Source organism: Malania oleifera, chromosome 4 (genome assembly GCF_029873635.1).
Source record: "Malania oleifera isolate guangnan ecotype guangnan chromosome 4, ASM2987363v1, whole genome shotgun sequence".
Classification (NCBI taxonomy): Eukaryota; Viridiplantae; Streptophyta; class Magnoliopsida; order Santalales; family Ximeniaceae; genus Malania; species Malania oleifera.
In genome coordinates this window covers 31,881,146-31,953,234 of record NC_080420.1, presented here as the reverse complement: position 1 = coordinate 31,953,234, position 72,089 = coordinate 31,881,146, and the positions used below count along the sequence as shown (strand labels likewise).

The 72,089-nt window shown below is 36.3% G+C and overlaps 3 protein-coding genes across 12 annotated transcripts; 1 reads left to right on the top strand and 2 right to left on the bottom strand.

Moving 5' to 3' along the window:
* Positions 1–22,959: 22,959 nt before the first annotated feature.
* On the bottom strand, positions 22,960–52,042 carry LOC131153074 (uncharacterized). 6 transcript variants are annotated; one of them, XR_009136157.1, is made up of 10 exons: positions 44,236–44,277; positions 43,945–44,141; positions 25,564–25,644; positions 25,405–25,464; positions 24,608–24,651; positions 24,480–24,522; positions 24,312–24,383; positions 24,127–24,228; positions 23,837–24,010; positions 22,960–23,545 (listed from the first exon to the last, which is right to left on the bottom strand). XR_009136157.1 is itself a non-coding variant. In XM_058105109.1 (8 exons), the coding sequence occupies exons 1-8, from the start codon at positions 44,641–44,643 to the stop codon at positions 23,891–23,893; spliced, it is 930 nt and encodes a 309-aa protein (XP_057961092.1). In that variant the 5' UTR covers positions 44,644–44,664; the 3' UTR covers positions 23,637–23,890. The 6 variants fall into 6 exon arrangements, 1 of the variants encoding a protein (XP_057961092.1); XR_009136155.1 differs by lacking the exons at positions 43,945–44,141; positions 44,236–44,277 and adding an exon at positions 51,656–52,042; XR_009136153.1 differs by lacking the exon at positions 43,945–44,141 and having other exon boundaries at positions 44,236–44,696.
* On the top strand, positions 50,840–65,667 carry LOC131153075 (uncharacterized). 5 transcript variants are annotated; one of them, XR_009136158.1, is made up of 3 exons: positions 50,840–51,166; positions 51,371–51,420; positions 57,123–57,771. XR_009136158.1 is itself a non-coding variant. In XM_058105111.1 (3 exons), the coding sequence occupies exons 1-3, from the start codon at positions 50,929–50,931 to the stop codon at positions 65,484–65,486; spliced, it is 357 nt and encodes a 118-aa protein (XP_057961094.1). In that variant the 5' UTR covers positions 50,846–50,928; the 3' UTR covers positions 65,487–65,667. The 5 variants fall into 5 exon arrangements, 4 of the variants coding, with proteins under 4 accessions (XP_057961094.1, XP_057961097.1, XP_057961096.1 ...); XM_058105111.1 differs by lacking the exon at positions 57,123–57,771 and adding an exon at positions 65,418–65,667 and having other exon boundaries at positions 50,846–51,166; XM_058105114.1 differs by lacking the exon at positions 57,123–57,771 and adding an exon at positions 55,226–55,539 and having other exon boundaries at positions 50,846–51,166.
* Positions 65,668–70,811: 5,144 nt separating this feature from the next.
* Positions 70,812–71,519, bottom strand: LOC131153747 (uncharacterized). Its single transcript, XM_058106190.1, has one exon. The coding sequence runs from the start codon at positions 71,517–71,519 to the stop codon at positions 70,812–70,814; it is 708 nt and encodes a 235-aa protein (XP_057962173.1).
* Positions 71,520–72,089: the final 570 nt, after the last annotated feature.

The following is a 72,089-nucleotide window of genomic DNA, read 5'->3' as shown; positions in this document are numbered from 1 at the left end:
GCGGTGATTGATTGTCGTAGGAAGGTAGTAATGTTCACCTCCTGGGGAGCGGAAGTATGAGTTCGTGGGATCATGTGTGCGTTCGACGCCGCAAATTCTATCAGCTATACAGGTAAGAAGGTTACTCTTGGAGGGTTGTCAGGGGTACCTAGCTTGTATAAAGGAACCACCTTAGGACGATTTGAAACTTGAAGATATCCTAGTGGTTAATGAATTTTCGAATGTATTCTCAAAAGACTTTCCTTGTTTACCTCCAGATCAAGAGGTGGAGTTCACTATTGAATTGCTCATAAGCAAGGCACGGATTTCTAAAGCTTCATACTGGATGGCTCCAGCTGAACTTAAAGAGTTGAAGGAGTAGTTATAGGAATTACTAGACAAGGGCTTTATCCGACCCAGTGTTTCTCCCTGAGGAGCTCCAATGTTGTTCGTGAAAAAGAAGGACGAGCTGATGCGGATGTGCATTGATTACCATGAAATCAATGAGGTAACAGTGAAAAATTGATACCCATTGCCTCGTATAGATGACTTGTTTGACCAACTGCAGGGAACACAGGTCTTTTCGAAGATCGGCCTACGGTCAAGGTATCATCAGGTAAAAGTTAAGACTAAGGATGTGGCGAAAATTACTTTTTGAACCAGATATGGTCACTACGAGTTTCTGGTCATGCCTTTCAGGTTGACTAATGCTCCGGCAGTATTTATGAACCTAATGAACAGGGTTTTCCATGAATACTTATATCAGTTTGTAGTGATGTTTATCGACGATATTCTGGTATACTCTAGGAGTTCAGAAGAGCACGAAAACCATCTAAGGTTGGTACTTTAGGTACTACAGGAGAGGAAATTGTATGCTAAGCTAAAGAAATACGAGTTCTTGCTAAGTTAGGTCGCATTTCTAGGCCATGTCATGTTGAAGGGTGGTATCTCAGTTGATACTGGTAAGATAGAAGCAGTGGTTGACTGGGTGAAACCGAAGAATATATAGGATGTTCGAAGTTTCCTTGGACTAGCTGGACACTACCGGTGGTTTGTGGAGGGATTCTTTAAGTTATCTGGTCCTATAACACGATTAACAAGGAAGGGTGTGAGATTTTATTGGAATTATGAGTGTGAGCCTCTTTCCAAGAGCTAAAACACCGACTGGTCATTGCTCCGATTTTAACCATCCCATATGGGGACGATAGTTTTGTGATTTACAGCGACGCATTGCTGAAGGGGTTGGGATGTGTGCTCATGCAACAAGAGAAAGTAATTGCTTATGCTTCTCGGCAACTCAAGGAGCACGAGAAGAATTACCTTGCGCACGATATGGAGTTGGCAGCGGTAGTATATGCTTTAAAGATCTGGAGACACTACTTATACAGTGAACAGGGTAAGATCTTCACGGACCACAAGAGTCTCAAATACTTTTTCACACAAAAGGAGTTAAAAATGAGGCAGAGAAGGTGGTTGGAACTGATCAAGGACTACAATTGTACGATTAGCTATCACCTGGGGAAAGCTAATGTGGTAGCTGATGCGTTGAGTCGGAAGTAAGAGCATGCGTCAGTATCTACAGTGGTAGGTCAGCATCATATCATACGGGATCTGGAAAGTCTTGGCATGGAGTTGGTGGATGGTAATCATCAGGCTTTCATTGCTAACTTGGTGATCCATCTGACAGTATTTGATAGGATTAAAGTCGCAGAGGCTAATGATGTAGAGTTAGTCGAGGTTGTAGAGAAAGTGTAGTAAGGATTAGCTACAGATTTTAACATCTTCGAGGGGGGTGTGTTGAGGTTTGGGACCAGGCTATGTGTTCCAAACGACAAGGGGATAAAGAGGATGATCCTGGAGGAGGTGCATCGTTCTTTGTATATGGTGCATTTGGGTAGTACGAAGATGTATCGGAATTTGCACAAGTCCTTTTGGTGGAGTGGTATGAAAAGGGGGATTGCTCAATTTGTGGAGGAATGTCTGACGTGTCAGCAGGTAAAGGCTAAACATCAGAGGCCGGCAAGGCCATTATAGTCATTGAGTATTCCGGAGTGGAAATGGGAGCATATTTCCATTGACTTTGTCACTGGTTTACCACCAGACATGGGCAAAATGCTATCTGGTAATCGTGGACAGGTTTACTAAATCTGCTCATTTTATACCAATGAAGGTTAGCTACTCTTTGAGTAGGTTAGCAGATTTATATGTGTAGGAGATAGTTAGAATGCACGGGGTACCGGTGTCCATTATTTTAGATCGAGACCTAAGATTCACTTCTTGATTTTAGAAGAGTTTGTAGGAAGCACTGGGGACGAAGCTTACTTTCAGTACAACATTCCACCCCCAAACTGATGGACAGTCAGAGAGGACGATACAGATCTTGGAGGATATGTTACGGGCTTGTGTATTAGACTTCGGTGGTAGTTGGATTCAGTTTCTACCATTGGTGGAGTTTGCCTATAACAACAGCTTCCAGGCTAGTATCAGGATGGCATCGTTCAAGACATTGTATGGTCAGAGGTGTCGATCTCCTCTGTGTTTGGATGAGGTCAGTGAACGGCAGATATTGGGGTCCGAACTTATATAGCAGGCTTTTGAGAAGGCCAGATTGATCAGGGATAGGATTAAATCAGCTCAGAGTCGGCAGAAGAGTTACGCGGATGTTCGCCGTCATGAGTTGGAATTCCAGGTAGGGGTAAGATATTTCGGAGGATCGGTTTGATGAAAGGGGTGATAAGATTTAGAAGGAAGGACAAGTTGAACCCGAGGTATATTGAACCATTCGAGGTACTAGAACGAGTGGATCCGATGGCCTACAGGATTGCACTACCCCCAGCGCTCTCGAGGATCCATGATGTGTTCCACGTATCCATGTTGAGAGGGTATGTGTCGGATCCGTCGCATGTGATTAGTTATGAATCTTTAGAGATTGGGGATGTTTTGGCATATAAGGCGATACCTATTTAGATTCTGGACTGTAAGGTTCAGAAGTTGCGTACCAAAGAGATACCATTAGTGAAGGTATTGTGGCGGAATCACACAGTTGAGGAAGCTTATTAGGAGTTAGAGATGGAAATACACCGAAAACATCCACAGTTGTTCTGAATAGTAGCTTCGTAGCAGGATCGGTATAGGTATGTATGTATCTAATATTCTGCTATTGTAGTAACATTGTGTGGTTAGTCTCTGGGAGAGTTTGGTAATATTGTGAGCTCTCGAGACAGTGTATGTATGTAACCACGGTATTCCTCCACCATAAGTGAGGGTATGTATGTATTTGGGATGGGGCTGCTATGTGGGTGGCCGCCTGCTCTTTCTAGAGTCGGGTTTGTGTTGGGTATGTAGTTAAGTTGGTAAATGAGAGATTACAAATTTCGAGGACAAAATTTTTGTAAAAATGGGAGGTTGTAAGAACCCGACCCTAGATAAGTGTCTTAAATAAGTGAGGAAAAGAGAAGGAAAGTTTAAAAGGCAAAAATTTGCAGGGCTTATCGACGAGGCTTCTTTGCTTGTCGACGAAGCCTCTTGTTTAGTTCGGCAACGAGATTCAGTAGCTCGTCAACGGGGAGATGCCGAGAGATTTTGGGAAATCCTGAAATCTCAGGCTCATCGATGAGGCCACCTTGGCATCAACGAACTTCCTTCTGCGGCCCTTCGACAAGGATGTCGTCTCGTTGACAAGTCTGACCCGGTCAACTTGTTTATAAATATCTTTTCACTTGCTTAATGGTTAAGAAACTAAAAACCTCTCTCTCTCTCTCTCTAGGATTTCAGGCCGTCAATTTTCAGAATCAACGATCCAATGTTATCACATGGATCAGGAAGGGAATCTCTACGTTTATAGCGGATCAGAAATTCATTTCGAGGATTTTCGGTTTTGACCCAAAACTAAGGTAAGGGTCCAATTTCAGTTTCGTTTTGGTATATATGTAGTAGTAAGAATTGTAGTGAAGTATAGTTCTTGGATGTTTAGGTTTTGGAAACTCGATTCGTAGTTTTGGAGCCATAGAGTTCGGGTTTGTGGTATTTGAGAAAAGGTAAGGGGATTCTATTTATATCAGTTATTTTTGAAATTGGGATCGGTAAACCTGTAGTTTACAATCATATGTATGTTTTGACCACTTATTTGGGAAAATCTATCAGGTGAAAATGCGGGATTTTCGGGTTACGATTTTTGGGAAAATTGGGGATTTCAGGTATCATTTCTATTTTTGTTGGAAAATTGTATGTTGTATAAAACTGTAGTATTGAGATGATCGTACCTGTATTTATATTAAACTATATTTCTTGAACTGAAAACGATATGATTTGTGTATGCTCAAATAAGTGTGGAATGAACTATTGTATGTAAAATGTTCCAGGTTTTGTAAAACAATTAGGGGCGGCTAATTACCGTACGCTGATGAGTATAGGAACATGAGTTCCAAAATTGTTATAGGTTTTGTAAAGTAGTTAAGGGCAGCTAATTACCGTACACTGCCACCATGTCTCATCTAATTACCGTGGGCAAGAGCGTCCGACTTTATATCCGAGGGTGTGAAATATCACTAGTTTGTTTCGGCTGGTCACCGATGGGTGTGAGTGGACACCGTACTAGCAACGATATCACTGTGAGGCTTCGGTTATCACAGGGTATCGTGTGCTTGAGTGTGATGACACTGACCGTATATTTGGTATCGTATGTATTGGAACTGAATTGTGAAAATACTGGAACTGTATCGTGTTATATTTTATGTTAAAATAACACTTGTATGCCACACACTGATATAACATGCTTTCTTCCTTACTGAGAGGTGTCTCACCTCGAATATACAAATATTTTTAAGGTCCTTTCAGGTAGCCGAAACTAGCATCCTAGCGTCTAGAAGCGTGGGTGTCGGTTAGCTACATTTAGTACCTGTATAAGTATGGGTTTTTGTAACTAGGTTGTCAGTATTGGGTTTTGTAGACACCCGGAGTATGTACTGTATTTTGAGAACGTATATTCTAGTTATGTATAGACTCTGGTATGGTATGATGTATGTATAGAAAGAACATTTTCGCTGTGTATTTGATGTGTATGGACATGTATGTAATTGTGTATAGGGTTTACGCCTACCCCACATGGTTGGACCCTCATTTAGTATAGTATCATGTATATTTTAATGATACAGAGATAAGTTAGGTTACTAAAATCACACCTGGGACCCATCCGCTGGTTCGGGGCGTGACATTTCAACTATGCATATTCTTAGGGGGAGCTACTCATCTTAGAAAACTAAGGCTCTGAAAATTTAAATCTATCATTGTTATATTTTATACTTTGTGAGATTCTCTTTGTTATTTATTGTGCATTATTGTATGATTATATTATAGTTTTGGATGCTAAAAGTCATACTTATTGATATACTAGACTATTTGAGTTGATTGATGTAGATAATTGTAAACTTGAAATCAATCAAGTCATTGTTATACAGACATCTTTTTTTTTTTTGGGAAATGCTCTATTTTCAAACTGTATGCTGCCGAATTTTTAAAAAAATCTTCCCAAAACTATGTCTTGTATTTGAATGATTATTATCCATTGCTAGCCTATATGCTCGTATCTTTTCTATCCTCACCCTTTTGTTGATGCCAAAAGGGTGAGAAGTAGGCAAAACTGGGTAATTAATTTGAATGCATGTCTTTCTTTCCTTTATGCATATTCTCAAGGGAAGCCTTTTATGGCTGTACCAACTTTTGCATAAAGTATTTGTTATCATCAAAAAGGGGGAGAATGTTGACTCTATTGGTCATATCCCATTTTGATAAAGACAAATACCTTTGTATCTAACCTATGCCCTAAGTTTGTGTACATAATTACTCTATGCACGAAATGGAGAAGAATCATATCTCTTGGTGGCATACAGTGACTCCAAGGAAAATGAAGAAAAAGTGTTTACATTTGTATTTAATATTTATTTTCAGTTGGGTCTGTAATAATAAGAAAAAGGTATGTAATAATTAATGCATAGCATGCATGGTAGAACCTTTAAGCTCAAAGACCTTAGATAGACCCCAGGTCCTTGCACAATCACTTAGGAAAATCTCCACTATCTTACAAATACTATCTATGTAAACAGGGGAATCTATATTCAAAAACAAGACTGAGAACTTAAATTGAAAGGGTTTTGGGTGATCGAACCATGCACGTTAAAAACGCCTCGGTCGACTGAAGTGTTGAAAAGTCAATCCGATTGACTTAGGTCAGGCGACCGAACTGAAATGAACTGAACGTTCACGATCGACTGAACCATGAATGTTGACTTTTTCACCTTTCCCGGGCACCTGAACTTCAAGTTTAAATATACCCCGGGTGATCAAATCATGAAGTTCGGCAAATGGAACTAATAACCGGGTGACCGAACCTCGAGTGTTTGGAAAATCACCTTGGTTTAGCCACCCGAATGTTTTCCCGGGCACTCGAAGTTGAAATTCAACTTTTCACTTGTGTCTGTTTGGGCGACCAACCCTATGGATCGGGCGACCGAAACTCTCGGGTTGGCCTATTTTTACCACAGGTTATTAAGGGTAAAATGGGGTTATTTGGGTTAAACTTGTTTAAAAAACAAATTTAATTATTACCCTTATGTCCCAACGTTTATGTTTTTGAGTGAGCCTATATATATGTGTTCATTTGCAAAGATTAAGTAGAGATTAGTGATTTTGATTAAGAAAATATCCTCTGAATTTTTGAGAGCTCTTCCATCAAATACAAGCCAAAATACTCCTCCCTTGATCATTCTCTTAAAAAATAATATTGAGTGAGAGTATTCCAAGTGATCCTGCACCTTACTTTTTAATTGGTATTAGAGTCAAGTTATAGCAAATCCTGAACTAAAAGTTACATAAAAATCTATATGGCACACCTAGGTGTATCCCCTTTTGTTGAAAGACAATCCTCAATTAGACCCCCTATTTTCTGTGGTGTAAACTACACCTTTTGGAAACAAAGAATGAGAATATATATTCAAACTATGGATTGGAAAGCATGGAAAGTTGTCACACATGGTGACTACATTCCTACTAAATTAGTAGATGGTAAAGAAGTTCCTAAAGAAGAACGAGACTTGACTGATAATGACTATAACATGATGCAAGTAAACTCTAGTGCCATGAATGCACTATATTGTGCTTTAGATGTCAATGAATTCAATAGGATCATGACATGTAAGTCAGTTAAAGAAATTTGGGATAAGCTGGAGGTAACCTATGAAGGAATGATAGATGTTAGAGATAGTAGAATCGACATGCTCACTAGCAAGTATGAAACCTTTAAGAAGAATCCTAATGAAACTATCACTAGCATGTATACTAGGTTTACTCACATAGTAAATTCCTTAAAAGTTTTAGGGAAAAATTATTCAACATATGAAATGATTAGAAAAATCCCTAAAGGACTTCCTCCGATATAGGAACCAAAGGCCACAGCAATCATGGAAGGAAGAAACCTGAAAAATACCTCCCTAGATGAATTAATAGGTTCTCTACTCACTTATGAGATGGCAATAAACGAAAGAAGTGGAAAATCTAAAAATGAGGAATCCATTGCATTTAAAGCCTCAAGTGAAAGCTCTAGTGATGAAGATGAAGAAGAGATTGATGTAAATGAAATAGCTTTTATACCCAAGAAACTTGCAAAAATCCTTAGAAAGAAGAATAAATTTACAAGAAAAATCCGGAACTCAAAATCAAATGAAGATGAAGAATAGGAAATCGGTAAGAAGAAAACAAAAGTTGAACTTCCAACATGTTATAATTGTAAGAAAGTTGAATACATAAAACCGGATTGTCTACAACTTAAGAAAGATTCCAAAAAGAAAACGAAAAGGGCAATGAAAGCCACTACATGGGATAATATTAGTACAAGTAGTTCAGATAGTGAATCAAGTAACCAAGAGGTTGCTTGCTTTATGGCATGGGGCGATGATGAAGAACAAAGCTCCTCATCCAAATCATTTAATGATTATAGTGATGATTCATCTACGGAATCCAATGATGAGAGTATGTCATCTTATGAAGAACTACAAAGTGAATTATTCAAAGCTCATAAGATTTTAATTAAAGTAACTAAATGATATACTTCATTGAAAAATAAGAAAGAAGCTGTGATAAAAGAATTAGAATCTAAAAATCTTGCTAAAAGAGAAAAAGATCTAAAAATCAAGAGATTAGAAAGTAAAAATGAAAAGATGATGAAAGAACTAGAAGATTTAAGATCTCAAGTTTCGATTGAAAAAGAAAAGGACCTAGTCATTGATAAATTTGCAAGCAAAATAAATCAGATGACTAAAGAAGTAGTAAGGCTGCAAGCTAACTGCAAAGGAATTAAAAATTCAGAAATACTTTGCCTTGAAAAGAAAATTGAGTATCAAAATAAAATAATTTATAACTTCGCTTAAGGAAAATAAAATCTTGATAAAATGATTGGCGCACAAAGAATGTCCTTGAATAAAGAAGGTATAGGATTCAATGGAGTTGAGAATACAAGGAAAAAGAACCTCTACATGGGATACTTTGCAAAAGCCTCCAAAGATTATGCTAGCACCTCCTCAAATGCTTACACACATACCACATGTTTTCTATATAAGGAGAAATGACACATTAAGTTTGAATGTCCATTAAAAAGAAAGGGTGTAAAAATTAGACAAGTTTGGAGAATAAAAGAATCAACTCTTGGTAAACCATCCGGACCCAAGAAAGTATGGGTACCTAGATAAAAAGCCTAGTTCACAAACTAAGGACTCCAAAGATATTAGGATTAGTAATTCCCTTTTTAGAAATTAAGAAATCTAAATGTACATTAAAATGAAAGGGATGCCTCCATAGCCTACAAGATTCAAGATAGCCAATTCAAATATAAGAAGAAATTTTCTCCTTGTTCAATATATGGAAAGCTATTTAATTCAATTTAATACAAGGATATTGAACTAGTTAACATTGAAATAAATGAATACAAAAATGGAATTGTTGGCCACAAATCAAGAAAGCTTGGATTGAAGCTTATGGAGTGTTTGAGGAAATTCTCAGAGTGTTCTGGTCTTGAAGCTAATAAACTTAAATCTAATATCTTTACTGCAGGTATTAGAGATAATGATCTTGATGAAATTATGGAGTTAACTAGTTTTTCTCGTGGTGAATTCCCCTTTCGTTATTTGGGCATTCCTCTAACATCGACTAGGTCGAATGCTATGCACTACTCTCCACTAATTAGTAAGATATCCAATAATATTGGTGCTTGGCCGAAGAATACTATCTCCTATACAGGGAAATTAGAATTAACCAACTCAGTTATTCAGGGTTCAGAGTGCTTTTGGCTTTCAATTTTCCCCATTCCCAGCTCTGTCAGAGAGTATATTATTAAGCTGTGTAGGGTGTTTTTATGGGGTGATAGGAAGAAACCCTTGGTGGCCTGGAAGGCTGTGTGTTTACCAAAAGAAGAAGGGGGATTGGGAGTTTTTGATCTCAAAACATGGAATAAAGCTATCCTCATAAAAACTTTGTGGAATATTCATGATAAAAAAGATTCTTTATGGGTGAAATGGATAAATCAGAATTATTTGAGGGGCTGTAACATCTGGGAGGCTTCTTTTAAACATGAGGACTCTCCTTTGTTTAAGATGATCATTGAACTTAATAATAACATACTTCTGCATTGCAGAGACCAACGAGAAGCTAATTATCAGTTAAGGAAAAGGGTAATTGGTGACAAGATCTCATGTTCAGAAGTCTATCATTTCTGGAGAAGGAAAGGAAGTAAGGTTCCGTGGTTTAATGTTGTATGGATGAATGGTTGCACCTCTAAACACTCCTTTATTCTCTAGCTTAGTGCAAAAGGAAGACTAGCCACCACTGATAATATACATGTGGAAGGGATTAAGCATTCTTGTTGTTTCTGTAATACGGATGAGGAAACAATAGAACATCTCTTTTTTAAATGTACTTTTACAACTACAGTTTGGGGTCACCTGAGGAGTTGGTTGGGCATCACAAGAGCATTAACCACACTCAAGATGCATAAAGAAGTTAGAGGTACGGGGGTTCAATTAGTGGCTAAAAAAGTTTGTTTTGTTACCACAGTGTATTATTTATGGCACTTCAGAAACAAGAAGATATTTGAAGGTAAGGTCACTCCTGTAGAAGCCATCGTTCGAGTCATTCAAATGCATACATACAGAACTGTATTCGACAGATTTTCTAGGTTTATAAAAGCTTGGGAACTGGCAGGATGTGAGTGATCATGTGATAACAGAAACAAAGAAGGATATAAGATATGAATCTGAAATGTCTTCTCCTGATTACAGGCATGGTTTTGAGTTGTAGTTGAAGGTTTCTTCTGGAGTTGGCCTACTATGGGGACTGGAGTAATAGTTTTCAGTTCCAGGTGTCTTCAGTGGTTCCCCTTGTTTCTATTCTGTAGTTGCAGGATTGCAGTTGATGACACATCCTTCTCATTAATTCAGTTTTGATGTTGATGATTGACTATTTGTCTGAACTTATGTTGATATGATAGTGATTTGTCCAGCCTGCTTTATCGCTGTGATTCGTACAGCCTGCTTTCTCATTGACTCAGCCTGCAGGTCTGAACTGTTGATTATTTTGATGATTTATTTTGTTTGAGATATGTTGATCTGAATGACTCTTCCAGGCTGCTGTATCTCTGTGGTAGTGAAGTAGGGTTTTCTCGAGGTTTTAATCTCAGGATTGACACACTGTACCTGCATGTCTGAACTGTACTACCCTCTGTTGATGCTGTTGCAGTGTGCATTGGACTACAGATTGTGGTCTGAGGCTTGGATTTAGGTGTCTTGGGCTCTATGGGAGAACTTGAGGAGATTGGAGTTGATGAGGGTGGTGGTTGCTATGTTCTGAAGTGCAGAGTCTTCTCAGCTTCCTGCAAGTTTGGTCTTTGTGCTCGAAGCTTGTGATCTGGTGGCTATTAGTTCATTTGGGCTGCAGAATTAATCTGGTAGTGCTGGAAGATGTATCTGGTGTGATCCATTACTGATGGCTCAGTTTGAAGTTTTGGAGGCTTGAATGTTGGGAGTGTGCAGTGAGGACTGTTTTGATTGACAGCAGATTATTTAATATCAGTCTCCTGCAAGATAGGCTCATTTGTGTTGGAAAATTGTGATCTGTTAGTGTTTTCAGATCTTGCATTGGGCTGCTGGACCTTTTGTGATCTGTTAGTGTTTCTTGTTGCCTGCTAAGTCCCTATGGTAGTTGGAATAGGGTTTTATCATGATACTGAATTTAATTTTCAGGGTTGATACTCTATACCTGCAGGTCTGATCTTTTCTGATGCTGGTGTAGTGTGCTTTGGACTTTAGAATGTGACCTGAGGTGTATGGTTGCCGGTGTTTCCTAATTCAAACCTGAGTTTTAACTTGTGGAATGTGTTAGTGAACCAGTGTCTCAGGTTCAATCTGGAAGGTACTGTGTTGGTGTTTTAATTCAGTCTGAAGTGCAGGGTCTACTAATTATCTTGCAGGATTGGTTCTTCTGCGATGGAAGTTTGTGATTTGTTACAGCTTTCAGATCTGCATAGAGCTGCTGGACTTCTGTTGTGAGCAGTGAGGATCAGAATGTAAGATGCAGTGTTGGGGTCTAATTCTGTGTGAGGTGCTGCTCTTGGATACTTGGTTGAAGGGTCTTGTTCTCTTCTGGATTGGATTCTGATCTATAGTTGGTTGTTAGCTCATTTGGAGCTAACTTTGTTCATATTAAGTTATTTACATGTTTTTACTAAAAAAAAAAAAATTCTCTCCCCCTTCTTTCTTTCCTCTCAATGGATTTCCGGTCTATTCTGTGTTGGGTTTTTCCCTCCTTGTGGGGCCCAAGAGATTGGAAAGTTTTTTTTTTTATTTAATGCTGTTTGGCTTCTCAAAAGCTTGTCTGCCGTGCCTAGTTGCTCCTAGGCTTCTCCCAAGCAACGCTTCATGCGCACAGATCCGAAAATAGTGGCCGCCCTAATATTTTATTTTCATTCAGATTTTCGGTTCTCTTAGAGTGCTGTGATCTCCATTCTGTTTTCTCCTCACCAGCTCCCAGTGCCTGCAGCCAGCACCTACAGCAGGCCCACGCACCAGTGCTGGTCATCTTCTTCATTGCAGCAAGCTACTGCTGCTTTTTCTTTGTGTGTCTCCAGCTACATATTATTTACAAGATATTGGGATTTCTTTTATTGTGGTCTTTTGGTTGGTTCTTTAGAACTTTGTTCATAATATTTGGTGAGCCATTTTCATCTTGCTACTTTTATTTATACACTCTTGTGTATTTGTAAGGCATATGCCTTTTGTATTCACTTTGTACAACATATTTTGGTAACAGTGGATTTGGACAGCCGTACCCCGTGGACGTACCTCAACATTTGAGGGAACCACCTTAAATTTCTTGTGTCTCAATTTTTTTTTTGTTTGCATTACTCCATTAATTTACTTGTGGGAATTAGTTCATATATAATATTTTCCCAACAAGTGGTATCAAAGACGTGTTATTTGTACACATTAAATTTGTGTAAATCATGGATGGTAATGTTGGCCGTATGATTAACTTCAATGGAAGCAATTGGGTAACTTGGAAAACAAAAATGCAAGATCTTTTATTTTGCAAAGATTTGGATGGGCCTATTGAGGGTGATAGCCGAAAGCCTAAAGACATGAGTAATGATGAGTGGAATAGGCTTAATAGGAAAATCATTGGTGTTATCTGGCAATGGATTGATGATAGTGTTTTTCATCATGTCTCTACTGAAACTTCGGCACATGAATTGTGGAAAAAATTAGAAGGTCTTTATGATAGAAAATCGGCTACAAATAAAGCCTTTCTTTTTCGAAAATTGGTGAATTTGAAATATAAAGATGGTGGTCTTATTACCGAACATTTGAATGAGATGAAAAATATTATCAATCAGCTTGCTACTATGAAAATAGTTTTTGATGATGAATTGCAGGCCTTAATGCTTCTTAACTCTTTGCCGGAAAGTTGGGAGACTTTGGTTGTGACTGTTAGTAATTCGGCTCCCGATGGAATTGTTATTATGAACCAAGTAACTTGCAGCTTGTTGAATGAAAAAATTAGAAGAAAATCAGTTGGCTCTTCTCATTGAGAGGCACTTGTGACAAAAAACCGGGGGAGAGGCAGAAGTAAAAGTAGATATTCTCACCATAATGATAAATCAAGAGGTTAGTCCAGCTCAATTTCGAAAAAAGATATTGAGTGCCACTATTGTCATAAAAAGGGGCATATGAAGAGGGAGTGTAGAAAATCGAAATTTAAGGAGCAAAACAAAGAGAAAAATTTTGAGAAAAAGCATGAAGACACAACTTTAGTTGCATCTGATGGTGATCTCATGGTTGTTTGTGATGAAAGTTGCATTAATTTGACAAGTCAAGAGACTGATTGGGTTATTGATTCCGGTGCGTCATTCCATGTCACTTCTCGGGGAGATTTTTTCACTTTTTATTCCAAAGGAAATTATGGAGTTGTTCGAATGGGAAATGAAGGTCTATCAAAAATTGTTGGCATTGGAAATGTTTGTTTGGAAACAAATTTGGGATGCAAGTTGGTGCTTAAAGATGTGAGACATGTACCCGATATTTGACTAAATTTGATATCTACCGGAAAGCTTGATGATGAAAGGTTTGACAACCATTTTGGTGATGGAAAATGGAAGCTCACAAAGGGTACTTTGGTGGTGGCTAAAGACAAGAAAACCGATACACTTTATATGATGCAAGGTAAAATTGGTAATGGTGTTGTAAATGCAATTGAAAGTCACTCTTCCACCGATTTGTGGCATAAGCGACTTGGGCACATGAGTGAAAAAGGAATGCAGTTTTTGTTCAAAAGGAAGCTCCTACCCAGGATGAAAGGTACCTCTCTTAAAGCTTGTGTTCATTGTTTGGCCGATAAGCAACATAGAGCTCCTTTTCGTGCAAAGTTTGTTACTAAAAAATATAATGTTTTAGATTTGATACATTCAGATGTAAGTGGTCCTTTAAAAGTTAAATCTCATGGTGGTGCACTTTACTTTGTTACCTTTATTGATGATTGTTCAAGAAAAGTTTGGGCTTACACTTTGAAGACTAAAGATCAAGTCTTAGACGTGTTTAAGCATTTTCAGGTTAAAGTTGAAAGGGAAACTAGAAAGAAGGTGAAATGTGTGCGCTCGGATAATGGTGGAGAGTACATTGGCCCATTTGATGCATATTGTTACAGCCAAGGAATTAGACATCAAAAGACCGTCAAGAAAACCCCTTAACAAAATGGTATTGCTGAAAGGATGAACCGCACTATACTGGAGAGAATGAGATGTATGCTCTCTCATGCAAAGTTGCCAAAATCATTTTGGGGTGAAGCAATGAGGACGGTGGTGGACTTGATTAATTTTTCTCCTTCAACTCCTTTGCTTGGTGAAGTTCCTGAAAAAATTTGGAAAGGTAAGGATGTTACTTATGATCACTTGAAAGTGTTTGGTTGTTGTGCATTTGCTCACATTCCAAAAGATGAAAATCCAAACTTGATGACAAGACAATGCAATGTATTTTTCTTGGCTATGGGCATTATGAATTTGGATACAGATTGTGGGATCCGGTTGACAAGTAAATTGTTAGAAGCCGAGATGTTGTATTTTTTGAAGATCAAACAATTGAAGATTTTGGCACGATTGAGCAACCACAATCTAATGGGAATGATTTTGTTGACTTAGACTTACCTTCTCCACCTTTGGCACATGATGAAAATATAGAAGATGTTCTTCCACCTCTTGAAGATGTTAGAAATGATGAAATTCCTAATGATGTTGAAAATGAAAATGAGGGGGCGCAACAAGTTCAAGAGCAAGCTCAATTGAGAAGGTCTTCAAGAGAGCCAAGACCTTCATCTATATATCCATCAAGTGACTATGTTACTCTAACGGATCAAGGGGAACCCGACAGTTATCAAGAAGCCATGAACCATGAAAATAAAGTTGAATGGGCGAAGGCTATGCAAGAGGAAATGAATTCCATAGTTAACAATCACACTTATGATTTGGTTAAACTTCCTCCTGAAAAGAAAGTTTTGAAAAATAAATGGGTGTTTAGGCTGAAAAATGATGGAAAGAATCTTCGGTACAAGGCTAGGCTTGTGGTAAAAGGCTTTGGTCAGAAAAAGGGAATTGACTTTGATGAAATATTCTCACCGATTGTAAAGATGTCATCTATTCGGGTTGTTCTAGGCTTGGCAGCATACTTGAATTTAGAAGTTGAGCAACTAGATGTGAAAACCGCTTTTTTACATGGTGACTTGGAAAATGAAATTTACATGGAACAACCGGAAGGCTTCAAACAAAAAGGGAAAGAGAATTTAGTGTGCAAATTAAAGAAAAGTTTGTATGGGTTGAAGCAAGCACCACGGAGATGGTACAGAAAATTTGACTCTTTCATGATTGATCATGGTTACTCAAAAACCTCTTCGGATGATTGTGTGTTTGTGAAAAAATATTTGGACTACACTTATATTATTCTCTTACTCTATGTTGATGATATGCTCATTGTAGGATAGGACTTCTCCAAGATTGACAAATTGAAGTTGGAGTTAAGCAAGTCTTTCGCTATGAAAGATTTGGGACCAGCAAAACAAATTATTGGCATGAGAATTTTTTGTGATCATAAAAAAGGACAAATTTGGTTGTCTCATGAAAGTTACATTGAAAAAGTGCTTGAGAAGTTCAATATGGATAAAGCCAAACCCGTTGGTTGCCCACTTGCTAGTCACTTCAAGTTTAGTTCAAAACAAAGTCCTACAAGTGAAAAAGATAAGGAAGAGATGAAGAAAATTCCTTATGCTTCGTCTGTTGGTTCCTTAATGTATGCAATGGTTTGCACAAGACCGGATTTAGCTTATGTTGTTGGAGTTGTTAGTTGGTTTCTCTCTAATCCAGGAAAGGAGCATTGGTTAGCGGTAAAATGGATTCTCCAATACCTTAGAGGCACTTCAAAGGCGTGCTTGTGCTTTAGAAATGGTAAATCTATGCTCCATGGATTCACGGATGTTGACATGGCCGGTGATGTTGATTCTAGAAAATCCACTTCGGGTTATTTGATGACTTTTGCAGGGGGAGCTGTGGCATGGCAATCTAAATTACAGAAATGTGTTGCTCTATCTACTACGGAAGCCGAGTTTATTGCCATTACGGAAGCTTGCAAAGAATTGCTTTGGTTGAAGAGATTCTTAAAAGAGTTGGGGATGGAACAGGAAAGGTATATTCTTTATTGTGATAGCCAAAGTGCAATTCACTTGAGTAAGAATTCTATCTTCCATTCAAAGTCAAAACATATTGATGTTAGATATCATTGGATTTGGAATGTGTTGGATAAGAAATTATTGCAGCTTGACAAAATTCACACTGATGATAATGGTTCGAATATGATGACTAAAGCATTGTCAAGAGACAAGCATGTGAAGTGTTGAGTTTTGGCCGGATTAGTGGAGTTGTTCCTATAAGTAGGGAGGGGGAGATTTGTTGGGTTTTTCCATCCTTGTGGGGCCCAAGAGATTGGAAAGTTTTTTTTATTTAATGCTATTTGGCTTCTCAAGAAGCTTGTCTGCCATGCCTAGCTGCTCCTAGGCTTCTCCCAAGCAGCGCTTCATACGCACAAATTCGAAAATAGTGGCCGCCCCAATATTTTATTTTCATTCAGATTTTCGGTTCTCTTAGAGTGTTGCGATCTCCATTCTGTTTTCTCCTCACCAGCTCCCAACGCCTGCAGCCAGCACTTGCAGCAGGCCCATGCACCAGTGTTGGTCATCTTCTTCATTGCAGCAAGCTACTGCTGCTTCTTCTTCGTGTGTCTCCAGCTACATATTATTTACAGCATATTGGGATTTCTTTTATTGTGGTCTTTTGGTTGGTTCTTTGGAGCTTTGTTCAGAATATTTGGTGAGGCATTTCCATCTTGCTACTTTTGTTTATACACTCTTGTGTATTTGTAAGACATATGCCTTTTGTATTCACTTTGTACAACATATTTTGGTGATAGTGGATTTGGACAGCCGTGCCCCGTGGACGTACCTCCACATTTGAGGAAAACACGTTAAATTTCTTGTGTCTCAATTTTTTTATTGTTTGCATTACTCCATTGATTTACTTGTGAGAATTAGTTCATATATAATATTTTCCCAACATTCTGAGGCTGGAGATTCTTGAAATAATGTGTTTCCCGATTTCCCCTTTTCTATCCTCCCATTTTCATTTCTGTTCTTTTTCTCCTTCTAATCTCTCAATGGGTTTTCGGACTATTCTGAGGTGGTTGGAGTTTCTTGTATTCTTGAGATATCCTATTAGAGTTCTCTTGGATGGCTTATCTTGGCTTTTGATTGGTTTTTTTCTGGTACATCTACTGGAGATTAAATGATGCAGATTTTATGATTGGATGGTTTCTCTATCATGGTTTCTGGTTATGATTCTCTATGGAAGACAGATTGAACCTCTGTTATGGTTTGTGCTGGTGGTGGTTTGAGCTTCCAAGTGGCTACTTGGTCTTTAGTTATCATCATGGCTTTCCTTTAGAGGTGGTTCGAGTTGCTTGTCTTCATCTTAGTCTTGTTCTTCTTTCTCATTGTGGATGGTGTACCGGCCAAGTTGATGATCCTTTTCAAGCTTGAGGGGTGATCAATGATTCTGCACTGCTCATCGTCTTAACGACTTTGCTTGTTGGAGGGTGCTGCGCCTTGATTCCTCTTGGATTGGATATCCATCATTTTTATGGCTTTCTGTCTGGCAATGGCTTGAGTTCTAAGGTATTTTAATTCTTGCATTATTTGATTTTTGGTTTATGGTATAATTTTAGTTAGTTTTAATGGCTTATTGCCCCTAGGAATGCCCAGGTTTGATGTAATAGTGTAGATCTTGTTGATGGAAGTTTTTGCTTCCTTCCTCTCGGGTATACCCAAAGTTTCTGTACATATCCATTTGATCAATATAATTTATCATTTACTGATAAATAAATAAAAAAAAGCTTGGATTGTACAAGGCTTAACTTAAAAAGTATTGAGATTTGAAAAGTCATATAAATTTTGGTATTCATATGCAAAAGAATTATCTGAAATCAAAAGAAAAGAAAATCTGAAACAAATTGAGCTTATCGTATAATAATTTCAAATAAGGAATAAGGATAAGTGTTTGAAGAAAGCATGAGCATGAGCATACAAATCTAATGGTAATGCAAGATGCTTATATATTTTGTGAAATTAAACACTAAGTTGGGTTGAAATATTATTTTGTTGTACTTAGTTCTTTTATTTGTTTTTCTCTTGACCATCTTAAGTTAACATGCTGATGTTGAATTATGTTATATATATTTTTTTGGTATGATGAATAATAGATAACCATGTTTTGATTAAAATATATGTTGACTAATGGACCTTATTTTGTGATCTAAATGTAGAATTTTTTTTTTTGTCCTTAGTACTTTTGCATAATATTTCTTTCGGCTTTTTTTTTATATATATATAAAAAGGGAGAGAAAATTTAGTAAAACTGAATGTAAGCAAATTAAGCGTGAGCATGACATGATAAATTCAAAAGCATGATTGATAATTTTGACACCTTCATGAATACATAGTTTATACTTCATGAATGATATTATAAATTTATTGAATATAAAATACATTTCATTCAAGGGGAGTTAGATTTGTTATGTAATGATATCATGACTTATGAAAATTACTGAAAAATCTAATATAAAATCGTTTTTATTTTATTATGTTATTTTGGGGACTTATTGCCTTTTTTTTATACATGATGAATGCAAAGTTTCTGTTTTGTGCCTTCACTTGATATATACTTTTACTTATAATTGTTCTTTGCCTTAGCATTTATAAATTTTTCTTGATATCTTACTCTTTTTTATTGATGTCAAAAGGGAGAGAATTTTTGGGCAAAAATTGAGCATGACACTAGCATGACATACCTAAACATGTATATTGGCTCAACTATGAAATGATGTATATGAGTATAATAATTGATCTTGAATTATGACATGATGTGATATTAAGTTAATCTTGATATATGAGAATGATATTGAAATTGATCATGAATTCTGATATGCTTATTGAGATTGATCTTGATATTGCAAATATTGTTAACCTTACAAGGCTTAAAATCTTATTTTAATGATAACAAATCAGGGAAACTTAACATATTTAGTTAAATGATGACATTTCAGGACTCAAATATGTGAATACAAGGTCAAGTGCACACAAGGATTATTGAAAGATTATACTTCAAAGAAAGAAGATCTCATAAAGCTTATACTATTAGAGCATGGATTCAAATATGATTTGATGAAGCTTAAAGTGAATTGAAGTTGGAAGTCAAGACTCGAGATGGAAAAACATGAAGACTAAGTACTTAACATGTCAAAGTCTTAAGAAGTCTTTATGTAAATACTTCAAACAATTTCAATATGGATATATGAAATTCTTAGGTTAATTAATTGGACCTAGATACCTTTTAAAATACTTGAAAAATATTTTTATAAGGTCAAAAGTTATTTCAAAATAGTTAAAATTATTTTTGGAATGAAAAACACCAAACAGGATTTTCCAAATTCTGTTATTTTTTTCTATATCCGCATTGATGTATATTTTTATCTATCAAAAACTCCTCATCGTAAAAAGTGTTCAACATAAAAGTTGTGGAATTTTCTCTTAACTTTCTGTTGATACTAAGAACATCTAATTTGTAGTTATCTAAAAAAAGTTATGACCAAAATATTGAAGGGTGGTCAAAACTGTTAGGCAGCTGACCTTGTCTGTTCAGGCGATTGACAAGCAGACATAACCTCTTCAGGCAATTGATCCTATGAGTCCAAGTGCCTGACCCTATATTGACTTCCAAAATTCACTGAAATTTAAAGTCCAGGTGACTGACCCCTTGAGTTCAGGCGTCTGACCCTTCTAAATTTAGATTTTTAAAACTAACGAGAAGTTTCCAAAATTGAGTTTTTGAATTCTAAACTTTGTGAAAACTTGAGAAATACTCCAAGCAACTTGGGCAACACGAAAAATACTCTTTAAACTCTATAAATACATGATTAAACCCAAGGATCAAACACACCAACAACCTATAAGCAGCAAATCAATCAAATTCTTTCTACTCTTCAAAGCTACCTTGCCTATACTCTTGTTGAATTACTTACTGCGATTTTTTAAGAAAGCTCGCGAGTCTTTGCATTTTTATTGAGTTATTCAACCTAAGAAAGAACCCTGGTGATATATATACTTGAGTTTCATCTTTCTATATTATGATTTTGATTGAAGTATATAGATTTCAATTGTACTAATCTACTCTTTTGAGAGTATCATTGTACACCAAATTGTTTCTTGTTTCTCTTATAGTTTTTGACGGTTCAAGGTTGGTTGAATCGTTGTACCAAGTGTGACGTATCGCTTTGAGAGGGGGCTCCACCTTAAAGGAGGGATTGTAAACGGTTTGTTCCACCTATAAAGGAACGCTATAGTGGAATCCTTAGGTGGTCTTACCTAAGACGAGGACGTAGGCTGGGTATAAGTCAAACCTCGTAAAAAACTCGGTCTCACTCTCTTTCCCTAAACTCTCTTTAATTTTCTACACATATATAACTGCGTGGTTGTTAATTTCAAATCTATAAATTGTGTGGATTGGATATTAAATAAATCAAAAATTAATTTGACCTTGGGATTGCAGAAACCAAAAAGGAGTACGTTAGTTGATCAATACTTTTTTTGCGGAAACCATAAGGGAGTACGTTAATTGATTAACATCCAAGACCCATTATTTTAAAGTTTATTTAAAATTTGAGTTTTGGAAGAGTATTAGAATTTTCAATTGTGCTTCTTTAAAACAAGACTTTTATCAAACTCTACTTTGAGTTACTCAATCGCTGAATATTGGAAGTTTTGTTGAATTCATTATTTAGTGTGAATCTTGTTTTGGTTATCTTGTTGAAAGGATTGAATTATTTAAAAGTTGAAAGCATTACATTGTGAATCATTGGTTTGTGTTGATTGAATCAATTTATTGATTGGGTGTTAATTGACATTACTGTAAGATCAAGTTGATTTACTCATTCTTAAAGTTTTAAAAGTGAATATTGATTTTTAACTGATATTGTAAATCAAATTATCCTTATTTGAGTACTAAACTTATAATAAGTTGAGAATCTATAAAAGTAGTTAAAAGAAACTTTTAAAACCCAATTCACACCCCCTCTTGGGATTACACTTTACTTTTCATCCTCCCTTATGTGTAATTTGACTATTTAAATATCTTCTCATTTGTGATTAATCCAAATATTTGCATGAACTCATCACTATCATAAGGTTTTGACCCGAGTCAAATAATACCTAAAGAGAACCATTTTTATCACCCAATTCACCCATACTTGGAAGTCATTAGTTGACAAACGCGCGCATGTGCGTGGTTTTGTTAAATCAATGTCTTTAACTAAGATCAGCACCTCTAGTACTTTTGGTGAAAACAAAATGATCGGAGAGAAGGAAATTCTTTTATTTCATTTTATTTTTTTTAAAAAAATTCTTTCTACTTCTTTTGTTTTGTTAGAGGAGAGTTGGTTGTGTTGGTTCTCTCCTCCATGGGCCACCACTGATTTGGAGAGAGGGGGTTGGGTTTTGGGTTTTGGGTTTCAAGGCTGCCATGGATATTCCATGCTGGTAGGGTTAACTAAGAGGCCTTGGTGTTGAGCACAATAATAGACATTGCAACACTTGCTGAGGTACAGTAACTCAAAACAAAACAATTTGAAGGTTTAGTAACCCCAACAAGATTTAATTAACAATTCCATCACCATTGACGAAATTTAACTGTATTATCATCCATATCTTTGATGATACAAATAAATTTACTTCATTAATGCGATGCATTATCTATATTTGTCAATAGAGCAGCGGCATTGATAGAATGAGTCATGTCCTCAGTGACACATTTACCCATTCAGCTGCCCCTTTATATAATGTAATTTTTCCTAATTAGCGATTCTAAATGTGAAAAATACACTGACTCAGTATCCTACTCTTTTCTTTTAATTTATTCTTTTTAATAGAAAAGGAAGTGAGTTATAAATATATGTGAAAAAAAATACGTCTCTTTAAAAAACATAGATAGTCAATGAAGTAAAACTCCCCTCCAATCCTCTTTGGAGGTCAATCAACAAAATTCCCTTCAAAACCTCCAAAAAAATGAGTCAATAGGTCTAATTTGCGTTGGATCATAAATGAGTGCAACTCAAACTTCGGGTTGACCCATCTACAATGATGAGTAAATTACAAATCTAAACTCACCCAATTAATAAACAAATTATAAAGAAGTATCCACTAAGTATCCGTTAAGAAATATATACTATATTTATTTTAATTTTTTTTTTTTGAAATTTCATTAAATCTGAGTTAAATTTTCTTTTTTTAAAAAAACAACACTCATTCTTTTCTCATTAATATCTTAATATTTGTGAGTTAATAACATTTATTTATTATCTAATTTATTTCTTTTTAATTTTAAAAAAAATGAATGGAAATTTAAAAAATAGTACTAAAAACTAATTTATTTTTTTTCCTCCTAAATATGTGAAAAAAATTAGTTATATAACTTATATTTAGTTGTTTAAAAAATACATGCATCATATATCATTATTTATACATATATAGAAATTTTAAAATTCTTTTATAAAAAACTAAACAGGCAACCCAACAGATACCCAACTACTGAATTTGAATTGACCTATTTATAAATGAGACAATTCTTCTTAGACCTAAACCTATTTTAAAATGGCAGCTAATGGATCACTTGTTGGGTTGCAACCTATTTTGCCACCCCTACTTAACTCACTCTACTAAAAAATACTTGCCAACTCTATTTGGATAAAAAAGTTTGCTTGAAAAAACCAAAAACAAAAAAATCAACATTCATCATGCTCCCTCTTTATATCAAATAATAATACAAATAAAACTTTATTCTGACATGGTTAATAACTTAAAAACATAAACGTTACTATAACAAAAATACATTTTTGTTTATTGATCTGTTACACGGTTTATTTTCTTCTCCTTTTCTTTTGGAGGTAATCTTTTTCATATTTTCTTTTTCTTTTTTCTCTCATTAAATGGGCCTCGATGTACATTCTAAATCACTTTGTTTGAACCAGAATAAGAGGAGAAAAACTATTTTATCTCATTTTTCTCTCTTTATATCTAGCTTCTCTATTCTACAAACTAACAAATCGAAGTTTACTGCTGAAGTTATCCTCTCTTTTTTCTTTTCAAATATCCAAAGCAGCATCTTGCACCAACAATGCAGTATGTACTACAAATCTGGGTATATATTTTGACTCAGTATCATCAGCGGTTTATCTTTTCTATACAATTCAATCCACACCTGCGTTGGTGGTTTCTTGCTTCTAACACCTTCCAACATGAATGCCGTCTCGGTTCCCCCAGTCATCGAGTGATTTTTTGTCCAAATATACTTCAGTGAGACCTAATTGCTCAAATCCTGCTTGCACCGTTACTGCAATGCTCAGAATACAAGTAAATGAACAAAAAATAAAAAATATGAACATAGCAAGACAAAAAATCACCATGCATATTCTAAAAAATTGTGTTTGTTAAAAGTAATGCACGATTCATTTAGATTCTGATCAAACTGTCACAGCTTAAAAGAAATTGCAGGTCAAACAGGTCGATTTTAGGCAGTTTCAATGATGCAAAAGAGGAAACAGCTATAACTACCATCATGCTGTTTTAGTTATCAAGGTGCCTGAGAATGAAAGCAGTTGGGCGGCAGTTAATATTCAGCTACCTTCAGAATAAGGTATTCCATGGAGATGAAAATGGCAACTAGGGAGTGCTACCATTACATAGCCTTCTGCAGCCATCTGGGCAGTATTAACATCATCTTCATTCCAAGTCTTGTAAGGAACACAGCATACAAAATATGTAGCAAGAACACAAAGAATCCACAATTTAACAGAAGCTGTTAAATCAAAAGGAAAACTTATTAGTATTCCATGCATGAAAAGAACACCAAGAATATATTTATTTTTTATTTCTTGGTCAGGGTGTGAGGGCGGGGTAAGAGTTAAAAGATACCAGGGTTCCAAATATGGCATATATTGCATCCATAGACAGAATAATGTTAATGCCAATGCAAGACAACAGGTAGGTGAGAGAAGCATGTATGTTGATGGTGATCTACAAGCAAAAGAAAGAACTTAATTATTAAATTTGCAGTTTTGGGATAAACAAAGTCTCAAAGAGAAAGGATAATCCGTTACCAAAGCAAGTATGTTTTCCCTTATTAAGAATGAGGATAGTGCAACATACCCCAGTGCTCCCATTGCTCGTATCTAAATATTTAGATAAATACTCATTAGAAATTCCAAACCTAGGAAAACAGACATATAGACAGGAGTATGGGACTCAAGGAGAGGAGCAAACAATACAAATGTGCACAGAAAGATTGAAAGTCCCCAATTCGCTCCCAACCTAAGAAAATGCAAAAGGAATGACTGGTTATCTTATTTGAGGGAATCAACCAGAACTGGGCATTCACAATACAGCTGTCGCATACCTCCATAAAGAACCCATCATTAGACCAACTAAACCATGCATAAGCTGCAAAATAGAAATATTGAAAATTTAAGTAACCATCAGAAACTCTGCATAAATATGTCAATTAGTGATAAAAATATCAAGCCCACAAAAACAATGAAAATGTTCATGGATGAGTGAATATATGCAGAAGCTCTATTTGCTTCTGCCATTCTGAGTCTCTTCACTTTTTATGCATGGCATCGCCAGTCCTTCCGCATCATTCACTAATTTCTGATGAGAGAAACTGGAATAATGAAAAATAAGATGCTTTAGGAAAGAAAATAGAGTTGAGTTACCAGTCTTGCTGTTTTTAAACATAGAACCTCGTATAGACAATCCTGGACTTCTTACATATGCATACAAGCAGACATTTTTTTGTGGTTTTACAGTCTTATGAACTTGCATGAATTGATTCCATTTTTCATAGAAAGCAAACTACAATCTAAAGACAGTTTTTTTAACTTGCATGATTACATAAACTTTCATCGACACCAACAAAGGTCACTCATTGTACAAATAATCAAAAATACCTCGAAAACAAGCAATAGATATTGGGGAATCTATTCGTGTAGGAATAGATTGACATTTTTTTATAAATGTAATTCATCATAAACTATTGGGGAAACCATTAGGGGAAATGGTTTAAAAGCTTGGCACTTGTTCCCAATAGGAATCTCCTAAAAGCACAAAAATGCGAAGTAGTTTCATAAAGAAAACACTATGTGCAAGATGAGGAATCCTGAAAGAAGCTAAAGAATTTGAAAACAAGCTCACCAAATAGGTAGATGCTTTCACTGGACCAGACAGGACAAGTAATAGCATTGCTGTTGCCACCTGCCAAGAAATAGATTGTCACAAAAAGAAAACTTCCGCAAGCATTTAAAATTTTAAAATATAAATATACAAAACTGGGGGACATGGGTGGTAACAAACCATAGTTTTTCTCCCAGCTGCAATGCCCCATCTCATTGAGGAGATTACTATTGGCAATGAGAAGAAGCAACCAAAATAATTCTGTTCAAAATTAAATACACCTGACTTGTATCAGTGAATTGGAAAAATGAATACAAGACAAATATAATCATTATTAAGATGGAAAAATGTAGTCAGAAACTTATCAAATGCATGTTAGTCAAAAACCGGTTCCAATTGATGTATTGTTTGGACATCTGAGTAAAGGGAATAAAATGAGAGAAACTTCAAACAATGACATTCACTCAAAACAGTTGTCAGATTCTAAACTTCTCACTGGCTTTGGCTTCTCATATGTTTTGGATTATTTCCCTAATGGAGTTGTAAAGGGATTGGGGACAATGTCTGGAAAAATAAGAGCCATTAAGAGGCTCCACCAAATTAGCCAAGTTTACTTAAGTCTAGATGAATAAGAGAGTAGACCAATTGGGAGGTCATACAGACCAAACAAATAGGATTTTAGCTGAAGACTGCCTGCATGATGCAGCGCGGGGCATATAAATTCTCGACAATACCCTTTGGTATATGAATGCGCCAACTACTTTTTGCACACTAATGAATTAGATGTTCCATGACTACCTCCACAAGTTCATTGTGGTCCTACCCAGATGATATTTTTGTCTATAATTTCACCTTGGAGGAACATGGAAAGCATCTACAAAAGTGAAAGAGAACAGTATGTGAAGAAAGAGAAGTGATATTTTGATAAGAGGAGTATCAAGTTCCATGGTCATGTGCTTAAACAGGGTTGTATCGTGATAAACATGGCCTATGGAGAAGGTGAGAGGTGTTCAACATTGGAAGATCCCAACAACAATTAAGGAGCTGCATTCCTTTCTTGGACTCCCCAATTACCATGGCGAGTTTGTTATTGGGTAATTGAGGACTACCCCATTAATTAAATTGCTGAACAAATGTTATGGGTGGAACTCCATGGAAGAGTGCCAGGGAGACCTTAACAACATGAAGGAAGCCATGATAAAGGATTCAACAATTGCTCTTCTAGGCATCATGAAGCCACTTGAGCTATCAAACTATCCCCTCAGTGGAGTCTTGTTACAAGATGGGCATCCTGGTGTGCATGAGAACCGTAAGCTCAATGACCTTGAGCAGAAGTTTGCAGCCCAAGGAGATGCTAACAGTGATTCATTGTTTACAAGCCTAGCGGCATTACCCACTTGGGGTCTAAGTTCATGGTGAAGAGTGATAACTCAGCTGTCAACTACTTACACAACCATAATTATCCCCAGTCCATTGGCAAGAATCCCTAACAGAGTTTGATAAAAAGAACCAAACTATAGATGCTTGGGAAGGCCAAGTTTGAAGTCTTACAATTGGTAACATACTTGACAATAAGTAAGGTTACCACAATAATGCAAGAGTGCATTAAAGAGAGCCTTGTCAAAGAACTAGTACCAAAACCTCATGAAGTTGGCGAAAGAGGGCAAAGAGTGTCAGTTTTTGTTACAAGATGGATTGCCGCTAATAGATGATTACAAGATGGTTACAAATGACAACCTGCTCTTTGTGCCTCAAGTTGATGACCTGAGGAAGATGTTGTCACTAGTGTCATGGCTAGGGTGGCAAAATGAGCTGGCAAGCTGAGTTTGGGTAGGTGGGACTTAATGAGTTAGATTCAAGTTGACTAGTTTATAAATGGGTGAGTAAACCACAAACCCAAACCCAACCAATTAATAAATGCGTTATATATAGGTATCCGTTAAGAAATATACATTTTTTTATTTTAAATTTTTTCTTTAATATTTCATCAAGAGTTAAATTTATCATTTCTTTTTTCATTAATATGTTAACAAATGTGAGTTAAAGACTTAAAATTAAAAAACAACACCCTTTTATTATTTTTCTCTTTAATATTCAAAAAAGAAAAGTGATATGGAATTTAAAAAACAGCAACTATAACCTATTTATCATTTTTTTCCTCCTTAATGTTTCAACAATGTGGTCGAACAACTTGTATCTTATCTCTATTCTTATCACACGCACACGATACATCAAACATGCATCAAATATCATAATTTATATACATAGAATCCAATAACTTTGAAGTAATTAAAAGGAAGACCCGGAAGGTACCCAACTTGAACCTGGCTAACCCATTAATTAATTGGGTTTGGTTCGTGTTTGACCAATTTATCACCCCCTCTTAAATCCAATCCTAGTCATGGCTCCATGTGGGAAGGCCACCCAAACGGCATCAATTTTGGTTGAAGCAAAAGTATATATCGCCACACATGCATGATGAGGTGCTTAAGTATACCCGAGCTAGTCTCACCTGCCAACAAAACAAGGTCAAGCAAAAGAAGACTACAAAGCAAAGCCTCTTCAACTACCAATGAGATAGCGGGATAATGTCTCACTTGATTTCATCATCAACATGAGATAGTAGGATAATGTCACACTTGACTTCATCAACAACCTATCCAGAGTTGGGGACACAAGATCTATACTTGTGAATCTTGTGATTATAAAGTATAAAACATTGAAGTATTCTTCGTCATAGGGGGCATAGGGGACACAAGGTCTATACTTGTGAATCTTATGATTATAGAGTATAGCAACATTGTAGTATTGCTCAGCATAGGAAACAACATAGTTGTTTTCAATCACATTGTTAAGTATTTGGTTGTTCCTCTAGACATTATCAGAAATCGAGATACAATATTCACAAGAAACTCCCCTCACAACTTGACATCTTTTCAAGCTACCACTCACAGACAGAGATTCAACGAGCTAATAGAAGTACTTGCGTCATCTTATCACTACCAATGAGAGAAATTGGGTGCAGCTACTTGAAGTGTCTTAGTTCTATTTCAACACCCAAAAAAGCTCTACAACCAACAAGAGTCCTTTTGAGCTTGTTACACGCTACAAGCCACTATTACCTCAGATAATGGACAAGTCGTACAATAGAAAGAGTCTGAGGGTGTACATCTCCACCAAAGAATGGAGATGAAACGAAAAGATACCAAGTCTAGCTAGACAAAGCTTCCAAGTAGATGAAAAAGTGGTCAAATCAAGGGAGAAGACCGTTGCACTTCAATGTAGGTGACTTGGTGCTTGTAAAATTCCATCAAGTCACTATGAGGTCAAAATATTTTGCAAATATGAAAGACGAGTCCTCATCTTGGCCAAAGTTGAGAAGGCCTCTTAGGAGGTTGGTCCTACGACTTGGATAAAGGGGCATTCCTATGATCCACATTATCTTCCTCAAGCCATTCATCACTAACACTAAAGTTAGTCAACAAGAGCACCACTAAAGAACTCATAGCCTTAGTAGACTAGAAGAGGTCAGCGATGAAGAAATCAGCAAGATTTCAATGGAAGACATGGAAGCATTAGTGGATAAAGTTGAATGGTGTTTTGCATCAAAATCTCTGAGAATGTCGATTGCATAGGTGAAGGAGGATCTAATGAGACAAGCTTATTCAGGAGATTATGCTTGCTTTTGACCAATTGTCTTCTGCAAAAGGTGTGGGTAACCATGATGTAAATACTAGTATAGGTTTTATTCTTGGAGTAGAATAATGCCTCAATGAAAATAGAGTATATGAATCATTGGTCAATTTGATGTTTCCTAGTGCTAGAGTGAGAATAGCATAGAAAGCCTTTTTGAGAAGGGCGAGTGTTCATTAATCATTATAAAACTTACTAATTATTTAACATGTTTAGCATACTTGCATCCCTCAACAAACAAGCGTTTCCTACAAAGATGTGATTAACGAATTGAGCTGCTTTATAGCTTACCCCATCACTTTTGTTCACATTCATCTTTGCTTATGGCTTCTATTTACTTTGTATTAGATGGCTATAAATTTGTTCACATGTTGAAACCACAATTTGCTTTTGGCTGGCTAGTTAAGCTAGTGTGCTACAACTAGTGTAGCACAAATCTCCATAAGGTGTGAAGTGCTCAGCCCATGATAACTAGACATAAGAGAAAATTCCTCTCCAAAGAATAAGACATAAGAGACATGTAGAGGTTAGAAAATTTAAATAGATGGGAAAGTAAAGCTACCAAAGATTCATCACAAATCCAAGGGTCCCTTAAGAAATAAATCGCATCACCATTACAAACCTTGCAATGAGTAAAAGGCAAAACACATGAGAGGTTTGCAAGAAAAACATCCAAGGACTCATAGGAGTAGCATAAATGCTCCCCTTGATATACCACCAATATCTGAAGATCATACTCTTAATAAGCTTGTGCCAATGGGACTTCATTTCTCAATAAAACCACCACAACAACTTTCCTAACAAAGAAATGTATATTTTCAAACACTAATTCTAAAGACTCAAACCTCCTCCTAATTTCAGCAAGGTACCCACCACCTTAAATATTCCCTCTAGTCCTCATCTACACTTGACCATAAGATACCTCTCATCCCCTCGTATTTCTCTATAACACCAATGAGAAGTCTTTAGGAGATAAAATAATTGGGAATGCTAAAAAAATAAGGCATTAATTCTAACAGCCAACCCCTACCCCCACCCCCCACCCCCAACCCAGAAAGGAAATTAAAGCCCTTTTTCTAATCGTACTCTTTTACCCAAACACTACAACATTCCCAAAAATAGGTAGTTATTACCTCTTAAAAGAAGACCTTAGTAAAACCAAACTACACACAAAAACAACTGAACTCCTAAATCTTATGTTAACCCATGTTAATCCCTGCCAGCAACTCTTTGTCATATTAATCTTCAAGCTTAAGTTTTTCTTGCAAATTTTCCAATAAAAAAATAACTTTCCAAAGTTTCATAACATCATCCTTCAATAAGAAAACAGTGTTGTATGCAACATGATGGATAGGAAACCTCCACACAATGCTACCAACCCTAAACCCTTTTTACCCAATGCTTAACTGTGTAAGACCATCCTACCAAGGACATCAACCACCATAGTAAACAAGAATAGAGACAAATGTTCTCCCTCTTGAGGCCCATGAGAGGCCCTAAACCCATCCCTAGCCTACCAATTAACAACCACAAACATGATGGCCAAAGACAAGCAGTCCTTATTCCATTTCCTCCCAACCACCCCAAAACCCTTCTCCAACACCCTATTCAAGAAATCCCCAACACACCTTATCATAAATGACAAAAACAACAACCAAGTCGCTCTAGGTAGGATCAGCTACCTTCCTCCACAATTCCACAAATTCTAGGGCAATATCCCTAACAACACACCTTATCATAAGGTTACTTAAGACGCAATTTAAAAATACCCCCCTTAACCCATATGTTAGCATCATCTAGCACCTCATTAGCAACCAAAACAATGTTTTCTTGAAAAGCAATGTGTCAAGAAACCATGCAAAACCTCCATAAACATCATTCACAACACCTTACTCAAAATCTTATAAAATTGCTCCTCAGTCAACTAATGCAAAATTCACACTCCTAACAATCACCCATTTCCATGGAATTCATTTAGGGAAAAAAAAAAAACAACATCACGCACACACTCACACAACTCCCATGTATTTTGCAAAAATTGAAAATTATAAAACCATGGGAATGGGTGTCTTATCTTCCTCCATCTCAAACACTGTGAAGTAGGACAAGAAGTAAGATATTGGGAATATCCTTGTTGGAAAATAATTAAGAAGAGTTGGGTTAAGGAATTGTGGGGTTAAGTTAGTAGATTAATTAGTATAGGATTATGTGTATTTGGGGGTTGTTTGTAATATTTGTGTAAAATAGGGTATGTTTGTAATGTAATGTAATTTTAGGGGTTTATGAGTAATTTATGTAAATTGTAAAGAGCCTTTCTTATAAATAGTGTGTGAAGCCATGATGTAGGCAGTTGTTGATGAATTTGAATAGAATTGAACATGAGTTTTCCCCCTGGTATCTCCCTCTCTCCTCCCTTCCCCTTCCTCCTTCTCTTCTAATTTCTCCATGGCTGCAGAACATTGATGCTGCCCCCATCATTTGGTATCAGAGCCCAACCACAATCTCTTTATTCCATTTCAATTCCCCCATATTTTCTTTCCAATCTTCTTCCCCCCCTCCCCCTTTTTTCTCTTTTTCCTTTCCCCACTGTTCTGCAACTACTATCTCCCTCCGCTGCAACTTCTTCTTTCCTTCACCTCCTCTGTTCTGTAACTTCTCCCTCCCTCCCTGCTGCTGCTTCTTCTTTCCTTCTCCCCCTTGTTTTGTAACTTCTGCTCCCTCTCTGCTGCTGCTTCTTCTTTCTTCTTTTCTTGTTCTCTGGTTTTCTGTTCTGATCTCCTGCTCTGTCCCTAATCCTTTGTTGCCCAGCAGCCTTCTGCCCTCTTGCTTCTTATCTGTTTTTTTCTCCTTCTCTTCTTCTTCTTCTGTTTAATTCTCTCCTATAACTCTCTCAACTCCATTTCTCATTTCTGAATTCTATGGCTGTCTCTTGGCAGTTTCCAGAAATTCCAGTCGTCATCCCAGACCTCAGACACCACTTTCTAGTGACCATCCTGCAACACCACCCACACCACCAAAAACAGAACCCCCTGAAATGGGTGACTATTTTGATAATGTTTGGTGAGACATCACACCCATGAACATTGGCCATGTACTACTTGGTTCTCCTTGGATGATTTAGGTGTGACCCAAGGACATGAGAACACATATGTCTTTCACTGTAATGGGAAGAAAATCGTTTTGAAGTCCACTCTACCAATGAACCGAGACAAAGAATCAGTCATAAACACTCATCTTGAAGACAATACAAGGAAGGAAATTAATGTGTTTGAAGACATCCAAACTCCTTCAAACATTCCTATTGTAGAGTTTACCATCTCCAGTGGGTTCATTGATGCTGATTCTAAAGTCAAGTTTATGGTGCTGTCAATTGCCTCATTCAAGTGTTGGCTTTCAAAAAGTCCAAGTTCGTTCTCCCTTTTGATCCTCCAACATTTCAAAATTCGAGGCCAAATTTTTTTCCAACTGGGGGAGAGTTGATGTAGGACAAGAAGTAAGACCTTGGGAATATCATTGTTGGAAAATAATTAAGAAGAGTTGGGTTAAGGAATTGTGGGGTTAAGTTAGTAGTTTATTATGTGTGTTCAGTATTAATTAGTATAGGATTATGTGTATTTGGGGGTTGTTTGTAATATTTGTGTAAACTAGGGATATGTTTGTAATGCAATGTAGTTTTAGGGGTTTATGAGCAATTTATGTAAAGAGGCTTTCTTATAAATAGTGCGAAAGCCATGATGTAGGCAGTTGATGAATTTGAATTGAATTGAACATGAGTTTTCCCCCTGGTATCTCCTCTCTCCTCCCTTCCCCTTCCTCCACTAATTTCTCCTTGGCTGCAGAACATTGATGCTGCTCCTGCATCACACTGCAACTTTGACCTCCTCAGCATCAAATGGCCTTTCTAGCCAATGGGCTTTCCCATCCTCAACAGGACTCCAAATGAACCCTTCATCCATCCACAAGACGTGAGCTTATTTTTTCTGCTATTTGGGTTATTTGGCCACAGAGATATGCCTGGATTTTTTGTGACCGTGAGTTATCTATAGTTTTTTTTTTTTTTGGCACAAGATTGTGTACTTAATGTCCATGTCGGCGTTCACTAAAAGGTGTTTTGGCAATACAATTTTCTCTGATATTCAACACAATTGGGAGGCTCTTTTGCCTTAATCATGGATTTCTTTAATATATTTTTTGCTTTTTTTCTTTTTTTTTATAGGATTCCTTATCCTCTTTTTACATTCTTCCTCATTAATAAATTCCTCATTCTATGAAAAAAATAGTAACAATAAAACAAAACAAAACAAATACAACATAACCTAAACCTTCTCTTGCATAACTCTTCCGAATAATCTGGTCATCTCATCTCACGTACTTGCCTTTCATCCCTCATAAGCAAACTTCTTGAACCACATCAAGAAACATCCCCCACTCATTAATAAATAAGAACCTAGAAATGCAAGTGGAAGTCGACCAACTCGACCAATTCCCTACTACTATCCAAATTATTGATTATTGGACAGAGGAAAATCCTAAGACCACAATCACGGATTAGGAAATAAAAACTCCTTCTGCTATCGTGAGCCAATACTCTTGATATGAAAACAAAAATCCACCCACCCCCACTTCCGAAAACACCACCTCAAACTACAATCACCAAAGAGATTCCCAACTCATCCCAAAAAAAAACAAAATAAAACAAAATTTAAAAAGAAAAAGAAAAAAAGGGAACTTCTCAAAGAAGATAGACTTGGCTTGTAAACAAACATGATCCACCACTCCTCAAACACTTGTACACACTCACGAATACAAGTAGACCGAGTATCTCACAAAACCACTATTCGCCCAGACTTGGATACACCCAAAAAATGAAGTAAAACTCAATCCTTAAACATACTTCCAAAACATTTCTAACTAGAAAAGCATTCACATCCTTCAATTTGGGCTATGTTTGCCTAAACAGTCTTAAAAATCATAGTGGTTGGCATAACAATAAGGGACATGATGTAATGGCTGAGGCCATCACAGACATTACGTAACATGCAACAAACGTCCATTCGTGAATTCATTTTTCAAATTAGAAAACTTGTTAAAAACATATAGGTTCACATGTTTTGATCCAAAATCCTATATACTAATGCTTCAAAGCTAGATAAGGCTCATTTGGTTAAGGATCCAAAAACTTGAACACAAAATCTGCTTTTTTAAAAAATAAAATGAAAAGATTAAGTAGTATTTGGATAACTAAATTCGAGTTTAATTTTCTAAAATGAAAATAGAAAATGTGTTTGGCAGTAGGTCGTCGTGGTGGCAGTGGGTGGTGGTTGGCGGTGGTGACTAGTGGTGGTGGGAGGTGGTGAGGGGCAGTGGCAAGTGTAGGTGGCTGGTTGGTAGCAGTGGGTGGTGGAGAGCAGCAGCTAACGATGTTCGACAATGATAGGAGACGGTGCATGGTTGTGGGTGGTGGTTGGGGTGATGAAAGGTGGCGAAGGGCAGTGGCAAGCAGAGGTGGGCGTAGTGGGGCGGTGGTAGGTGGTAGTGGTAGGTGTTAGTGGTTGGCCGCAATGGGCAACAGTACATGGTGGCAACAGCAATGATAGGTGGAGAAATGAGATAAGAAAGGGTTGAGAGTTTTGGATTGTACTAGATTTCATGGAAAACAACATTAGAATCCTCAAAATGGGGTGTTTTCAAAATAAAAGCTTGAAAGTACTTTTTGTAAAAAAAAAAAGAATAAAAAATGCATTTTCTTTGTATTTTCTGTATCCCTTGCTTTCAGATCCAGAAAACTGTATCCAAAAACTTAACCAAACAGTCCCTTAGTTTTTATTGGTGAGAAGTAGCATGCATTTGCTACTTTTCATTACTTTATCAATAATAAGTGAAGTTTAAACTAAGAAGCCATTCATCTAACAAAAAAGTAAAATATAGAATTTTCATATTTCAAACTAGAACAAAGAAGAATAGCAATAGAATGTGCTTGTCTCCAACTCAAATGTTTGAAAAGTATTTTTTTTTTTTCAAATTGAATAATCTTTTTTTATGAGCAAAGAAAGTCCATTAAAGGGCACCAAGGGGATGCCACACAAGTGCAAACGAACAAAAGAAAATCACCTGCACTGCAGGGTGTCAAAAAATTCAAGGATGACATGGGTGTTGTTCAGAAACCACCAATTGTGCCAAATAGAAATAGTAGCAATCAACTATCTTTGACAACATGAAGTGGTACAGCTGATCCTTCAAAAGCTCTCCAGTTTCTTTCCCTCCACGTAGACTGAAAAATGCAAGGAGAATAAGGGAAGTAGCTTTCCTCCTTTCCTTCCAACTGTGGATGCCTTTCCAAGCCCAAAAGTCACCCACCACTATTCTGGCATTACCCACTGCTGCCTGGTAAGGGAAATGGCTATAGTTCAAAAAAAGTCTAGTCCAAGAACAATGAAAGATGATAAACTCAACTCATTCAACATATTCAAGACCTAAGTAGCACCTATTCACTAGAGGCAGCCCCCTTTTCTCAAGGTTGTCAATGGTAACAAGCCTTCCAAGAGTTGCGTCCCAAGTGAAGAAAGCAACCAATGTGGGGGCTACAGTTCTCCAGATGGGCTTCCAGGGGAATTGCTGTTAGATTCTGCGAAAAAAAGTGTGATATTTATAATAGAATCTAACTCATAAAATCCCCATTTTTCTCCAGGGTCCACTTGGACACATTGGCAGTGTTCTGGCACTAGATTTTATATAGGCTACAGTGAAATTCTGAAAGACTGTCAATTTCCCAATGGAAGGCGCCCCTGACCAGGGGTAACCAAGGGAATATTCCAGGAAGTTTTCGTTCCTCCTCGAAAATAATTGAAAGGAAAAAAAAAATTCAATCCTCTCCTGATGAATTTCCATGCATCAACACCATAACCTTTGCTTACCTCATTAAAGGACCAAACATTATGGTGCAGATCACATTTAAGGGCAGTGATTTCCCTCTAGAAATGATTCTCCTCTTTTATGAATCTCCAAAGGCATTTCTCACGGAGGCCCTCATTGAAAGTAAAAAAAATTTGAAGTCCTAACCTTCCATTTTGTATAGTTTGTTTAACCACCCACCCACATCCCAGACCTATCCCCCCCCCCCCCCCCCCAACAAAAAAAAGAAAAAAAGAAAAGAACAAAGATGATATACCCGTGCTTTCCAAGAGGTGTCTACTTTGAATTCCTTCGAACCCCATAGCAACTGAATTACGGATAGGGATGAGAGACATAAAATAGACCAGGAGGTTTGATAAGGTGTTCTTGATAAAGGTAAGTACAGCCCCCACCCCGACGTGCAGCCTGGCCCACCTTTTAATAGGTGATTCATTTCCCAACCAGCGAGTTCTCTCTCAAATCTTTCAATAATAGGATCCCAAACACCCTTATCTCTAAATATGGCACCAAGAAGGAGACAGAGATAGGTAATAGGAAAAGCCCCAGATTACCACCCTAACAGACCCGCAAGGAAAAGCCTGTCCCTGATCCTCACTAGAATAATTTCACTTTTACCAGTTCACCTTCAAGCTTGAAACTGCTTCGAACCCAAGGAGAATGCACCTAAGGTCAAGATTTGCTGAGGAACATCTTCACAAAATACATATATATATATATAAAATATTTAATGTCAACTGCAAAAAAAAAACAAAAACAGAAAGAAATAAAAATGTGAGACTTCAAGTTTTCTACTCATCTTTTTTATGCTAAGCCCTTTGAGGAGGCTTCCTTCGATAGCTTTACTGATACACTTCCATACCCATGATAAAAAAAAAAGGCTTCCTTAGATAGCTTTAAGCAATCCAATGATCCAATCCATGTACCTACTTGATTGATTGCCCTAATTTGATTGACCACATCGGGCCCCAACCTCATAATCACTGATTTAACTTCATCCATATCTTACAGTACTCTAAAAGATTGCCACTATATTGAATTTTTGGGTTCAACTTCAAATAATAGCCACAAAAATACCAATATACATTCAAAAATAATAACTTAAATTATGATAATTTAGAAGTAAGCAGCTATAAATTATAAATGCAACTTGTAAATTATTACTTATAATAAAATCAAAAAGGGAGTTCATAGCATTCATAATGATTACACCATGACCCTAAATCCTTAATGACATAGCCCATGTGGGGACCTTCTGTCCCATGAGGATCATATACAGATTTCTTTCATGCGTTCATTAGGGTTCAAGCTCACCCTATACAATTTAAACTACTTTAAACTTAATTGAGGCAACAAAAGGCTTTTCATTAATTACTTCCACATCCTGTTAACAATCATAGTTTATTACTAGGAAGAATGTTTGCAGTTTGCACTTCAAATACATCAGGCACTCTTTTAAAATAACTCATTATGTGTGAAAATATAACGTATCGGAGTCATTTTGAGCCCACACTTCCCTAAACATAAGATACAGAGCTTCAGTAGATCTGCAAGTCTATTGGAGAATAGGATCTAGTACCATCAAACAGTCAAACATGGCATGGTAAATTGTCGTTATAATATGAAGCTTCGCCTTGCTCTCTCTTATGGAAGCTCACAGGACTGCACACTGGTTGTCCCTATATTTTTTAATAACCTGATCCAACTCCTCAATATATGAATGCCACGCACTGATTTCCTGTTGCTGCTGTGGATTTCAGCTTGCGCATTCTAGAGTCTTGTTCCAAACTCCCTGTTCATAGCCAGTAGACTTTTAACCTATCTTTCTGCCACCTCTAGGGGCAAGGCCTTCCTAGTCAACTCAGCATTTTCAATCTCAAGTCCTTTCCTTTAGCTCTTTAGCTTCCAATTTTTCTCAGTCAATCTGTCAATTCCTAACTACAGTTCTCTCTTCACCCTTCTTGAGTTCTTAATTCTGTCATTCTGCTCTTTGCCATCCCTGCTCTAGTTCATGGCTTATCTGGGCCAGTCTCTTAGTTTTGGCCTTCATCTTCCACCCCTCTTTGACTTCTTTCAGCTTTTTGTTATCTTCCCACAGCTTTCTTTTCTTTCCCTTGAGTTTCTATACTATTTCTTCCCATTCCTAGTGATAAATCTGCTAGAAAGTCTAGAACTACTCATAATAGGCTTATCCAGTGTTCGTGCTTTGAGGAACTTAGAAGACTTGCACTTCCCATGTTGCCAAGACGGATAAACAAGAGTATTCTACACCATGTCGCCCTCCTTCTCAAAAACCTTAGGACTAAACCAAGTTGCTTTGGCCTCGTTGAACTTGTCCCATTTAGATGCATCATTGTATATGAAGTAAAAATGTGTGAACCAAGTCATTCTGGGGGTAAACTGGTGATGACCCATCTGACAAAGAGCTAAAACAGGTGCATAATTGACACATCCACGGGCTCCAAAAAGCGGGATCCAAGGGAGTGACTCACATCTCAACAACATAGATTTGATGAGAATCCACTTTGCCACTCACCTCACTATCGATATCTTTGCAATTGCTTCATCCAAATCAATTTGCTGATGATTCTCAGCATACTCCGTCAACAGACACCTATCCTTCTAGAAAGAACTCCTGAATATATTTGTCTGATAGGTTGTGTCTAACAAACCAAACATATAAGAGTTGGAAGCGACCCCTCTCCCTTTTCTCAGTAGAAGTTGAGTGAGGGAGTCTTGCAGCTATGATGGTTGGTACGGGCTGACATTCTTTTGTTTAGTCTCAGCTTAGACCATAACAGCTCCATAGTCAATAATATGAGCAGCAGAGGGGAGTAATATCAGTCCATAGACCGCAAGAGCTAATAACTAAAGACCACACTCAAGGTCAGGGTCATAGAGTTGCTTGTTGAAACACATCACTGCTTCACTTTAGTGCCACCCTTCTGTCTCTCCCTTCTTTATCAATGAATTCCTTTGCTTGCCCTCCAATTACTTGGATCAAGGCCCTAGTCAGAGAAGTCATTGGATCATATATATACATCTAGTTTTGGGTCGTTTTAAGTACATGGAGCAACTCCTCATATTAATCAATGAGAGGGACCAAGTCAGTGGGTCCAAATGTGAAGTAGCAACAAGATGGACCTTAGTGTTGAATGAGTATGTTGATAGCCCTTCCACTTTTAGTACTTCCATAATTCTATCGTATATGACACTGAACCGACTTTGATCTACCTCTAACAATGATTCCAACAACTTAGTAGGCTACTAATATCATGGCTCTTGACTCCGACTGGCATTGGTGTCTTATTTACTTTTTGACAAGGCATCCCCTTCCTTAGCCTATCACCACTCTGATTATGGTGCCTCCTCAGATATTCTAGTGATCTCACAAGGCATGGTGTATCATAGAATGCAATAGTCTCTACCAAGACAAAGAATAGAAACCAAGTAAACAAAAAGGGGGTTAATACAAGTTATATCAACACCATATGGCCCCAATGTCCTACAATGCAAATTAGCACAGGGTTATTGAGATGGCCCCACCCTATGGGTATTTAGGAGGTGTGGGGTTTCTGATGCAGAGTTTCGTCACTACTTACAGTTCTAAAGGTTCCCAAACTGTCCTCACTGTTGCTAACACAGGCTAGTAAGGCCCCTAATCCTCACCCATTACAGGCTACATGCGAAAAGAGTAAAATCTGAGTGAGGGGTTTCTTATGAGGCCTATACAGAGGATGGTGCCCCACAGAGGTGTCACTACTTCTCCCCTCTCCGGGTTCCTTTGATTGTTTTTCATGATTTTCTCTTATTATTTGCTAACCTAGTGTGTTACTATATTTTACATTATTTTTTTGTTATTTTTTTGCTTCATGCACACACTGTACATCAACACTGCACAAATTCTATACCTGGATGCTCACCGTTAGGAATTAGGAGAGGGAAGAAGTAGTCAAATCTCCGTGGAGTACCGTCCTCTGTATAGGCCTTATGAAAAACCCTCACTCAAATTGAAGCCTTTGCACTTGTAGCCTATAATGGGTAAGGATTACGGGCCTTATTAGCCTATGTTGGCAACAAAGAATACAATTTGAGAACCTTTAGAACCTCAAATAAAGCGAAAAACTCTGCACTAAAAACACCACATTCCTATACCTATAGTGTAGGGCCGTCATCAATAACCCCATGCTAGTTTATACACCAAGAGCCATATACCTGTTAATATAACCTATACTAACCCCCTTTTGTTTGCTTTGTTTCTATTCTTTGTCATGGTAGAGACTACTGCGCTCTATGATACAAGATTCCTTGTGAGATAACTAGAAAATCTAAGGAGGCACCAAATTCCAAGAGGCGACGAACAAAGGAAGGGGACGCCCTTCTGAATGTTTACTAGAGTACCTACCAGATACCATGTAGCTCCGAGTAAAGACCCATGATATCAGTAGTGTATTGGGTTGTTGGAATCAATTCTCATATGCAAGTCAGAGTTGATTCAATGCCAAATGCAGTAGAATCATGGATGTATTGGAAGTGAAAATCAATTGGGGAACCATCGATATATTCATCCAAGACTAGGATCCATCCTACTGTTTCCCCACATTTGGACCCACTAACTTGGTCCTTATTGGGGCTTATGAGAAGTTGCTCTGCATCCCCTAACCAAGCCAAAAATAGGTGCATATTTATGATTCAAAGAATTCTCCAACCAGGGGTTTGATCCAAACAATGGGATGGCAATCGAAGGAATTCATTGATAAAAGCAAGAAAAGGGGTAGACAGAAGGGTGGAACTATAGTGAAGTTGAGAGGTGTTTCAACAGCACCTTTATGACCCTAACACTGAGTACCATCTTCAGTTATTGGCACTTGCAATATATGGACTAGTACTAATCTCCTATGTTGCTAATATTACTACCTATGGAGCTGCTATGGTCCTTGCCAAGATGGAACAAAAGAATGTTGGCCTAATACCAGCCATCATAGCTAAAACACTCCTACTGCTCAACTTCTGCCAAGAAAAGGGAGAGGGGTCATTTCTTACAGGCAAGAGTATGGAAATAGTAGTGGAAACAATGTTCAGAAATAAAATTAACTTAATTTGCCTTCAAAAACGAGGTTGGTGATAAAATTTTAGATTTTGCCATGTCTTACAATTTGGTTATATTTAATACTTGCTTTATTAATAACTTTCAAGAATGGGCCAAATAAAAACCAAATAAGTAAGGATTGTAAATTTATTCCAGGTGAAAGTTTTGCTACAAAACCATAGAGTCATATTATTATATATACATACTAAAAAATGGAAGAGAATAGTAACATAATCAACACAAGTGGACTAGGTGGTGGAGCTGGAAAGGAGAAAATATAGTAATAATTCAAAGATAAAATCATCAAACTGTGTATTGGACAATGGGAGTAGTTAGATACAAATACTATTTGGAATACGATAGCTAACTCTATCATAAAGATAGCAAAAGAGATTTTATGTGAGTCCAAAGAAAGATACTCAAGCAGTAAAGAAAGTTGGTGATGGGATCATGAAGTCCAAAAAGCTACTAAACAAAAAGAAACTAATATAAAATACGGCAAAGCTGTAGAAATATATAAAACCTTGAACAGTACAAAAGGAAAGAAAATATGCAAAGAAAAACTATTAGTGAAGCTAAACATAGAGCTTGTGATACTTTATATAATAGACTAAATACAAAAGAAAGAGAAAGAGACATTTATAAACTTGCTAGAGCTAGAGAAAGAAAATACAAAGATTTAAGTAATGTAAAATGTATAAAAGACAAGAATGATAATGTTTTAACTAGAGAAGAAGGCTTAAAAGAGAGGTGGCGGAGATACTTTGATAAGTTGTTTAATGAACAACAAAATGAAAGATTGAACTTGGAAGTGACAAATGAGGAAAAGATTAGAGTCCTTGAAGTTAAGATGGCTTTAAAAAGGATGAAAAGTGGGAAATATATAGGACTAGATAACGTACAATTGAAGTTTGGAAATGTTTAGGAGATAAAGGAAGTATATGGTTAACTAATCTATTCAACATTATTCAAAAAACCAAGAAAATGCCAGAGGAATGGAGGAAAAGCACGTTAATACATTTATATAAAAACAAAGGTGATATTACAATTTGTAATAACTATTGTAGAATTAAGATAATGAGTCATAAGATGAACTATTGGGAAAGGGTAATTGAACAAAGAATAAGACTAGAAATAAGATTTTCAGAGAATCAATTTTGTTTTATGTCTGGGAGATCGACAATAGAAGCTATTTATATTTAAGAAGAATAATGGAAAATTTTGGGGAAAAGAAGAGGGACTTCCATAAGGTTTTTATTGACCTAGAGAAAGCATATGACAAAATACCTAGGGAAGCTCTTTGATAGGTCTTAGGAAAGAAGGGGACATGCAGTAGAAATACTGAGGTTATTAAGGATATGTATGATAGTGTAACGACTAGCGTTAGGACTACAGGAGGGGGAATCTAGATATTTTCCAATCACAACATGTGTACATCAAAGTTCTACTTTGAGTCCTTATTTTTTAATTTAGTGATTGAAGAACTCACTAGAAATATTCAAAACAAGATCACTTGGTGTATGTTGCTTGTAGATGATATTGTCTTGATTGATGAAAGTAGAAGTGGAGTGACCTAAGTTAGAACTTTGGAGAACCACTTTTGAGTCTAAAGATTTTAGGATAAGTAGGAATAAGACAGAATATATGAAATGTAATTTCAGTAACAAGGAGGAGTAGTGGAGACAAGATTAAGTTTAATAATCAATAAATTAATAGCACTTTTAGATTTTGATATCTTGGATCTATTATGCAAGTGGAAGGGGAAATTGAAAATGATGTAATACGTAAAATTAAAGCATGTTGGATAAAATGGAGGAGTGCATCAGGCATGTTGTGTGATCGTAGAATACCCTTAAAATAATAAAGAAAGTTATATAAGACGTCTATAAGACTAGCTATGTTTTATGGTTCAAAATGTTGGGCAACTATGAAACAACATGTACAAAAAGTAAAAGTTGTCAAAATGCAAATGTTAAGGTGGAAGAGTGGTATAATATTAAAAGATAGATTAAGGAATAGCGTATATGCAATAATCTAGGTATAGCACCAGTCAAAGAAAAGATAAGAGAGGAGCGGCTTAGATGGTTTGGACATTTGAAACACAGGCTTAACAACGAATCTGTGAAAAGGAGTGACTTCTTATTGTTTCTGGCATGAAAATAGGTAGGGGTGGGCCTAAAATAACTTAAAATGAGGTAGTGAGGAAGGATTTAATAGCTCTTAATCGAGTGGATGAAAATTCTTTCGATTGGGTGAATTGGTGGAAAGGGAATCATGTAACCAACCCTACTTAGTGAGACTTAAGGCTTGTTGTTGTTACTATTGTTATTGTTGATTCATGTCATAAAGATCTAACAAGTTTTGCGGTAGTTTCAGCTACCTAATACGACCCTACTACTTTGTTTGGGCATGGGACCAACTGAGTGTAAAAATATTTAGGGCAATTAGTGCTATAAAGGGGGAGAGCATGTGCCTACTAATTGTTTATTGATAAAAATTAGTGAAGTGAAAATTATTGTAGCTCTGTATTGAAAATGATAAAGAGACGTACAACACATATATTTCTGTTTTCGAAGAAAGCAAGGTGGAAAAATGACTAGTGCTAAACTGAAATGCATAACGTTTGCAAGTTCTAACTTGAAAACAGAGTGAGTGGATGTTGTTCTTGAAGAAAGAATGTTGTCAAAATGCAAATGTTTAACTTGAAACCATAATAATCCAAAGTCAGCAACTAGTTGATGTAAACTGTTTTCAGAAATTCAATGCAAGCAAAACTAGAGTTCTCAATTTTAACTATTAAAATATGATACATGAAAAATAATGAATTAACACTTTGGCTCATTAGATTAACGGTTCCCAAAGGAATATACCGTGTTTCAGAATTTTCGTGCCACTTCGTGGTTCACTAGGGTGCTAACTTTTCCCGGTATCTACTCCCAACGTTGTTCTAACTCAGGATAAACTCCCACCCTAGTGTCTTCAACTAAAAGCGCTGGGGTCTACAAACAACGTGAATTCCGAAATCTCTTCCCGAATTGCCAATAATCTCCATAGTTTAACCAACGGTCTTGCAATGTTGCAATCTAAACAGCTAAAATCGAAAAATATCGCACAATATTTGGAAATCAACCGAACAACGCAAAAGCATCGCTAAATCAAACCTCCATTGCGAGAGAGTTGCTCAGTATGTAAGCCAGTCCAGCAACGGCGGCAAACATCGAGCACTCGACCAATCTCAACGTGTTCCGATAGACAGCGCTATCGGCAGTTAAATCCTCGAACTCCGTCGCAGCAGCATCGAACAGTTCTGCTTCACTGCTCGCTGAAGCTTCAATTTTTGAAACCCTAGAATCTCGGAAAGTAAAGGTTCGTTTGGAGAGAGAGAAAGAGGGAAATGGGGGAACAGCTGCAGCCGAGAAAGCATTGTATGTGATGAAAAGTTTGGGACAGTGAGGAAGTGTAGGGATTGAAGGAGAGAAGGAGTGAGGTGAAGAGAGAGAGGTAGGGCAACGGGTGAATTGTGAAATATGAAAATATGAGGGCGGACGACGAAAATTCAGGAGACTCATGGGGGAAGACGATGACTCGCTTCAGTCGGGCGGTGGCGGAAGCCGTTGGCGATATTTTGGGGGGAGGGGTGGACGGTCGGGTTGAAGGAGAAGTTCGAACCGGCCCGACTTTTATCGGGTTGCTCAAACCGGTCCGACATTTTATCTGATCATAAAGCTGTTCTAGTAGTTTGAACTCCATAATTCTTTGGGCAAAAGTTTAAAATGTTAGTGTTTGGATGGATTTTGAATTTAGAATTGTAATAGTTTTAAATAAAATGTAATATAAAATTATATTAAAATTATTTGAATCTATTTAAATTTAAATTTAGCATATAAAATTCATACTCCTAAACACAATATAAATTTGAAAGTTTAGTTTGAAAAGATTATATGTTCATACAAAATTATATTCAAGCAATGAAAAATTGATAATTAATTTAAATGATTTTAGATAAGTGTACAGGCTTGGTGAATTAATGAAAATATAAAAAAAAAATTTAAAATGTTATAAAGCATAGGTCTCCATTAAAAAAAAATTTGTTTATTTTCTTTAATATTCATTTAAATGTTTTGATCAAGTTTTCAAGAAGGCGCAAATATTACTTATGCTTGATAGGAAAATGAAATTGCTAAAAAAAAAAGCTTAATACAAATTCAACTCAACGATAAATATTGCTTGTTCGCTTAAAAGAATGCCAAATCTTACATTAATTTCTTTCTTTTTTTTTATTTTATGTTTTGTGTTGTTTGGGTTTACTTTAATTAGATGCTACCAGTGAGCACACATTATGTTCATGCTTCATATATATATATATATTTATATATATATATATATATATTTTTAAATTTATTATTTAGAGGGTGGAGAATTAGGAAAACAATATATTTGAATTTTAGAATAAAAAATAATTTATTGAACTCCTTATATATTTATGATTTGTAAATAGTGTTATTATAAGATAACCCCTAAACCGATGATATTTTGGGAAAGGTGATTGAAAACCGTATAAGCATCCTTTAATTAATAGTGGAGTCATAGCAAAATTATAGTTGAGAAAGGAAAAGAATGAGTGTGCGAATGTGAATTGAGGCAGAAAACTTATATTTGCAGGTTTTTTTCATGTTAGGAAATTAAGTGTGTGGCCAGGTGGCGGCTTATCAATGAAGTTATTAATTATTTCCCAAATAACCTTGATCATTTGGTATGGCCAACTCATGCCTAGGCCTTAGGACAAGTTCCTCGTCCCATGTGGGGCTAGGCTAAGAAAGCCAAGCCCAATTCTTCAACATGCTTTGGTTGGGCCTGCTTGGGTAGGTTAGGCCCACATATTGTCTAAGGTCTCATTTTTTATCCTAAATAAATAAGGCTGTCAATGTCACGTGAAAGCTTATATATTGGTATGTTAAGGTAAATAATATACTTTTCTCTTAAGAAAATGAGTGAAACAAGACTTTAACTTAAAATCACACGCATGCACGCGCGCCCGCATACACGTAAACTACAATTTTTGTGCATGTTTTCAACCATTTTATAAGATGAAACCTTGGTTTAGTCCATACTACCACTAGCGACCAGTTTTTTTTTTCTTTTTTTTATTAAATAACAATCTACAAGTTTATATCAATAATGTCTCCTTAAGTCAATTTTCTTGATCAGGTCTATTCAAAACTAGGATTACTCTTATAGCACCTGTTAATGACAACCATTGAATAAGTCGTCAAACTTCAACTAATTGTAAATATGACAAACCAATCAATTCCTCATACATGACTAATTGTTACTTGCAATAAGCCTCAACTTAGCCACAACTACCTACTACCATCACCATCCACTACATTATCACCATGTGAGACTATGCAATCAAAACAACCTCATAACCTTTCTATAACAAAAGGGATGAAATATAGTAAAGCATAAGTTTTTCTAATAAAAAAATTAAGGTAAAGTTCATATTTATTACGTGTAGTAAAAAATGATATCCTAATACAAAATTATTCGTAGGCCAGCTAGCCTTTGGTCACTTGGTAAAGGAATCAATAGGTTAATATGTTAAGTCGGTATATAATGTGTGTCAAAGCATGTCATATCTTGTAGGGACCAAGCAAAGACATTTGCATTGGCTCATATAAACCTTACAAGTTTCTCCTTCAAACTTACTTCCCAAAGCCCCAAAAAAAAAAAAAAATCCAATTTGGCTGCTCTTCTCCAGGTTATTTGCACACGGTTTACCTATTGCATCTCTTTTATGAGAGGTCATATATAGTCTAATTTCATGTTTTTATTGCCCAAAATCTTTACTTTATAAGCCTCCTTTTTGGGATCTCTTCTTTAATATGGCAACATTACATTAGTTGGTTACTAATTAATCTCCCTAAACTATTTCAATATTGCACTCAATAAAGAGATTCATCAGGAAATCATATATTGAATCAATGGCCCTTTGGAACTTCAACAAGTGTGTACTAACAAAGAGCGGGCTAGATTATGCAGATGACATAACCTCATAACCATTTCACTAAACAAAGGGGTGAAATTAGTGATAGAGTAAGATTAAATAAAGCCATGAGCTTTTTCTTTAATTGACGTTAAGTTCATGTTTACTATATTTAGTCAAAACAATTTCCTAGTACAAAATTATTTGTAGGCTAGCTTTCGACTACTTGGTTAATGAATATTAAGTTGATAGACTATAATGTGAGGGTTAATGCATGCAAACTTTGTAGGGACCAAGAAAAGACATTTGCATTGGCCTGCAGAAACCTTAGAAGCTTTTTCTTCAAAGCCAAAACCAACTTAGATGCCCTTATTGGGGTTTCAATTCCTCACATGACTTTACGTATTGCAGCTCTTTCATGAGAAATCATATTTGCCTACTTTCATGTTTCTATCATGCAAATTATCTACTCCACAAACCTCCTTTTTGGGCTCTCTTCCTTAACATGGCAACAAAACATAAAAAAACCTCAATATTATGCTAAGAAAGGAGTTTCATGAGCAACTCAACAAGTTGTATTGAACCAATGGCCCTTGAGGAGTTCAAGAAAAGGTGTGCTAGTGTAGTTATAGGCTGATGGGGTCTTTAACACAAGAAGTTGATCATCAAATGTGCTAGAATATGTAGTTGTAGGTTGATGGGGTCTTTTAACAAGAAATTGACCATCAAATGTGCTTTCTTGGGGTGAAGAACCCATTAGGAATGTACTAACCAACTTCAAGTGATTGGTGTTAATATTTATCCTAAAGTGACATAATAAAAATATGTACATTACGCTCCCATTATTCAATATATTTTTCCATGTTTTATAGTTTGAAATCACCTAGGCAACCACCATCTTGTCATCATAGGTGAATTAAAGCCTTTGTATTTTTCTATCAAAGGCCTGGATCATCATAGTTGAGGTTAAGGTCGACCCACCATTATTACCTTTTTTTATCGTTCTATTGATAGGCTTTCCATTTGCAAGCCTATTAAGGGTTTTCCAAACAAATGAGTTGTTGCCTCTTATTGATACTCTAGCAATGAGATTGATAATGACCATTTGATTTATTTTCTCATCTAAATCCCACATCCTCATTCTAGTTACTCTAAAGTGGTCTATTGTAAATAAAAGTCTCATATTCAAATGCCAACACTTATTTGTGTCAAGCATGTGATGTTTGTGGATCTAGAAGAACTGTCGATATTCATGTTTTGTCCAAATAAATGCATAGCTTAATTGAATATTTGAAGAAATTAAGTTAAAACAAAATTAATGAAACATTGCATGGGGCAGTTGACTGGGCCCTTTTTCCTTATTTTTTTGTGCATGCACAAGTAAGCTTTTAACGTCACCCCAATAGCAGTCAACTGATCCCTATTTGATGGTCAATAGGTTTAGTAAAAATTCAAATTTTTAATTGTTGATTTGATGGGTGCAATGGATTTAGGTTTGTCAAGTGTCTTGATCATTGCCATATGTTAGGCAATGATGAGGGTTGTTGTTAGTTGACAATTGGTGATTATGGTGGTTTGAGTTTTGAATTTGAAATTCAAAATGTCCAATCCGATTCTCCTCCAGCATGCATAGTCTATAAATAGACCATGCATGGGATTATTCCCTGCATATTTGAGTGACGGATAAAGGTGAGAATACAAAGAGTTTGAGTTGCTTTGAGGAGATAGAAAGATTTTCATTTTGGGAGGGGTTTTGAAGAGATTACATCAATCTCTTTTCTTCTTTTTTGGAGTAATTCTTAAATGTGTGCACTTTAATAGTGACTCTTCCACTTGAAATACATTGTCGCACGTCATCATGTCAGTTCTATCACCCTTCTTTGTTTTATTTTCAAGTTTCATCACTGTTTTGCATGAAATTATGTTTGTTATTGTGAAGTGAGTTTGTATCATGTAAATTTTTAATGTGCTTGCGCATTTTTAATGACTCTTGATTACTGTAAGAGGGGTTTGCATGCACAATGTGAAACCACATTTGGTTTTGGCATCTCATATTTCAAAATTTGCATATTTGATAAAAATAGAATTCATTGTTTATTTCTCTATATTTTTGCATATGCATATTCTGATTTCAAATCAAGATGTCATTTAGGATACGGGAAGGTAAGATTTGTGCATTAGAATCATCATTCATGGAAATTTTGAAGGAGAAAGCAAGATTGCGTGTAGACAATCGGCCGACCTCAAGGTGTGGTTGATTGCCCCTTTACTTTTGTGGACAATTGACTAGCCTCTAAGGTGAAGTCGACCGCCCCATGTAGAAGCCAAAATTTGGCTATTTTCTATGTGATGACCCGAAAAAAAATTATGAGTAGGAGCACGATAATTTTATATGTATATATAATATGTAGATGTTAGCCGATTATTTACTTTCACATACTATCTTACTATAATAATAAAACAATAAAGATGATCATTAAGTTAGTGTCAATACCGTGTTTCCTTTGTTAGGATCATTGATTCCATATTTGATACCTAAGAAAGACATTGTCTAAGCGAGTGCTCTGAGACCATTACAGCTCAGTCAGTCCTTGGGGGTTGGCCTGATCAAAATGGAATCTCATGAGATAAATAAAGTAGACACAGTTGGAGTATATATATATATATATGAAAATATAGATAATTTAAAATAATAATAATTTAAATAAATTAATTAACTAATAAAAAATAAAGGAGGAGTGTCGACAGTTATTCAAAGCAATAATAATAATAATAATAATAATAATAATAATAATAATAATAATAATTGTTGCAACGTCCGACAGAAGGGTCCGAAATGACGAGGGATAATAGATTTTGAATTTTGAAATGGAATTGGTACTAACCTAATCTTTAATTTGGGTGCGGTTAGAACATGTAATCTTAGTCTGTTTTACTAGAGTCGAGATCGGTAGTTCGGTTATGCGAAGGGAATGTATTAGCAACCCCCATACACCATTTCTACGAACGATACTTAATTAAATTGAATTTTGATGGTCTTTAATAAATTCATTAAAATAAACAAATAAATAAGTAAAATCAATGTGCAATTTAGAATTTTTAATATGACCTCCAAATGAAGGGATCTTGTTAGATAAAGCTCCCTCAGAGCTGATACAAGTGAGGTTCAAAATTATCTCTTTACATTTTTTTTTGAAATCATGAGGACGCACAAAAATTAAGAAAATCATAAAAACAACAATTTTTGAAAACATTCCTAGATTTTCTAAAATCTTTATAAAATTTTCTGAAAATTATTTTCAAATATCTTTCTAAAATTTTTTGGGATTTTTTTAAAAATTTTACTTGAAAAATATCCCCAGAATTTTCTCAAAATCTTTGTAAAAAATTCCAAAAATTTATTAAATAAATTTTGTCAAAAATTTTATGGGATTTTTAAAAATTTTACTTGAAAATACTCTCACATTTTTCCTTGATAAAAACTTTATAACATTTCTTGAAATTCCGCCAAATATCCTTCTAAAATCTTCTGGGGTTTTTTAGAAATTTGTTATATTATTTTTTATTCTATTTTTCCATTTTAAGTTAAAATAACTCCAAAATACTTCTCTTGACTCTAAAAAAACCTTATTTTATTTTATTTTATTTTCTCGTTTTAATAATTCCTTTGCTATTTTCTCTAATTTTTAAAGCCAAATTAAAAAAAAAAACTATTTAAGACATTGAATAAGATAATGGATAAAAATAAATAAATAAACAAAGACATAATGAAAGTAAACAAACAGAAGAAACCAAACACCCTTTTTTTTATACACCCCCTCTCTTCCCTCTCTGCTTTTTCTCTCTCTCGGTTAGTTTCCCGGCTCCCATGGCCGTCTCTCTTCCCTGTCTTCTCATTTGCTCTCGGCTTGGCCTCCCATGGCTCCCGGCCTCCTACTCATTCGCTGTTCTCAGTATCTCTCGCTCCCTGCTCGATTTCACTCGGCCTCCTGCTCGCTCGCCCTTAGTCTCCCTCGCCTCCAGCTTGGTTGCAGCATGGCCATGGCTTCTCGGTGGCCCTTGCTCGGCCTCCATGGCCGTGGCCTCACAGCTCTCGGATTCTAGAGGTTCCCCCTCTCTTCTTCTTCTTTTTCCTTCTCCTTCTCCTTCTCCTTCTCCTTCTCCTTCTTCCTCTTCTTCTTCCTCTTCTTCTTCCTCTTCTTCTTCACCCTCTCGGCCACTCTGGTTTAGCAGATCTGTATGGATCTGCAACCATTTTCTGCTCTACTTTCTTTTTTTTCCTATCCTAATCTATATTTTCTTTTTCGCAGGGTATGATCTTCACAAAGGAAAAGCGATTTTCAGATCCTCAACACAACGAGTTAAGTTTTCCCTTCACATTTTTATTTTTCTGATTTTGGGATTAGCTCAGGTTTGGGACTAAGGTCCTGAATCAAAATGAATCAGAACCATTGCAGTGCATTTAAACCAAACACAGAGAAAAAGAATTAAAATAAGACCAAAAATAGAAAAAACTGAACAAAACATATCTCATGCTTTCATTTCCGTCTATTTTCTACATAAATAAAATGGAGAAAATTAAATTTAGAATTTACCTCCATCTTCAAACTCCGCCAATCTTTAAGTCCTTTTTCCGCAACTTTGAGCCCTCTTTTCTTTGATTTCAACTGCAATTTGAAACCCCACGATTTGATTTTCTTGAAAACTCGAAATTCCATCAATCACTCGATCTCATGAATTTTGTTGCAGAATGAGAACCTTTCTTATCCGAACCCTCTACGATTTTCTCACTATATCTTTCACACTGAATCTCTCACACACCTTTCCAATATGAATGTCGTGTCTTTCCTGAATTTTCACTAGTAAAATTTTCTGCAATCCTCACCGTGGTTCTCTCACACTACATGAATCTTGTCTCCCCTTGTTGCTGGTCTTAGGCTCCTATTTATAGGACTTAAGGAATAATTTAATTAACCCATCAAATTCAAATCTGCAAATCAAAACCTAATCTAATTTGTTAACTTAAATTTAATTAACCAAATTTAAATTTATTCAATCAAGATTGAGTAGCCAAATCAGTTTTAAATTGTCTTTTTTCCTAATTTGAATTTGAATTTTGTGTGTGTGCAGGTGACAAAATGAGTAACTTTAATTATCTTTTTAAACAGGAATGATGTAATACCTAGAGGGGGGTGAGTTGAGATTTAAAAACTTCCTAGGTAAAATTCAAATCACAAATAGTATTCCGTAACCTCGAGTCTTCTAAGCAATCTCAATTACCTCAATTAATTAAGTATGCAAATATTTAAAACAAATATGACATTTCTGGTACAAATTAAACATTTGTATACAAACATCACATCATATCTCATTTACGATTTAAAACGTATATGTAAAAATGATTAACCAATGAATGCAAACATACACGTAGAACATATTTCATTTAAATTAAATATGAGTATGCAAGATAATGATAACAATGAAAGAGCAGACATACATATGCGGGATTTAAAGTACGAAAGATAAATGCGATAGATAGAGAGATACAATATTTGTTATCGAGGTTCGGCCAATCCTGTTTACGTCCCCGCTTTAAGTTAATAGCTCAAGGATTCCACTATATGCTCACTTTAACCAGGCGGAGTGACGTCATTTACAACTCTTCTTACGGGACGAAAACTCCCCAACTCAATTACGGGGCTAAATCACAACCAGTTCTCCTTACAAGTCGGAGTCTCCCTAGCTTAATTATAGGGTTTAGCTACAATCAGTACTCTTTTCGAGGCGGAGTCTCCCTAGCTCAATTAAGAGGTTAAGCCACAACCAGTTCTCCTTGTGGCGCGAAGACTTCCTAGCTCAATTACTAGATCGAGCCAAACTGGGTTCTCCTTATGAGGCAAAGTCTTCTTAGCTCAATCTCGGGCTGAGCCAAATCGGTACATAAAAATGTAACATTTTTGTACAAATAAGTGCTTCTAAAAATAAGCAGAGATGTACACAATGAAACTCTAAAATGCACTATCAAATGATTTAAAAATGAAGTTCAAAAGAGTTATGGTTTTTTTCTCAAAAATATTTTTCAATAAGACGTGAGAGTATGGAAAATGATTTTCTTCATGAAAAATAATGACCTTAAAAAATCAAGCCCTCCAAGCAAAACATATATAAATGAATATGTGCTCAAGGATTGACCTTAAAATAGAAAGAAGACTTTCCAAGCAACATATATGATAGAAAATATATGCGCAAGCTCAAGTCTCTTGTGTAACTTCAAAAATAATTCTCCAAATGTAATTTCAAAATAACGAGTAGGAGAAATTTTGATCTTGAAAAACAATAATAAAAGAAGAGACCTTCAAGCAATATATATGAACGATATAAACTCAAGTCTCTTCAAATAAAAACCCCACAAAAATATTTTCTCCAAAAAATGATTTTCAAAATAAATAATCATGGGGGAAATTTTTATCTTCAAAGAACATTTGAAAAACCAAGGCATTCAAGCAAAATATATATGAGAGATGTTATATGCTTGAGCTCGTTCAAATAAAAATCCCAAAAGATTTTCCCCAAAAATATTTTTCAAGGAGTAGGAGAAGTAGAGAAATTGAAGCATACCGGGGTATAAAAATGGAATGGAGGGAGAATCAAAAAATATTTTCCTAAGCTTTCTAAAGGATTCTCCAACATTTTTTTTAAGTGTATTTGACTTGTATTTATACCCAAAAACTCAAACTAACCATTATATAGCTGTTGGGGAATAAATAAATAATTTTATTTTGAAAATTAGTCGTTTTTCGGCCGTTGGGACACTTTCCCAAGAGGGTCGGTCGACTGAGGCTTGAAAATCACGAGCTTCGATCGACTGTGGTGAAGCTCGGTAAGCTAAACTCAGGTTTCTTGTGCAGGCACCCTTCAGTATTTTAGCCATAACTTTTTCTATACAAATTTAATTTGGACGTTCTTGGTATCAACAGAAAGTTAAGATAAAATTCTACAACTTTTATATTGAATACCTTTAAGATAAGAAGTTATGAATAAAGAAAAATGCCAATCAATGAGATGGAAGAAACGTGAAGGGAATTTTTCTACTATGGACACCTTTCAGTGTTTCGGTCATAACTTTTTTTATACGATTACAAATTAGACATTCTTGATATCAATAGAAAGTTAAGAGAAGGTACCACAACTTTCATGTTGAATATTTTTTAAGATAAGAAGTTATGGATTGAGAAAATTACTTATTTTTACTGTTTGGTTGATTGGCCGGTCGATTGATTCATTTATAAAAATTAGTTTTTTCCTTTTTTTGAATTTAAAACCATTTTAAAACTTTTGTATAAGTTAGACATTTTATGAAAAATATTTTTCATGTTATTTGGAGGTCCTATGGTTAATCTAAAGTCATTTATGAGTTTCAAACTAAATCATGTAAGATGCATGCACATTCAACCCTAATTACTATTACAACCCAAAAGATAATAAAGTCTTTAGTCTTTGCTCCCTTGATTTCCATGGAATATGCCAAGTTGATGCGAGCTTTAAGTTGTGTATCGACTTTCATATTGTATCATCATTTGTACTTATTTGAAATTTAACCAGTTCATGTACTAAGCACATATATGAGATGTTGTGGTTTGTCATAATCAAAACAAGAATCAAACTGAAAAAGTTAACAATTTTCCCATTTTTTATGATGACAAATACAGGAGCAAAATTGGGTTTGCCTGACAAGGTTCCCCCTCAAAATTTGCATAATTTAAAAATGATATTCAATATAGTTCAAACATATGCAAGACAAAGACTTCGGTATTTTTCAAGTTCAACATTTAAGTACAATTTTGGTTCAATGTGCAGTTTGTGTTTGAAGCTATCTTAACAAAATATTCAATTAAGGCACATCTATCATTTTCCATTTTTGAATAACAAAAAAGGCAGTGAGACACAATTAATAATTTTGCTTATAAAACATCTTCCCCTCTTGTCATCAACAAAAAGGTTAATAAAAATTTGTTTAAAGAACTATTTAAACTCCAGAACCTTTAGATAAAAAAAAAAATGTTAGCCTTGGTGGCTATACCATCATTGTTTAAAGTGTTTTGATGATCTTAACCTATATATTGTTTCTAGTATTTTTCTATCTTTACAGATCATGTTTAGTATAGGTACTCGTACATGAAGTACTAGATTGAATACAAAGATTGAACCGAGTAGACGTCAAGAAAGAAAGATTTAATGGACATATACTTGGAAGGACCCAAGCATGACCAAAGAAAGCTTAATGTAGTCTTCTATGTATGTGGGGAGTGTTTGAGTTAATCTATATTGTAACTCTTCCGAGTGTGTTTCTTGCATGATTTTTAAGCAAGAGTTGAGCATTGCATATGTATACTATGACACTTGAGTTTATAGGATTGTATTAAAGTCACAAACTCACATTCATGGTTATTAAAGTTAAATTCAAAGAGTTTGTCAAAAATAATCCTAAACTTAAAATATGTTTTCAAAGGGACAAGTTTTAACATTCTAGTTTTAAGAACATTTTTATACTTGATCCCGGTTTTGTCAAAACATGGTTGAAGTCCTAAAGTTTCAAAGAAGTCAAATATTTTTTATAAAAGACATTCTAAGCATATAAGATATCAAATGATCTTTTAAAAATGTTTTCATAAATTAAGATATCTTATATTTAAGTGGAAACTCACTTGGGCAAGTTTTACTCTTCATTAGACTTTATATATTTTATATACTTTTGTCCCAGAATGTTTTAAGTGATTAGAAGACTTTTTGGTTGGATTTAAAATCTCAGTTATGCACTTATCAAATTTCCTGAACACCCTTCGGTATTTGGAGCATAACTTTTGTTAGAAAAGTCCAAATAAGACGATCTTAGTGTCCTTGGAAAGTAAAGAAAAAATCCACAACTTTTATGTTGATGACTTTTTCTAATTCAGGACATTCGTCGACGAGAACAGGAGATTCGTCGATGAGTGACTAGTTGACACTAGTCGATAAGTGCAGGGCACTAGTCGACGAGCCAAACAGGTAGAATGATGCTAACGGGAAAAAATGGCTAGTTTTGTTTGGGAATTGCTCCCACTGGTCCAATAACGGCTAATTGAGTATTTTGGCTATAAATACAAGCTATTAGGCTTGTTTAGACATGGTTTTGATGATTTATACAAGCTTATGGTGAAAAACATCCTTGATTACAAAACCTAGCATATTGCATCTTAGTTCATATTCACAAGTGTTCATCACTCTTGTTCTCCAATTTCGTTTGATACAATTCTTGAGAGAGAAGTGTGAGGTTTACTTTGTATTTAATATTTGCTCATTCAAGGAGCATTCTCATTGTAATTATCTACTTCATGTAAGGTTCTTTGTGAACCATTGTGAGGGTTCTTGGTGAACTGCTTGGTAAAGGCTCTTTGTGAGCAAGTAGGGATTTGTTCCCAAGTGTAGGGTTGTGTACTCGAGTTGTAAGGCTTGCTTCATCGAGGAATGAGCGTTGATAGTGGATTGTGAAATCCTTAGTTTGGTGCTAAGGTGTAAACGTAAGCTTGGAGCTGAACTACGTAAAAATCTTGGTGTTGATTTTCTCTCCCTACTCTTTATTTTATTTGTCTTGCGCATGATTTATATTTTGTATGTTGTGATATAATTGCTTGTCATCTTGCCAAGACTATTGTTTTGTAAAGAACTTTTTAATACGCAAAAAAAGTCATTCACCTCCCATCTGACTCTACATTGTATATCCGCTGCGGGACGCACGCATATACTCCCCGAGCTATGACGTTTAACAAAAAATTTCATGATATAAATGAATTTGATGTCAAGGTGCATGCTATGAATTCATTTAGGCACACAGGCAAGAATTAAGATATAGCCTATATAAGTTTAGTTCTTGCAAAAAAAAAAAATCCCTTTTTTTATTATCAATAAGTAATTAGGGATTATGCTTACTGAAAAAGAAACTTTAATGTAGTGTCTTGGGAAAATTATGCTATTTAAATAATGCAAGAAGGGGAAAAAGGAAATTTAATTTTAATATTTAAACAGGGACTCGTTGATGAACACAAGAGATTCGTCGACAAGAACACACAAGGAGCTCGTCGACAGGGACGTGTCTCGTCGACGACAAGATACCGAGAGGATTTTATCGTAGTTCTGAATTTCGTTGACGAGGAGTAAGCATTCGTCGACGAATATACTTCTTGACCTCGTTAACGAAGTGAAGTGGCTCATCGACAAAGGCCAACGTATAAATAGGCCTAAACTTCATTTTTGGCTGAAAATGCATACACAAATCTCTCATTCTCTCTCCTCTTCGGTTCCCTACCCTTCTCTCTAGGTTTTTGGGTCCTTTTTTGCCGGATCAACGACCCAAAGCTACCATGACACTCTTGGGGAAGTTCTCTATAAGTCTGTCAGAGTGGATCGTCGGTGGAGCTAGCTTAAATTCCATCCCAAGTTTAAGGTAAGATATTTTATTTAGTATTTGACTTTCCTGCAGCTGTAGGAATTGTAGTAGTTAAGAAAATGCTAAAGTTTTGCTCTGAGAGATGTTGATTTCAGGGTATTGAACGGGGAACCCTACGGGTGTAGGACTAATATATTTTAGAGGCTTTTCAGTAATTAGGTAAGGGAATAAACTAAGTTAGTTATTTTCATGAAAATATATGTATAATCTTACGGCATTTAATTTCAGGAATATATATATATATATATATATATTAGAATTATGTTGGGAAAATACTACTGTAAATGATGATATGTTTTAAATATGTGTAATACCCATTTTGTGTGGCATGAGTAGAATTTATTATGAATTACCGTTTTCTAGGAAAATGTTAAATGATACAAAGTTTTACTATGATATACTGGCGTACGGGCTGAGAGTTTTTATATGGTATATCGGTGTATGGGCCGAGACTTTTTATATGATATACTGGTTTATGGGTCAAGGATGTTCTTACATGATATGCCGGCGTACGAGCCGAGCCTTTTATATGATATATTGGCGTACGGGCCGAGCCTTTTATTTGATATGTGATATAGTGTGCGGGCCATGATTAATAAAATACGAAATACCGATGTAAGGGTCGAAGATTTTCATATTAAGTTATGAAATGTGATATGATGATATTGACTTGACAATTATTATAATGGAATAGCAATGTATCACAATTTGAAATATGTTATATGTTATCAGAACCTGATTGACTTGGTTTAGGCTTACACGAGCACGATACCGTAGCTATATGATCACGATCATGATATGTTAGTGCTACCACTAGCCGTACAAGGCAGCAGGAGGATGGCGGTCAATGTGGTTTATTGGAATGTTGGTGTCCCTAGTGTACGGACTAGTAGAGGTAGACTCATCATACTTATAGACTTTTGCTTTTGATTCGGCAAAGGTCGGCTAGTCATTGTCAGATCCTGCCTTCGGGCTGCACACCCAATCATGTGGGGGTAAGACATGACACCAGCCAGCTAACCTTCCAGGGATGTTTTGGTATTATTATTATATGAGATGAATTATGTTTATGGAAATCTAGCATGTTGTACTATGATATGATTGTATACATGTTTTTCCCATATATGATATAGATAGTTTCACCAAGTATGTTTATATACTATTATATGTATAATAAGGAAATACTCATGTTCCCACATACTGGTATTAGTTTATCTTCCCTTGCTGAGAAGTGTCTCACCCTAACTTATATGACATTTTAGGAGCCCCAGATAGAAGAGCGGATAAAGCTCCGCAGCGCTAGTGTTCGATAGTCCTACCTTACCTGTAGGGTAAGTACTTGCTAGGGTTAGACAGATTTTTGGGTGGCGACCCTAGGACTATTTTGGATATTTTTGAGATGTGTTAATTTATATGACGATTGTAGTAAACTCTGGTATTGGGTTGTATGGTATTTTGATTGTATATGATTTCACGTTTCTTGCTGCCTAGGTAATGGTGATGAATTTCAGGTTATCCATGGTACCTAGGGTCTAAGTGGGTTATGGTTTACTAGGATATTATCATTATGGAAAAAAAAATATAATATGGTAAATTAAGCAGGTCGTTACAGTTTGGTATCAGAGCCTAAGTTGTTAGGTTCTGTAGACTTTAGAGTGTAGCGGAAACGATACCAGAGTATAGGGAAAGGATTTTAGGTTTTGTTCTACAGTCTAGAGGCAGGACTTCTGTGGTGATTTTTGTGTTTTTCCTAGGGTGATGATTTCAGGAAAACCATAGTAAACTGTTGTCAGGTTGTATTCCTAAAATGTAGGACTGGAGTTAGGAATGAGTTTAGGAAGTTAAGATAAGAAACTATGTTAGGTGTGTAAACTATAAATATAGGGTTTCTAAGTTACATTTATTATTTTTTAGGATGGATCTAGGAGAAAGTAGTGCCCATGCGAGATGCAATGATGGAGCAGGGCCCTCAAGTGCAGGAGGGACCGATTCTAATGCAGTACTACGCAATGTGGCTCAGCAGGTTATGGCTGAGATCGCTAGGAGCTCCAGAGAGCAAAAAGGTCCTTCTGTAGGTCATGGGTGCACGATAGAGAATTTTACTAAGATGAATCCTTCAGCATTTTCAGGAGGGGTTGATCCTGCAGTTGCTGAGAATTAAATGCAGGAGATCGAGAAAGTCCTAGTTGTATTACAATGTACGTAGGAACAGAGGGTCCTCTTTGCCACCTATAAATTGACAGGGGAGGCTAAGAGATGGTGGACTGCTATGAAACTTCTGGAGCAGCAGAGGACGACATCGATAGTCATGATGTGGGACCGATTTAAAGAATTATTCTTTGACAAATATTTTCCAACTACTGTCAGGGAGGCTAAAGTGGAGGAGTTCTTGAGTCAGAAGCAGGGACAGTTGTTGGTCTAGCAGTATGCGGCGCGGTTTATAGAACTCTCTCGCTTCTCTCCGTATATTGTTTCTGATGAGATAAAGAAGACGAAACAATTTGAAAAAGGATTGAGGAGAGGCATATACAAGCAGGTGTTGGTACTAAAGATACATGATTTTGCTGAGTTAGTCGATAGAGCAGCCTTGACGGAGGTTAGTGAGCGTATGGATGTAGAGGAACAGGGACAGAAGAAGAGATCTGCATCTTCAGGCTATCAGCAGGGTCATAGGTAGGGTCAGTGGAGGAGAGGAAACTATGGCAGAGGGCGGAGATAGGAGACTAGGGATTGTGAGGTTCAGCTAGTGCAGAATCCTCCTGTCTTTCAGATTTGGGAGGAGACACTGGGGAGAGTGTCAGGTAAGGAGAGCTGTCTACTATCACTGCGGTAGATAGGGACATCTGGTGCGAGACTACCCTACACTGCCAGATGCTGCTCTTCCTCCTAGACTGTATCAAGGAGGCTATCAGGTGCCATGTGGAGGCTAACATAGGAATATGGCTCTGGCCAGAGTTTTCACTCTGACGCCGGGTGATCCTAGGACAGCCGGCGAAGTGGTGATAGGTATGGTTATCATGCTTTCTTTTAAAGTTATTGTATTATTTGATTCAGGAGTCACACATTCGTTCGTGTCAATGGGGTATTTTAAATTGTGTGGGGGCAGAAACACAGTTGTTAGAGAATAAATTATTAGTGACTACACCGATCGGGTCAACAGTGAGGTGTAGTAGGGTATTCCGGGGTTGTCTAGTGAATATTCAAGGGAAAATTTTGTCTGCTGATTTGATAGTGTTAGACATGCATGAGTTCGATGTAATATTCAGTATGTACTGGTTGGCAGGCAATTACGCCAGCATAGATTTACATTTGAAAGAAGTAATATTCAGACCTATGAAAAAACCAGAATTTAAGTTTATAGGATCGCGAGTGCAATCTTCGTCCCAATTAGTTTCAGCTATTCAGGCAAGGAGACTGCTCCTAAATGGCTTTCTGGGATTTGTGGCATTTGTGAAGGAAATGATAAGGAATGAAGTGAAGGTCACTAGTACACCAGTAGTAAAGGACTTTACAGATGTTTTTCCAGATGAGTTACCAGGCGTGCGACCTGATTGGGAGGTAGAATTTTCTATTGATCTGCTTCTGGGTACAGCGCCAATCTCTAAAGCACCTTACTGAATGGCACTAACAGAGTTGGCAGAATTAAAGAATCAGTTGCAAGATTTGCTCGATAAGAGTTTTATATGACCTAGTGTATCCCCATGGGGAGCTCTAGTTCTATTTGTGAAGAAGAAAGACGAGACTATGGGGATGTGTATATATTATGGGGAAATTAATAAAGTGACAATCAAGAACAAGTATCTTCTACCTCGTATAGATGATTTATTTGACTAGCTCCAAGGTACACAGGTGTATTCTAAGATTGACCTCAGATCAAGATATTACCAGATGAAAGTGAAAGCGGAAGATGTATCAAAGATGACTTTCAGGACCAGATATGAGCATTATGAATTTCTTGTTATGCCTTTTGGTCTGACGAATGCTCCTCCAGTATTTATGGACTTGATAAGGAGTCTTCTACCAATACTTGGACCAGTTTGTTGTTATTTTTATTAATGATGTATTGGTCTATTCGAGGAGTTATAAGGAACATGAGACGCATTTGAGGCAAGTTTTACAGACGCTCAGGGAAAAGAAGTTATGCCCTAAGTTCAGTAAGTGTGAATTCTGACTTGAGAAGGTTGTGTTTTTGGGGCACGTCATATTAAGGGATGAAATTTTTGTGGATCCTAGTAAGATTGATGCGGTAGTAAATTGGGCTAGACCGAGGAACGTTCAGGAGATCAGGAGTTTCTTGGGGTTAGCTGGGTATTACCGTCGTTTCGTTAAGGGATTCTCAGCGCTATCAGGACCTCTAACACAACTGACTAGGACGAACACTAGATTTGAATGAGACGATAGATGTGAATAGAGTTTTCAGGAATTGAAATAGAGGCTTGTCACGACACCAATATTGATCATTTCGTTAGGGGGTGAGGGTTATATTATTTATAGTGATGCGTCTTTGAAGAGACTTGGTTGTGTATTGATGCAGCATGGTAGAGTGGTAGTGTCTGCTTCCAAGCAGTTCTCCGACCACAAGAGTTTAAAGTACTTTTTCACTCAGAAGGAACTGAACATGAGGCAGAGAAGGTGGTTGGAACTTATTAAAGATTTCAATTGTACCATCAGTTACCACCTAGGAAAAGCAAACATGGTAGCTGATGCATTGAACAGGAAGTCTGTGGGATCATCGTTGGTAGTTATGGAGATTCAGTATCCAATCATGATGGGTCTGGAGAGACTCGGTATAGAGTTGGTTGAGAATGATCCTCAAGTATGTATTGTCAGTCTGGTGGTGTAGCCTACTATGCAAGAAAGGATTAAAGTTGCTCAGAATGACGATTTAGAATTAGCAGACATTAGTCAGAGTGCAGAATGGTCAGGGGGAGGAATTCTGTATTGCAGATGACGGAGCGTTGCGATTCCGTTTCAGATTATGTGTTCCTGCCGATGCTGACATCAAAAAGACCATCTTAAAGGAGGCTCACAGATCTTTGTACATAGTTCATCCCGACAGTACGAAGATGTATAGAGATCTACGAGAGTCTTATTGGTGGAATGGTATGAAGAAAGAGATTGCCGAGTATGTAGCACAGTATTTGATGCGCCAGCAGATAAAAGCTGAGCACCAGAGGCCAGCGGGCCAGTTATAGCCACTTTTTATCCTAGAGTGGAAATGAGATCATATATCTATGGATTTTGTATCAGGGTTACCGTCAGCGTCACATGGTCAGAATGTCATTTAGGTGATTATAGATCGTTTAACTAAGACTGCCCATTTTCTTCCTATCAAGATCAGTTACTCCCTTAACCGTTTGACAGAAATTTATGTTCAGGAGATAGTCCGTTCTCATGGGGTGCCAGTGTCTATAGTGTCAGATCGAGACCCGCGTTTCACGTCATGATTTTGGAGGAGCTTATAGGAAGCCCTAGGGTCTCAGTTATCTTTTAGTACGACATTCCATCCTCAGTCAGATAGGCAGACTGAGAGGATGATACAGATATTGGAGGATATGCTTCGAGCATGTGTGCTAGATTTTAGGGGTAGTTGGACCCAATTTATGCCGCTGGTGGAGTTTGCGTATAATAATAGTTATCAGACCAACATTGACATGACACCGTTTGAGGCGTTCTATGGTAGGAGATGTCGTTCTCCTTAATTTTGAGATGAAATAGGTGAGTGGCAAGTTATGGGACCAGAGCTTGTTTAGCAAGCGTGTGAAAAGGTTTGACTCATCAGATATAGAATCAGTGCAGCTCAAAGCCGACAGAAGAGTTACGCTGATAACCGCCGCAGGAAGTTAGAGTTTGATATTAGTGATCATGGGTTTTTGAAGATAGCTCCGTTAAAAGGGGTTATGCGATTTGGGAGGAAAGGTAAACTTAGCCCTGGGTTCATTGGACCATTTGATATTCTAGAGAAAGTGGGGCCAGTTGCCTTCAGGTTAGCTTTACCACCTGTATTGTCCAGGATACACGACGTATTCTATGTTTTCATGTTAAGGAAATACGTTCCAGATCCTTCTCATGTAATCATCTATGGTGAATTAGAGCTTAGTGATTCACTAGTTTATAAGAAGATACCAGTGCGGATTCTGGACCGGAAGGAGCAGGAATTGCGTAATAAGAAGTTCCTCTAGTAAAAGTTTTGTGGAGAAATCACAAAATAAAAGAAGCTTCTTAGGAACTCGAGGAACAGATAATGCAGAAATATTCGCAATTGCTCCAAGAGATTAGTTATAACCGAGTAAAATGTAAGTAGTTAGGTAATATTTCTTTTGCAGGTACATGTAATAGTTTAGTTAGTAAGTAGCCTTTTAGTTTTGGGGGAAATTTTATTTTATATGTGTACCTAGAACTTGAAATGTAACTACAGTATTCCTCCGCCATAAGTGAGAGTAAGTAATAAAATAAGTAGACTGTTTTTCCTTTAAAGGATGATAAATCATATGAATAGCAAATTTCGAGTACAAAATTTTATAAAGAGGGGAGAATGTAGTGACCTGAAGAAATTATGGAATTTAAATAATGAAAGAAGGGGGAAAAGGAAATTTAATTTTAATATTTAAACAAGGACGCGTCGACGAATACAGGGGATTCGCTGATGAGAGCACATGAGGGGCTCGTTGACGGGGACGTGTCTCGTCGACGAGAAGATACCGAGAGGATTTTATCGCAGTTCTGAATTTCGTTGACGAGGAGTAAATATTCGTCAACGAATATACTTCTTGACCTCATCGATGAAGTGACGTGGCTCGTCGACGAAAGTCAACGTATAAATAGGCCTAAACTTCATCTTTGACTAAAAATGCACGCACAAATCTCTCATTCTCTCTCCTCTTCAGTTCCCTACCCTTCTCTTTAGGTTTTTGAGTCCGTTTTTCACTGGATCAATGATCCGAAGCCGCCACGACATTCCTGGTGAAGTTCTCTACAAGTCTGCCGGAATGGATCGTCGGTAGGGCTAGCTTGAATTCCATCCCAAGTTTAAGGTAGACATTTTATTTAGTATTTGAATTTTCTGCAGTTGTACGAATTGTAGTAGTCAAGAAAATACTGAAGTTTTGTTCTGAGAGATGTTGATTTCAAGGTGTTAAACGGGGAACCCTGCGGGTGCAGGACTGATATACTTTAGGGGTTTTTCAGGAATCAGGTAAGAGGATAAACTAAACTAGTTGTTTTCATGAAAATATATGTATAATCTTATAACATTTAATTTAAGAAAAATAAATAAATATATATATATATATATTTGCATTATATTTGGGAAAATACTGCTGTAAATGATAATATGTTTTAAATATGTGTAATACCCATTTTGTGTGGCCTGCGTATAATTTATTATGAATTACTGTTTTTTGGAAAAATATTAAATGATACAAAGTTTTACTATGATATACTGGCGTACGGGCCGATGATGTTCTTACATGATATGCCAGCGTATGGACCGAGCCTTTTATATGATATGCCGGCATACGAACCATGATTAATAAAATACGAAATGCCGGCGTACGGGTAGAAGATTTTCATATTATGTTATGAAATGTGATATGATGATATTGACTTGACAATTATTATAATGGAATAGCAATGTATCACAATTTGAAATATGTTATATGATGTCAGAACCTGATTGACTTGGTTTTGGCTTACACGAGCACGGTACCGTAGCTATATGGTCACGATCATGATATGTTAGTGCTACCGCTAGCCGTACGGGGTAGCAGGAGGATGGTAGTCGATGTGGTTTATTGGAGTGTTGGCACCCTTGGTGTACGGACTAGTAGAGGTAGACCCATTGTACTTACAGACTTTTGCTTTTGATTTGGCAGTGGTCGACCAACCATTATCAAATCCCGCCTTCGGGCCGCACAACCCAGTCATATGGGGATAAGACATGACACCAGCCAGCTAACCTTTCAGAGATGTATTGGTATTATTATTATATGAGATGAATTATGTTTATGGAAATCTAGTATGTTCTACCATGATATGATTGTATACATGTTTTTTCCTAGATATGATACAGATAGTTTCACCAAGTATGTTTATATACTATTATATGTATAACACGGAAATACACATATTGCCATACACTGGTATTAGTTTATCTTCCCTTATTGAGAGGTGTCTCACCCTAACTTATATGACATTTTAGGAGCTTAAGATAGAAGAGCGGATAAAGCTCCGCAGCGCTAGTGTTCGATAGTCCTACCTTACCTGTAGGGTAAGTACTTGCTAGGGTTAGAAAGATTTTTGGGTGGCGACCCTAGGACTATTTTGGATATTTTTTAGATGTGTATATTTATTTGACAATTGTAGTAAACTCTGGTATTGGGTTGTACGGTATTTTGATTGTATATGATTTCACGTTTCTTGTTGCTTAGGTAATGGCGATGAATTTCAGGTTACCCCTAGTACTTAGGGTCCAGGTGGGTTATGGTTTACCAGGATATTATCATTATGGAAAAAAATTATAATATGGTAAATTAAGCAGGTCGTTACATTTAACATGAAGTTCAAGCAAGCAACATTTTTCTGGTGAATATTTAAGAACATTTCAAATTATAACTAGAAAAACCAATCATATAGATCCCAAAAAATATTTGAAATTTTAGAATAAGATCATATGGCAAATTTTATTATGGCAAGCAATACGTTATCACTTAAGATTTTCAATAAAATTATCATGCTTTAAAGTACACAAGCCACATAAAATTTCAAAACAGATCTAAGCCAAAATTGTTGGTGAGCATAACAAGATAGAAAGTCATTTTCAAATGCTCCCCTTATTAATTTGAATATGTGCTTAGATGCTTTTAGCTACTTATACTACTAATTATGAAAAATTCATTAGCAGTATAAGCAACAAATTTAAATCATTTAACTTATTTTTACTGGATATATGTTAAACCATTTGTATTCAACTAGTAAAATATTTCATAACACACATGCACCAAAAAATTGAAATTGAGTCATGCAAGGTGTTTATGCATACCAGGACAATCCATATCAAAATTGATTTAGTAGAGATAGGATATGATGTTCAAAGTATTACAGAAAACCATTCGGACTCAAAAACAAAAACAATAAGCAAATGATGCATATGAGTCCATGGGCAGGTAGTTTTAAATTCTTATTCTCTAAGGATGGACCTTATGCTCCCATGTACATTTGCATGCATACATACTTACATTTTGGTTCAAGGATGATGTTCATTTAAGATCATTCAACATATATTCATCTTTCAAAAGATTTTAGTATGCAGAAAATATTAAACATTTAGTATATATGCATGATGTATTGCATTACAATCTAATACACAATAGTCAATCAAGGCTATACTCAAGAATTATGCAACAGGGGTTCAATATGAGGATGACACCACTCAAAATACTCAATGTGTGTGTTACAAATTAAAACAAACCCAATGTCATGTATTTACCCTAGTTACATGGACTTGAATTTTACAACATGATTATTTATCATTTGGGTCCTACATGAAGTTCACAATCCAAGGATTAGGGCCAAATGGTGTCCATGAACTAGATTTTCTTAAGTGCATACAATTGTGCAACTTAGAGAGCCTAGGAAAATTCAAAGGTAATTGAGATTGTACATAAAAAAAAAAGTTTTAGCATGCATCAAATCATAATCATCATAGTGCATGGTTTATGGATTTTGATTATTTCGGAAAAAATCAAACGAAATTTCGGCAGCATGCTAACTATAAATAGAACATTTTTCCAACCTGCATTTCACAAATACATGCACTAGATATCCTAGTAGTTTCTATAGCATGCAATTCACATATCACTGCATCAGCTTTGTAGGTGGCATTCATATTAATCACTATGCAACTCTTAGATCCACTGCCAGCATGCAATACATAAGTTACTGTATTAGCCATGTAGTTGGCGTTCTAGTTCAAGCATGCAGTTCAGTAAAGCTAATAAATGAAAATGAAGTATTTGTCCATTAAATGAAATTTCCATTTAAGCAAAGAATGGATAGTAAGAATTCAGTTCAAATTAGCATAAAATCCATTTTAATTCAGCTTTAAACTATCCATCAAATAATAAAGCATTTGGCACACAATGGACAGTGACATCCATTTCAAATAATAGAATATGCAAAAATAAATCATCTATTAAATACGACATTTAAGCGAAGAATGGATTGTAAGCGTTCAGTGCGTATGCATATGTTTAAGCGTTTAAGTTTCAATGTGAGTTTAGGGTTATATCATATCCTGCATAAGATTAATTCCCTAGGCCTCACTTTAGTGTGATGGACAAAAAGGAATATGCTATATTTAAAATATATATTGAAGCACATATAGCATTAATAATTATTCAACTAATAAACCTTCTTTGTCCATTTGAAGGGGATTCACAAATTACTTATGCTATAACCAATATTATCGTATAATACCCAATTAAAGTAATATATATATTAAACATAGATTTGGGCATAACCATGAAATTTTTTAACATGGCTAGCTTTTCTACAAGTTTTAGTATAACAATAGTGTACACAAAGGTTTGGAATTTTATGCACGAGACACTATTTAAACATTTAAAGCATCATTTCGTAGGTAATGTAAGTCTTTCCTAAGACACTTAAGGAATTTATTATGTGGGTAAATATGGTATACATACTTGAGATTGTTTCATCTGAATTCATTTTGAATGCTTCATACTCACTTGTTAACATAACTATCCCATTGTCTCTAACATCTATTGTTTCATATGTTACTTCTAATTTGTCCCATATTTCTTTAGCCGTTTTGTAGACCATGATCCTATTGAATTCATTGGCATTTAAATCACAATATAAGACATTTATAGCACTTGAATTTATTTGGAGCATCTTATAGTCTATATCGGTCATATCCTTTTTCTCTTTAGGAATTTGTTTTCCATCTACTATCTTAGTGGGAATTAGGTCTCCATCCATAACTACTTCCCAAACTTTCCAATCCATGTGTTGGAGATATATTTGCATTCTCTTTTTTCCAAAGGTATAATTATGTCCACAAAAAATTGGTGGTCGGGTTGAGGATTGGCCTTCATAGAAGGGTGCTACTCCTATATTTGCCATTTGATCTTTTTATAGTTTCTTGTTAGAAATTACTATAACTAGGCTCTAATACCAATTGAAATTGAAATAGTTTTCCCAAGAGGGAGGCGAATTGGGATTTAAAAATTTTATTTCCTTTTTTTTAATACTTTTGTGTTATAACAATAGTCAATGCTCAAACACAATCACAAAATTGATTCAGAGTAATCACAACCAAAATAAAATAATCAACCACTTAATTTTTATAACAATAGCCTTGTATCAATATGTAAAACTTGCTAATTGTGTATAAGCCTTATGTTAATATTCACAAACACACTTCTTCCTAATATTCAACTTTTAAATAAACTTTCAGTTTAATAAGTTAAGGATGATCAATCAACGTAGTCCCTTTCGGTTTCCGCAATCAATGCTGATCAAACCAAAACAAATTACCTTCCGATCTATTTAACAACCAAACACTTAGAATTAGAGTTTTACAAAGTATACACGCAATTTATAAACTTTGTTGAAAAGTAAAGAGTAGGGAAGAGAGAGAAGAACACAAGGTTTTACGAGGTTCGGCTTCAACACAGCCTACGTCCCCTTGGAAAAACCACCAAAGGATTCACTATCACTGTTCCTTTACTAAGAGGAACAATACCGATTACAACACTCATTGGTTAAGACTAGAGCCCGCCTTCTCCAAACAATATTCCTTTGTTTAGTCCAACGATTCAACACTCGAACCGTCTATCAATCTGCTACAAAAATTTAAAACAAGGCGTACAAGAATTTGCTCCTCAAAGAGCTGATTAGCACAGATAAAAAACTATGTACTTCAATAAAATTCACAATAGGAAATTCAGATTAAAGCTTTAGAAAATTTTCACCATAGGATTCTTTCAATAGATGAAAGAATTTAGTATTTGAAGCACAATCTCAGTGAGAAAATCAGCAAGACTTTAGTAACTTCATGGAAGTTGTGAGCAACAAAGAGCTTTTAGAAATTCAAAATGCATGAGAGAGAATTTGATTGCTGAATTGAATTCTTGGTGTATAAATCAATGTAACTTGAGGGTATTTATAGATGTAGAAATGTTTCTAACTTGTTCCCCAAGTTTACTTGGAGTAAGGTCTAAGTTTTATATTAATTTGGGCTTCAAGTAATTGAAATTTCAACAGTAAGGTGGCAGTCGCCTGTCATCAGGGTGGCAGCCGTTTGTCACTGAACAGCCAAGTTTTTAAAAATAACCAGAAGGGTGGCAATCATTTGACAAAACCTACACAGTCATCTCATTTTGCACTGCCAGTCGTCTATCAAGTACCTGACAGTCGTCTGTCATACTTTTGTCTACTTGATTAAAATCCTTTAATATGTCAGTCGGCTGTCCATAGATAGACAGTCGTCTGTCAACCAATATTTCCTCATTTCAAGATATTTTGATTTCTCTCTTCTTTATTAATTTAGACTTAGAATCTCAATTTGTTTTTCTTTGAAAATATGTTCCAAGACTTTAAAACTTAAGGTCTCTAAGCATGTCTTTGCTTAATGAGCTTCAAAATGAAAATTCATACTTGAATCAACTTGAAGTACTTACAAAGCTTGTTCTAAAAATAAATTTGACACTTCTTTGCTTTGAGTTCTTTTTGTCGTTGATCTTTGATCTTTCAAAACATCTTGAGCTTTCATTATGGATCACTTGCATTTATGTAAGGCCTTCCATGTTCCTTGATCCTTGAGAGCTTTCAAGATATGACATTTGAAGTTTGAGCTTTCAAAATTTTCCTTTTTATTACTGAAATCATCTTTGCCTGAAATAATATCATTTGGAAACAAATTAGATAACCTTACTTTGTTATCATCAAAATCAAGAGTTGTAAGCCTAGCTACGCCAACAAAACATATTACCTGGTCCTTTAGTGTTGCCCTCTTCAGGCGTACCCAACATATAGACACGCACTAGGGCACCGCCGCCACGAGGCACCGGGTTGTTCCTTTGGTTCTGATTCTTGTTTCGAGCTGGTGCATTATTCGGCGGTTCTTGACATTCCCGAGCTATGTGACCCTACTTATTGCATCTATAGCATATGACACTCCTACTCTGGCATTCTCCCCAATGCCGCTGATTACATCTAGGGCAGTGGGGGCGTGACGAATCGCCCTATCGTCCTCGATCACTTCTTTCTGACCCTTGGCCTGCTGCATCTCTATCTCCCCTCCACGACCCTTGTCTGACATTTTTTTGGGAACATGGAGACACTGACCTTTTCCTTCGTTCTGATGCCTCTATACCCCTTTGCAGACTTGAATATGCCACTGTAGCTTTCCCCACCAATTCCATGAAATCCTGAATCTGTAGACACACCATATGCTTATGAATCCTCTGATTCAAGCCACTTTCAAACCACCTCGTCTTCTGATATTCATCTGGAACCACAGAAGGAGCAAAACAAGATAGTTGTAGAAATTTAGCAACATACTGCTGAACAGTGAGGCGTCCCTGAGTCAAGTTGAAAAATTCTTCCGCCTTTGCATTCCTAGTGGTGGCGCGAAAATATCGGTCGTAGAAGACCTGCTTGAAGCAACCCCAGCTCATTTCTATAGGTACCGCTCGCTGTTCCTCCAATAGTTTCATCGCAAGCCACCACCGTTCAACTTCTCTGGCCAGTTTAAAGGTGGCAAAGAGAACCTTCTCATCCTCAGTACAATTCAACACTGCCAGTATTTTTTCCATATCTTGCATCCACATCTCAGCCTTAATCAAATTGGTACCACCCTCAAAAGATGAAGGTTTCAGATGGGTAAATTTATCAATGATGCAACCCTGGTGCACAAGTGGATAGCTTGTTCCCCCAAAATCTTGTCTCATTTCTTCCCTAACCTGAGGAGCTATTCCTCATAACAGTCGAGAGGTGTCAATCTCGTCCCCGCTGGAAGCTCCTATTTCGCTTCCTCCTCCTTCATCCACGCCTTTGCCCCTTGGATCCATCCCTGAATATAAATATACAATAGAGGCAAATAAGAATCTCCACATCTCAATACATCTCTGACATAATCATAAAACATAAAACCAATTTTATATTCAAATCCCCAATTAAATATCCAACATCCTATTATCTGCAATCATCTTAACTTTCAAATTCAAATTCCAAATTTCATTCTCACGACTCGGAAACATCAACGTCAATGGATTTATTGTGGTTTTTTTGAAACCATCGACTGATTCAGAAAATCACAGAAGTCCGTCAAGGGATTTCTACCTCCAGGCTAAGATAAAAACTCAATTCCTATCAACACCCTAATCTACCCATTCCAACCTTCATTCAACTCAACTTATACTCTAGTATTAATCCTTTTAAAGTCCATAAGACCATTATGCTCTAATACCAACTGTAATGCCTCGGACCCGCCATGTGGGGCCCGGAGTGTTATGAGACCG

What these genes read in the sequence shown, in the direction of transcription:
- LOC131153747 (XM_058106190.1), bottom strand. Translation starts at nt 71,519, where the DNA reads ATGAGACAAGATTTTGGGGGAACAAGCTATCCACTTGTGCACCAGGGT.
- LOC131153075 (XM_058105111.1), top strand. Translation starts at nt 50,929, where the DNA reads ATGGCCGTCTCTCTTCCCTGTCTTCTCATTTGCTCTCGGCTTGGCCTC. An exon ending in ACAGCTCTCGGATTCTAGAG is followed by an intron (nt 51,167 to 51,370) that starts GTTCCCCCTCTC and finishes TCTTTTTCGCAG; the next exon opens with GGTATGATCTTCACAAAGGA. An exon ending in TCAGATCCTCAACACAACGA is followed by an intron (nt 51,421 to 65,417) that starts GTTAAGTTTTCC and finishes TTGATTTGGCAG; the next exon opens with TGGTCGACCAACCATTATCA.
- LOC131153074 (XM_058105109.1), bottom strand. Translation starts at nt 44,643, where the DNA reads ATGAGTCTCCTGAATTTTCGTCGTCCGCCCTCATATTTTCATATTTCA. An exon ending in TGAAAGCATCTACCTATTTG is followed by an intron (nt 24,652 to 25,404) that starts GTGAGCTTGTTT and finishes TCTATTTTGCAG; the next exon opens with CTTATGCATGGTTTAGTTGG. An exon ending in ATGCCATATTTGGAACCCTG is followed by an intron (nt 24,011 to 24,126) that starts GTATCTTTTAAC and finishes TTGATTTAACAG; the next exon opens with CTTCTGTTAAATTGTGGATT.